This window comes from Rattus rattus, chromosome 1, assembly GCF_011064425.1.
Source record: "Rattus rattus isolate New Zealand chromosome 1, Rrattus_CSIRO_v1, whole genome shotgun sequence".
In the NCBI taxonomy this organism is placed as follows: Eukaryota; Metazoa; Chordata; class Mammalia; order Rodentia; family Muridae; genus Rattus; species Rattus rattus.
In genome coordinates, this window is record NC_046154.1 from 195,912,376 (window position 1) to 195,984,464 (window position 72,089).

The 72,089-nt window shown below is 43.0% G+C and overlaps 1 protein-coding gene and 2 pseudogenes across 2 annotated transcripts; 2 read left to right on the top strand and 1 right to left on the bottom strand.

Moving 5' to 3' along the window:
- Positions 1-10,277: 10,277 nt before the first annotated feature.
- Rap1b (RAP1B, member of RAS oncogene family) lies at positions 10,278-42,930 on the bottom strand. Of its 2 annotated transcripts, none has more exons than XM_032912891.1 (8): positions 42,778-42,930; positions 20,833-20,914; positions 19,355-19,423; positions 17,948-18,004; positions 16,976-17,116; positions 14,878-15,021; positions 13,768-13,884; positions 10,278-12,187 (listed from the first exon to the last, which is right to left on the bottom strand). In XM_032912891.1, the coding sequence occupies exons 2-7, from the start codon at positions 20,887-20,889 to the stop codon at positions 13,798-13,800; spliced, it is 555 nt and encodes a 184-aa protein (XP_032768782.1). In that variant the 5' UTR covers positions 20,890-20,914; positions 42,778-42,930; the 3' UTR covers positions 10,278-12,187; positions 13,768-13,797. The 2 variants fall into 2 exon arrangements, with proteins under 2 accessions (XP_032768782.1, XP_032768787.1); XM_032912896.1 differs by lacking the exon at positions 42,778-42,930 and adding an exon at positions 37,018-37,088.
- LOC116909355 lies at positions 27,599-28,063 on the top strand (annotated as a pseudogene).
- A 4,049-nt stretch (positions 42,931-46,979) lies between the features above and the next one.
- LOC116890025 lies at positions 46,980-47,990 on the top strand (annotated as a pseudogene).
- Positions 47,991-72,089: the final 24,099 nt, after the last annotated feature.

Sequence of the window (72,089 nt, forward strand, 5' to 3'; positions counted from 1 at the left end):
CACAGTGTATTTGGTGACATTTCCAAAGCAGTGGGGATTTGCTGACAAAAGACTGGCCAGACAAGTAAATCAATTGCAGCAACTCCTCTCTCCAGACACCGCGGGCCTCATCAATAGTGGAAATGATCTTAGGAGCAACTGAAAAACTAAAATCGTTATCACAGGCCATTCTCTAGCTAAACCACAAAACCATTACTGCATGTTCAGCATCTGTGTTCCCGTCTTCACATCTCTGCAGACTCGGACATCCTGTGAGCCCTGCGCACATCCACACTCTTAGAATGATTTATTAGAAAACACTCCGGCTGTTTAATTAGGACAGCTTTTATTCTGTCTAGATGGTATTCTGTGAATGCGGCCAGTATGATCTTTACTCATTGGGAAATGAAAGTCACACTCAGGTTTTCTTCTCTGGTCTTCAATGTTACCACACCCTTACTCTGCCTGTTTTGAAGGGCTGGGGACTGTGCTGGGGGCATCTCTCCAGAGTCTAGAGGGTTCTCTCCTCTGCTCTTAAGAACACAGTGAATCTGGGCATGGTGACTATGCCTTGAATGCCAGCATTTAAGAGGGAGATCTCTCTGAATTCAAGGCCAGCCTGGACTACACAGCAAGTTCTAGGCCAGCCAGGGCTACAGTGAGATCCCGTCTCAAACAAACACAAAAGGAACATAAACAAAAACAAAAACAACAACAACAACAACAAAACCACAGGTGAAGGCAGAGTAGTGGCTCAAGCCAGTCATCTCTGTAATCGGGAGGCTGTGGCAGTACGGTTACAAGTTCAAGGTCAGCCTGGGCTACACCTTAAAACCCCACCACCACTTGTGAGTGAGATTTCTCATCTCTGGAGACTCCAGGCCTCAGAGGCACAGGCTGGACTGAGACAGAGGTGCAGAGAGACAGCAAGCACTCACTGTCACCTGAAAAAAATGATGTAACTTCAGAGAAAAGTTAATCTTATTTATGTGTGGTGTGCATGCACATGTGTTTTCGGGTGCCTCTGGAGGCCAGAAGAGTGCCGGATACCCTGGAGCTGGAGTTACAGGTGGTTTATGGGTGCTGGGAACTGAACTTGGGTCTTCTGCAAGAGGAGCAAGCTCTCTTACCTGCTGACCCTTCCCCTTCCAGACCCTGGATAGTAACTTTGAAAAACAATGTAACAGATACCGTGAAAAGATGTCATATAACATGGTGAACTCTGTCAACAGTAAAATACCTCCTAGAGCAGTGAGCTTTTCTACAGGGGTTCGCATATCAGACACCTACTTTGCCACACAGTAGCGAAATTATAGTTAGGAGGTAGCAATAAAATAATTTTATGGTTGGGGTTCACCACCCCATGAGGAACTGTATTAAAGGGTCCAGCATTAAGAAGGTTGAAACCACTCTTCTAGAGAATTCAGAAGGGTGTACTCTTAAGGGCTGAGGTTATAGTTCAGTGGCATAGTGCATTGTCTGGTTCAATCCCGTGCCACAAACACAAAGAAAAGTCAATTTAACTCACAAATCAAGAGCAGACATTGACTTGAAAAATACCTTGTGAGTGCAAATTTATTGACATCTAAAAGAAAATTATGTGGTTCTAAAAATAGAAGTATATTCCAAAGCTCGGAAAGATGGGCCCTGAATCTTGGCCATTCAAGGGATGCCCTTGAAGAATGCTTAGAAGCTTGAATCGCTCAGCAAAGGACAGTGAGTAAATCTGTGCTTCAAGATCCAGCTTGGCTCCCCATTTGCAATTTAAAACGTTTAATCTTTAGGAAAAGCTGACATCCTAGGGGAATGGTTTTGCTTCTTTGTCCTTCAAGATTGACCTGAGTTAGCTGTATCATAAAACTGAATTTCAGGTAATATCAGAAAGCTAAACTCTTAAAAAAAAAATTGTGACGTTACCATGCTGACTTTATTCTTTGTGAAACTTAAAAGTATCTTTACATAAGGATAACATAAGACTGTCAAGGAAGGATACATTCTAGTTACCCATAATACTGATTTTGCTACTACGTGTCACCCTCCATGTATCTATATTTACATGTAATGACGTTTAGATATACATGTAACTCATCTCAAATAGAACACTTGCCAATACAACTTTTAAAATATCTCATGTCCAAAGACACTTTTCACCTTTGTCCTCCCAATTTTAAACTCCCAATACCTCCCAAATCTTATGAATCAAACCTTTCTGTAAAGACAAAGTGTTGCCAGGTACTCACTTTGTGGACCAGACTGCTTCCAACTTATAGTAATCCTCTTCTGCCTCAAGATGCTGGGATCACAGGCAGTGCCATCACTCCTTGAACACACCCCCCCAAGACAGGGGTGGTGTGTGCGGTGTCTGTGCGCGCGTGTGTGCGTGTGTGTGTGTGTCTGTATCTATCTCTAGGCTGGTCTTGAATTTATCATCCTCCTACCTGAGCCTCTGGAGGGCTGGGATGAAAGGTGTGATCCACCACTAAACTCACGGCTTATATACTTGGATACAGATATATGTATGCTATGTACCAATCAATCATAGTTTGTTCAATTATTCTTATTGATAGGCACACAGTGCCAGTGTTTAATCAACTTGGCATATAACCTTTTTTCTTTAGGTAGAGAAATTAGGGTCACCTGGTGAAATAGATGTAGTTTGAATAAATAGTTGCAGATAGTTCCTGGTTTTTGACTTACCTAAAGTTTCCACCAGTAATACCTTATGTTCTAACCCTAGGACTGTGCGGTTTTTCACCTACATGTTAAGCTCTTGAGTACTTATGTTGATTTCTATCGCTATTAGCTAAAACCCCTGTTTATGGGCTAATTGAATTTGTCTTTGTTTCTGTCTTAGGCTCACTTATGCGTAAGAGTGCTTTCCTGCATGTATTCCACGTGTGTTCCTGTTGCCCACAGAGCCCAAAAGGTGTTCCATCCCCTCCATCTGGAGCAACAGTTGTGAGCTGTCGTGTAGGCACAGGGAATCGAACCTGCGTCCTTTGGAAAACCTCTGGGTACTCTTAGCTGCTGGCCCAGTTTGTGTTTTTAGACAGGGTCTACGTAGTCCACATTAAAACTCACTGTGATGCCCAAGCTCTCTTAGCCTGCCCAGGGCTGAGATTGTCAGTTGTATGTCCCTATAACTGATAGAGAGGTGTTGCTTTCAAATGTCTAGTCATCTTTTACACATTTCTTTTGGATTGTTTCTTGACAATTCTTATTGTGTGTGTGTGTGTGTGTGTGTGTGTGTGTGTGTGTGGTAATCAAGAGGACAATTTTGCTCTACTATAGGAGTCTAGGGGATCCTCCCCTTCTTGAGGGTGGGTGTTTGCTCCGCTCGGGCAGACACTTCCCATCCTTTCTCACATCAGAATCTAGCTTCTTAGCCAGGCTAACCCCAGCACTCAGGAGGCAGAGGCAGGCAGCTCTAGGGGGTTCAAAGTCCACATCACCTACAGAGCAGCCAGGGCTACACAGACAAACAGAACCAAGCTCCTTCAACCTTCCATCTACACTTAGGACCAGTGATTTCCCAGGGATCTCCAGGCCATTAGCACATCAGGGCTGCTGAGACATCTGGCTTCGACGTCTGAGTGGCCACTGGGTTCCGGAAGACCTTGGAGGTAGTTCCCCGGCTCTATTGAGCACACCAGCCTCAAACAACCTCCCTTGAAACACCTGCCATTGTCAGCTGTTTCTCTAAGGATAGCAGCTAATAACAAGTTCATCAAAAACTTTGGTTCCTAAAACTAATTACCATTCCCTTTCAGAGTACAATAAAGCAGTAAAAACATCGATGGCTAAACTGTTCTAGAGGGAAACTTAGGAGTGACTGAGCTTGAAACAGCAAAACCTACCCTTCCCTGTAACTACCCTGGGAAGATGGACAGTATGCAACCGATAATCCTGACAGGTGAAGAAGCTTGCATTGAAAACATGTCAACTTTCCAGGGCTGACACGCTTGGTTTATTATTATATCCATCCTGTTTGAATGACATCCCGAGGGCAACCAAGTCGGTACTTGTCATCAGCCACATCCTGTCTAGAGGCCCTGGCTAGAATATCCTGTACTGGTTAAGAGGGAGTAGGCGGACACCACTTCCTCCTGAGGAAGTCCTTTAAATATTGGTACAATTCATGGCATGTTAATGGCTGACAGTATTAAAGCTCTAATGGATTTTTTATTTTTAAAGACATGGTCTCACTCTGGAGCCTAGGCTGAGATCAGCCTGCTTCTGCAGTGCTGGGATTAAAGGTGTGCACCAACACATCTGATTCCAGTTCAAAAATTAGACCTACATCATGCTTTACTAGAGTCTAAATATTCAGGAAAGAAGCAAAAATTTTTTTATACAGTAAGTGATGTTTGAATCAAACCTTTGGTGATAACACACCACTACTTGGAGGAATCAGAGTTCATTTTCAAGATTTGATTATAAAAGCAGAAATCCCAGCCCTAATGTTGGGATGCACAGCCCGCCCCAACCAGTGGGTTGAATTAATCTGAACTTGTTCAAATATTCATGGTGTTAGGGATCAAACCCAAGGGCTCATACAAACTTGGAAAGTGCTTTATTAATAATGAACTTCACATAACCCACCAGTGGAGGTCATTTAATCATTTTTTCCCCTAGCTCAAGGATAATTTCATCAGCTTAAGAGAAAAATATAGTGCTCAAGAAGAAGGGCGACCAAAGTGTGAATACTTCAGTCCTTCTTAGAAGGGGGAACGAAAATATTCTCAGGAGGAAATACCGAGACAAATTGTGGAGCAGAGACTGAAGTAAAGGCCATCCAGAGACTGCCCCACCTGGGGATCCAGCCCATATGCATACAGCCACCAAACCCAGACAATATTGCTGATGCCAAGAAGTATATGCTGACAGGAGACTGATATAGCTGTCTCCTGAGAGGCTCTGCCAGAGCGTGACAAATGAAGAGGCGAATGCTAGCAGCCAACCACTGAACTGAGAACGGGGTCCCCATTGGAGGAGTTGGGAGAAAGGATTGAAGGAGTTGAAGGGGTTTGCAACCCCATAAGAACAACAATACCAACCAACCAGAGCTCCCACAGACTGAACCACTATCCAAAGAGTACACATGGACAGACCCATGGCTCCAGTTCCATATGTAGCAGATGGCCTTGTTGGACACCATGGGTGGAGATGCCCTTGGTCCTTCCAAGGCTTGATCCCCCCAGTGTAGGGGAATGTCAGGGCGGGGAGGCAGGAAGGTGTGGGTGGATGGGGGAACACCCTCATAGAAGCAGGGGGAGTGAGGATGGGATAGGGGGTTTACAGAGGACGGGAAACCAGGAAAGGGGGATAACATTTAAAATGTAAATAAAAATACACAATAAAAAAGAACCAATTGGAAAACAAGACAAAATAAATTTTAAAAAGAGAGAAAAATATAGTACGGAGAAATGGAGGAAAAGCCACGTGTTTTATATCAGGCATGGAACAGAAATATGATTAGGGAAGAAAAGAATATTGAGAATAGAAGTAGGCTGAGGAAAGAGCCCCGAAGTCATTAATCCCCCCACACCCATCCCTCTTTGGAGTAAGTACGTAGTGAGGACCAATCCTATTGTCTTGGGCAAAGCCTTCACTAAGGAGCCACGCCCATAGCTTCCTTCCTTTCCAGACCGATTTCTCAGTCAGGGCAGGTGTCCTTCGGTCTCCTCCTCCTGAGCACGAAGATTTTAGGAGTGTGTCATCATACCCAGTTTACCTATCATTTCTGGAAATAAGCCCCTACCCAGGTAGCAGGACTAGGCAGAATTAAGATCTCTCTAAATAACACCATCCAGACGCCTTTTCTTTATTACAGAATGTCTCATGGGGTAGTGACTCATGGATGTCTCCCCTAATCCTAGATTTGCTCAGAATCCCCACAGAGCACTTTAAATCCAGGACTGCCTGAGGTGCTTCTGACCTTTACTGTGGTCTGCTGATTTAGACTCTGGCAGACAATGGCCCCCAAAGGTTATGCTGACATCCCAAATGGAAAACCTTTGATGCTACCTTCAACTGAAAAAAAGGGCACCTGCTTAAATCACATCTGTTAGAACATCCCTGTTTAGGACACAAATGTCTCCCAGGAGAATTAGATAAATAGATCTCATTATGAAAACAGATCATAATTTATCTTTCAAACATTTGTGGCAAAGTACCAAAATATAGTTTAAGTAAAATGAGGATAAAGAAGTGTGGCCACTGTTGGGAAGGCATGTGGAAGAGCTGCTATGTCACATCTGATGGTGGCCTGGTGCCTCGGATCAGCAGCCAGTTCCTCCACCAGGAAGTGGTGTATGAGGTGAGAGGTGTATGGTGAGAAATGATTACCACCCTCTGCCCTACTCCAATCTTGTAATTTAACCCTGTCCATCCTACGTCTGCTTATACCAGGTTTCCATGCTTAGTTCTTACGAAAACAAATGCCACCCACAATGATCAGTAAAGACAACTGTTCAGAGTGCAGCTATCTGGAAAGACAGTCACCGCTTCCCATTGTACCTTGCCAGCTTCTCTATTGTACCTTCATTGGTGCCCAATGCCTTGGTTCGTCATCGACCTCAGGCATTCTTCCCCCAGCCTTGACACCTAAGCTGTTCTCCAGTGGTTCTCAACCCGTGGCTCTTGACCCCATCGGAGAAAGTGGCTCTTGACCCCATCGGAGAAACCTGTCTCCAAAAATACTTACATTACGAATCGCAACAGTAACAAAATTTTAAGTAGCAAGTGTTGGTATTCTGTGTAAGCTGTGCCTGACTATCCCTCCCTCTTGTTCTCTTTGTTCTTCTCTTGCCCTCTGTCCCTTCTCTCCCCATCCCCTCTGACCCCCACGTGCCCATGGCCGGTCTCCTTTCCTCTCTCTACCCTTCTTCTCTCATTAAACCTCTCCACGTGGAACCATGTTGGCTTGGTGTGCTTTGTCCAGGCGCAGGCCAAAATTTAAACCCCAACAGGGAGGATAATAACTTTATGGTTGGGGGTCATTATACCATGAGGAACTGAAGGGTAAAGCATCAGGAAGGTTGAGAACCAACTGGTTTTAACAGTTAACCAGTCCTCTAGTCATGCTTAAGTTTTTTGGGTTCAGGGTTCAGTCTGGCTCTTCACCGTCCCTGCAGTGATTGCCTTCTCTGCAGCATGGTCACGTGACTGCCAGTCTTCTACTTGGCCATCTGTCTGACTAGTCCCTCCCACCGATGAGGAACTCATCAAGTTGTCAGCAGACACCCGTTTACTTTCCACTTCTTCCCCAGACCTGGAGCACATTACAGGTTTGACAGTAATAGTTTCTTGTTCTGAAATCACTCCTCATAAGGGACATAGACTACTACACTATAAATAGAAATCCGAATGGTTAATAGGTGGATGACAAAACCGTGAAAGACTTTGCGTTCTCTGCCTGATTTAAAAACGGCTGTGACCTTTTAACTTAGGTTGGTACATTACTCACACAGAAAGCCTCTAAGGTAAGTGTGGACTTGCCAGAGAGTTGAAGGCCGCAGGTGGACAATTACCTCATTACCTCGCCTACCAGCAATGGTGAGGAAGACAGGTTAGCCTAGGTCCAAGCAGTCATCAGGCCAAACAAACAGTGACAGTTCTGTCCACTCCTTCCCAACAGATGAGACGGCTGACAGCAAATGAGAAAAAGCCTTTGCACCTGTGAAGCTTGACAGCAGGTTTCTCTGAACTAACCAGACTATGGAGGCGTAGGCTCTGTGCAGGTTTACGTTGACAGAGCTTTCTCTGCGTGGGGAGCGTCTCTCCACATAGGTGGAACACCCGCTTCATCTTCAGCACCATGAGCAGTGCCTGGAATAGGCAGACGCTTGGCTCTTGGGAGGTGGCAATCAGGTGGCCATCTCAAATTCTAGATAAAACCTTTAATTCCTAAGATCAGTAACTTACAAGCTACTAAAAGGGGCCGTAAGGAAAACAGGCTTAAAATGTAGGATACATTAAAAACCCCAGGAGTCAGAAAACAATCTGGTTCGTAACAGTCATTTTGTGTCTACTTTTTCAGAATAAATTAAGGTTGGCCAGGTGTGGTAGGGAGTGCCTGTAGCTTCACCATTCACCTCTCAGCAAACACAGCCTGGATGAGGTCAAGGTTGTCCCTGACTACATACAGCAGGTCTGAAATCAGCCTGGACCAAGACCTTGTCTCAAAACCAAAGCTCAGCAAATAAAAATCAGTAATAACATAAGGACAGACTTATATGGAGCCTCAGCCCAAATAAACTACCAGGTTAAGGGTCTGGGAGGTGGGCTTCACCAAGTGTCAGCCTTGGTACTAGTCCCCAACGTACTTGTGCACTTTCATGTCTGTAAAAGGAACTTGTTCTGCTTGACATGCTTGTCAAGTATGATGTACTGTAAAGCTACAACAGATTTTAAAAATGTATTTGTCGGGGCTGGAGAGATGGCTCAGTGGTTAAGAGCACTGACTGCTCTTCCAGGGGTCCTGAGTTCAATTCCCAGCAACCACATGGTGGCTCACAACCATCTGTAATGGATCTGATGCCCTCTTCTGGTGTGTCTGAAGATGGCTACAGTGTACACACATACATGAAACAAATAAATAAATCTTTAAAAAAAAAAAAAGAAAAAAAATATATTTGTCTTCTAAGCCACAAAGTTAAGGCACACTGACAGTTTAAGAGAGACAAACTGGCAAACACTTATTTTTAAGGTAGTAGGAATATTAATGATAAAATACATCTCCGCTTCCCAGCACTTCTTTGTACGTGCTAGTCAAGCACACTGAGGTTCACACTTAATGAACACACATCATGAGGTAGCTAAACAGAACACCTGTAGCCATGTCTTATGTTTGTAATCCACACCTAAGATGAGATGATTAAAAGAAAGCAAAACCTAATTTTGCAATGGAATCTTTCATGTCAATTTATGGTAAACAGTCTTAATTGGGGGGAAAAACCTGAACCTAGAAACTGAACAGCTGCGCAGGCACCGACGGGAGGGCTTGGTAGGAGGCACAGTGCTCACCATGCAGTTGGGGTGGCGCACAGGAGGTACAAAGGGGACCCGGACAGCACAGCTAGCTAAACCAGCAGAACCTGCAGGCTTTGGTTTCAATTGAGAGATGGTGGCCTGATATGTAAGGAGGGAGGATTTCAGAAGACACCTGATATAAATCTCAGCCTCCACACATACTGGAACACAGCATATGCACCCACACATGCAAACATGCATTACACACAACTCACACACATGCAAAAAAGCAAAACCTGTAAGTTTTTAGCATTCTTACACAGATATGTCTCTTAAGAGTCCAGCTTCTCCACCTACTCCTGAGACACGAACAAGGACTTGTCCTTTTTTTAAATCTTCCTATTATTCCACTCAGGGAAATTCACCTGCATGTTACTTCCATACCTCATATGTGGCTTCTACTTCTGTCTAAGAGAAATGGTGTTTGTTATAAAGTGCAGCCGGTTAGGATTAAGCAACGGGACATGGGAACCTACAGGGCTGCACCAGCATTAATGAATGCTGTCAGCATCCTCATTTAGCACAAGACATAGCACAGGCCATGAGGCTTTGCCTACCGTTCATGAGGCCCTGGGTCTGCTCAACAGTACTGAGGGACACTGGGTGTGGACAGCTTGGGTTACAGGAGAAAGGACAGCTAGCCATGGTCACACGGAAGGAATGAGAGCAGTAGGTAGGATTAGAACTCCAGAAGACCTAGCTGTGGCTCTGGGTCCCACACAGTGACTTACTGTATTAAAGTGATCACGCTGTGCTCCTGATCCTTGTCTCAGCTCAGTTCTCTCTACCTCCTACCTAGGGCGATCTCTAGGCCAGCACAACTGCGGCACATCTGATGTCTGGAGTCCTTTTATTCACCATAACTGGGAGTGGGAGGTTATTATATGTAGTGGGTGCTAGTTTAGGATTCTACATGCATAAGGCAAGCCCCACAATATGTTGCCTACCACAGCGTATCAAGTGTCCCAGGTTAGACATCTTACAGGCATGGGATCTGATAGGGAGGCATTTGGTTGGTCTGGGTCGCTGCACTTACACCACTTACTGCGCCAAGTCAGTGGATGAGAACAGTGACCTGACATGATTTTAGTGTCCCAGTTTTGAGGGCATCCCCAGATAATTATAAAAAACCCCACGCTTTACTAAAACATGTGTCTTGAGGACAAAAAAAAAAAAAAAAAATGAGAGCATGCAGAACATCATTTACTTTAGGCCTTTCAGTGCCTGGAACTCTGTAATTTAAATACATAACAAGTAAGACCGTCTTAAAATGAAAGCCTTTAATGTCCCATTTCAAACAGCACGTGTTGATTGGCACACACCTGCAAGCTAGAAGGTACCACTAAGTAAGTGCTCCACAGTCGGTCATTACTATGAAAATGTTTAAGAGCTTCTTTATAAATTTCACAGAATTCAATTATAGCACACATAAGACAAAGATAAATCTATTATCTAAAAAGAAAAGTAGCATGAATCCACATCAAAAATTGTATAACCATATTAATATTTTAAGCATAAATGGTGGAAATTTCTGTGTATTAATTCTCCAAAGATTTGCATTCTATTGAAAAAAAATTATAGTGCAGTACCCAAAGTATTTGAGTCCTTCCTCCTTTCTCCACCCCAAAGAGTTACTGAGTCCTAGCCAAAGGCATTTGTTCCTACGTAATACTGCTTGATTTCTGACATTTTTTCTCAAGGAAAGTTCAAAGGGTCGTTTTATGTGGATAGTCAAACAATTCTAGAAAAGAAAACAAAAACAAAACCGAACCCTATCTTTCATTCATCATTCTTGGAATTAAGAGTTTGGTTTACCTGTGCTATAAATTAAGAAATCACACTGTGTAAAATAACACCTATTACATTTAAAAAGGTAAACCCATATTTATTTACTAGCACTGTTAAAACATTACACAAAACACATTCAAGTGGCAAGTAATTATAATGCAAGCCCTTGCACGGCAATCCAAATTTATTGAACTACGGATGCTAAGTTATACAAAATTGCACCACTTTAATTAAGGCTTTTAGTTTACATTTGGCCACCTCAAAGTTGTAACATCAGGTTGGTCAATTTAAATACTGTGGCTCCCTGTTGGATGGACACACAATCTTTACACCCAAACGTTAATGCATACAAAGCAACAAGGCATTGTTAAATAGAACAGCAAGAGTTACTGCAGATTAGCCTTGTGACCAATTACACATGATTAAAATTACTTCCCACATTCACATCCACAGTACTCGTCCACCATTTAACATCTCAACCAAAACGTTACACATGGAAACAATCACTAACAGGCGAAGATACTAAACCTGTGTATTTGGTATTGCAGACACACGTATGCACGAGCAAGCAAGGGAGGCACAGTGAGAATCTACAGCTGCAGAAGCCTGAAAATGATTTACAAAGTTGTTAAATCATTAAAAAATTGTTTGAAAATATACACTTCTTGTTGTAGACCCCCACTGTACACACAACTATAAACATTGTTCCCTATGTAAACAAAAAAGGAAACATATAATAAGGAGATTTGAAAAGTCTGGACATTTCCTTCCCAACAGATATTAAAGGCAACGTCTTTAATCTAAGACATTATACTGAAAGGACTATCATATTTTAAAGACAAGATCACTGTCTCCACAGGTTTTTGAAAAATTAAAAAAACTATATAGCTGTGTTAATCAAAGCGCTTATTTTGTATAATACAATGATAATGACCTTGAATTTAAAAAAAATTACAGTAAGCTACAAGTATCAAAGAAGCAAAGTTATCTGGAGTAGTCTATATAGGAGCTCTTTGGACTTTCTTTTATTATGCTAAAATAGTGGTGCTTTTAGGATTTACATTATTGTACTCTCCAATACAAAGTATGGGTGTGTTAAAGTATACAGTACACCATTTTCATACATGTACAACATTGGTGGATGAAGAATGTCTCTTAGCAGTAATACTGGATGTAGCCTCTGGTTTTACCAGCTGCATACTCTAGAACTATCATATAAGTAAAAACCTCTCGTGATACTGGAAAGTGATTAGAATGTGCAAACTGATAGAGTAGCTTTCGTCCGCCTCTTACAGGGTACCACCACGGGAAAGTCCATTTAAGATGTTGGTAGGTTTAACAAAGTTGGAATGCTGGCACTGCTGAATTGGGCAACAGTTCTTCAGACCTGTGGAAGGGGAAAAAATAAACACATTAACAGAAACAGTACAATAAAGAATGAAAGGAAACACTAAGATAAAGGTTCTTTTTTTAATCTTTATATTTAATGACAGCGAAGACATTTTTGTATCTTTATTCCAAAAAAGATGGTAGTCCTAAAAGCCAGAACAATGAAAACTCTAGGCCAAAAAAAGAAGGGGAAAAACAGCTCTGCACAAGTCAGGTGTGGTGGCACCTGCCTTTAATCCCAGCTTTAGGGAGGCAGGGGCAGGAGGATCGGAGTTCAAGGCCAGTCTGGTCTACAGAGTAAGTTTCCAGGACAGTGAAACCCTGTCTTGAAAAACCAAATCAACCAAACAAAAAGCTCTGTGCAAATTTCTGTATTACTTTCCAAAGACTAAAAAGCCAAAGAACTTGGGAGCGAGAGACAGCACAATGGTAAAGAGCACTGGATGCCGTTCCCGGGACTCAGGCCCCATTCTCAGCACTTACAAGGCAGTTTACTACTGCCTTAACTCTAAGTCCAGGGGGTCCAATACTCTCTTCTGGCCTCCCTGGACGTTGGGCCACGTGGTACTCATACATACATGCAGGCAAAATACTTACACACCAAACACACAAACACACACACACACCAGAAATAATCAATTTTAAAAAAAAAAAAAAAAGGAAAAAGTTACATTAAAATTTATGGTCAAGTCATCTTACTAGAAGAATTAGGGCTAACAGACAATAGCAGTATTAACTGAAAAAACAAACAAACAAACAAAAAACCTTCATTTCCTTTTTTTTTTTTTGGAGACAGTTTCTCTGTGGCTGTCCTGGAACTCAGATCTGCCTCTCTCTGCTCACCGAGTGGGATTAGAGCTGTGCCCCACTGCTGCCATCACCACCACCAGGTCTCATTACCCGCTTGTATAATCTATAAAGTGTCTGCTTAGTCTCCCTTTGCTTCTCCTTGTTCTCCCTGCTGGGGATCCTTCCTCCAGCACTGCCGACTTGCACCTCAAAGCTCAACGCTTCCGACTCTGACAGACTTGCCCTAAGTTCTGATTTCACAGCAGCTGGTGCTATTCAGAGCTCACCGCAGCACAGCAGCGAGCATGGACTCAGACGCTGGGCAACCTGTTGACATTCTGGCTCTGCTGGTGTCACTAACTGCAGGGCTCGGCACTGTTTACCGTCCTGAGTAGGGAGAGCCTGATCATCCCTACTGTAATCTGGGAATACTGAGAGCTCTTGCCTGGAAGGCTTGTTGCAGACGTCCTCCTGAGTGAGCAGAGACCACAAGCCCTAGTCGGCACACCGTGCACATCTTAAAACAGTTTGTCGCTCTCTTCTATATGTCTCAATCATCTAAATGCAATTAAGAGGGACGAGAAGTTGGCTCTGATCAGCAGCTTCAGAGCCCCACCGGGATATAAGCATGCGCTGAACAAACATAAGATATTCACTTATGCAAAGCACCTTCCTTCTGATGATAGGTAAATGAAATGTAGAATGAGTTACTAGGATTACCACACCAAGTCATGATATCTACCTGTAAGGATTAGCTTCACTCAGTGAGATGAACGTAATGGAACGTACCTGGCTCAGAGCTACAATGCATTCAGTACATTAAAGCAGCTGACATGATGACTTTTTGCGGGCCTTCCCAGGCACTGGGGTTTTTCTGTTAATTTGCCGCACTAGGTCATAAAAGATCTGCAAACACATTATTATTATTATTATCATTATCATTATTATTATTATTATTATTATTATTATTATTATTATTATCATCACTACTATTACTATTACTGTTTTAAAGAGGAAAAACAAACTCAAAACCCAAAAATCTTCAGAACACAAACTCTTTTGCAGAATGAGTATAAAGCCAGTGCTCTTACAAGTACCAAGTTTTTTGTTTTAAGAATATTAAAACTGTTTCCCTTCAAGTAAGTTCTTTAAAAGCCGCAGAATTCTACTTAATTCAGTTAGATCTCCTACAAAAAAGGAAGTTCCTTACTGTCTCATACTGCTCTGTTTGCCTCTGTGCCTTTGCTCGACAGGGCTTCACCTACTTCAAGAACCATGCTATCTTTCTGAGGTTTAGCCTTTTATATAAACTCCCTCAAATACTCAATGAAATTATGGGTTTCTAAATTTGGCTTTCTGTCTAACTTTCCCCTTAAAATAATTTCACTTTATATGCATTACAAAGAAACTGAAATATTGTTGCTCATTTATATGCATATGCTGGACAAGATTTTTTTTTTGGCCTATAGGAGCACATATTAATTTGAAGTTCTTTGCAACACGCTTCTTTAATAATTAATTAATTAATTAATTAATTTTTGGAAACAGGGTTTTTCTGTATAGCCCTGGCTATCTTGGAACTTACATAGATCAGACTGGTCTCCAACTCAGAGATCCAATCGCCTCTGCCTCCTGAGTGCTGGGATTAAAGGCGTGTGCCACCATCATGTGGCAAAAATTTATTATTTTTATATGTGTGTGTTTGTGTCATGAATTTATGTGCATGATGTACATGCAGGCTCCCAGAAGAATCAGAAGAGGGTGTTTGGATTCCCTGGAGTAAGGTTTCCAGATGGTTATGAGTCACCATGTCAGTCCTGGGAACTAACCCAAGGTTCTCATAACAGTGAGTCCCTCAATGATGAGCATAAAACGTTATTCTAGCACGCGTGCACGCACCTCGTTAACATTTATCTTGGACTTGGCGGAGGACTCTAAGAACGCGCAGTTGCTCCACTGTCTTGCCAGGTTCTGACCTTGTTCCTTCCCAACAACTCTTTCGTCTTCCAGGTCGCATTTGTTACCAACCAGAATCATTGGGACCTGCGGAGACAGTCACGGGGTACACACAGTTACAGACAATAAAGACCAAGCTATACAGTGCTTACACAAGAGGGAAATGTTATACCACACAGACCCCATCGCAGGAATCAAAGTAACTTTTTAAACAGGAAGTACAAAGGGTGTCACCATGAAAAGCTGGCAGATTTCAACACTTCAAAATGTTTAAGGGTGTGAACCAACTTCACATTTTTTGGTTTCTGACACACATTTAATGGAATTGCACAATACAAAAAGGAGAAATTAAGAAGACTCCTAAAGTAGCAACTTCAGCTTCTCACGGTCCTAGATGTAGCCTCTCATTTCCATATGCTATGATGAAATAAATCAACTTAGTAAAAATAAATAAAGGGAGAAAGAAAGAAAGAAAGAAAGAAAGAAAGAAAGAAAGAAAGGAAGGAAGGAAGGAATCAACCCTTATAATGGCCTCGAGTTTGGACATATCTAATGTTCGTAATTTTAAAAGAGCAGTACAAGGAAAAGTAATGCAAACCACTAATGGCCATTTAAAAAAATAAAAATAAATTTCTAAAGAATTCAAATAAGGGCGGTTGGATTTAGCTCAGTGGTAGAGCGCTTGCCTAGGGAAGCGCAAGGCCCTGGGTTGGGTCCCCAGCCCCAAAAAAAAAAAAAAAAAAAAAAAAAAAAAAAAAAGAATTCAAATAAGGAAAATAAGAATTTAAGCTTTTTTTGGGGGGTTGGGGATTTAGCTCAGTGGTAGAGCGCTTGCCTAGCAAGCGCAAGGCCCTGGGTTCAGTCCCCAGCTCCAGGAAAAAAAAAAAAAAAGGATTTAAGCTTTTAGAAGAGATTAATTTTAAAAAATATATCTGATTAATGAAATTGTAGAAAATGACAGCATCTACCACTAAGATTCTTAGCTCTTTCAATATTAGTGTCAGTAAAGTATATGACTGGTCCTCCTCATGCCCCCAGTCTCACTATAAAGCTCTGGTGTCCTGGAACTTGCTACTTAAGCCTGAACTTGAAATCAAAGAGATTTGCTTGCCTCTGCCTCTTGTGCACATCCATACATCCAGTACTACTATGGTCATTAAAGTGTAGTGCTCCCACCCAAACATCACCTACAAACTTGTCAGAAATGCAAAGTCTTAGGCCCTACACTAGCTTTACTGGGTCAAAAGTTATGTAGCAATTCCTACCGTAATTCTGATACAAGATCAAAGAATCTTAAGAACCAATGTCACAGGTAATAGGGAATTAAAGCCATCTTTCTGAAATGTATAGATTTCAGACTCCATTATGCTTCATTCTGCAGGGACACCTAAATCAATGTTTTAGAGTTGAACATATTGGCTCTTTTCCTTTAACATTATGTTCCTTTTTCAATAGAGACATAATATAGACATATGGTCAGAGATAAATGTGGCTAGATATTCCTTTAAAAGGCTGTGTCCATCGACCCAGCACTCAGGAGAAGGCAGGAGGCCTGCTCCAAGTTCAAGGCCAGCCTGGGCTATAGGGAGAGTCCGTTAAGTCTACCGTGAATGTAGCCACACACAGCCTGCTCTATTAACATCTCTCTCCCACATCCTTGCTGCATCTCCACAAATGCATGGTCTAAAAATAGGTAATACAAAGCTAGGAGGTAGTAGTTCTAGTATCCGGAGATCAGACAGGATATCTCGCCTGAGCAACAAACACTTAGACTATTTAAAAAAAAAAAATAGGAAAAAAAAGGCAAGTTGGGTGGTGGTCATAAACACCTTTAATCCCAGCGCTTGGAGGACTGAGGCAGGCAAATCTCTCAATTCAAGGCCAGTCTGGTCTACAGAGTGAGTTCTAGGATAGCCAGGGCTACACCAAGAAACTCTTGTCTCAAAAAACCAATTAAGCTGAGTGAATATTTAAATTTTAAAATGGAATATTAACTAGAGGTTTGGAATAAATCTAAATATTCATTGTGGAGTCTGCTTACATCGTCAGTGTCTTTAACCCGAAGAATCTGCTCTCTTAGATCCTGTAAGTCATTAAATGTCGACTGTGCTGTGATGGAGTAAACCAACGCAAAGCCTTGTCCGTTCTTCATGTACAGATCTCTCATGGCTGTAAACTGCTCCTGTAGTAGGAAGAGTGAAAGACTTGTTTTCATAACAAGTTAGATCATTGAAAACCTACACTAACGGCCTAATGAAGAATACTGTAGCATCACCAAACACTTCTTACAGCTATTTTTTTCTACAGGTCTTCACTAGGATGTAGGCATTTGTGGAGAAGAACTGTGTATGGCATTTTTGTACCCAGAATCCTTCCCTTACTTTTGGATACTTACAAACCTAATTGGTTGTTATGGTCTCAATGACTGAGTAGCCCCAAAGGCTTCAAAATTTAACCCTCATTCTGAGGTATCCAGAGGGCAGAAGTTAACCCCATGGATGTAGCATGTGAGGTCTTTGGGAAGCAAAAAGTTGTTAGGTGGAACGGCTTCTTATAGGAGGGGAGAGACACAGGTATGTATGTTCCTATGTCTTGCCACTTGTTATGAACTATCTTGGGGTTCTGTCAGGAACAAAGCCTCACGAGATTCAGTTCTTAGACCTTGCACCTCCAGAAAAACCAAAACAAACCTATATTTACAAAGTTAGTTGGCTACAGGCATTTCATTACAGAATTGACAGTTACTTCAAAGTTCTTCCCAGGATAGCTACCAAACATAACAATTTCATAATAGCCATCAAAGAATAAATGTGCACCCAAGCATTATCGACATTATCTGAAATATGTAATAGACTGTCTTAAATGAACTAGTACCACCACAGACCATGAAAATCTCCACTCTAGCATTTAAACAATCTTTGTTACTGATATACTGCATTTAGAAAGTGCAACATTTAAAAACCTTATGTATGTACTATACACTGCATATCTTTGATAATTTTATTTTACATACCGTTCCTGCAGTATCCAGGATTTCAAGCATACACTGCTGTGCATCTACTTCAACTTGCTGAAGAAAAAATAATTAAAATATTCCTTTATTTTTAATGCATGTAAAACTACTTTAAAATATCCACAACAATAAAGAGCACAACAGAAAAGAAGTTATGGGAACTCCGTTACAGGGCAATACCAAACAGTACTTAAAGACTACTCAGTCACCACAGCAGTTCTTAGTAAGAAGCGCCCAGTTTATGGCTCTGCTGCTGTCTGGGAGGGCTGGGGCAGAGATGGGGCTGAGATGGGTGCAGCGCTGAGGACCAGCTTGCTCTCTGCTTTGCTCTGTTCTGCATGCTGCTATGACAGTGGCCTGCTGTCATGATGGACTGTAACCCATGGAACAGTAGGCCCAAATAAATGCTTCCTTCCTTTAATTTCCTTGTTCATAGTGTTTTATCACAGCAATAGAAAAGCAACCAACGCAGTCATCCAACTTCAAAGCACCCCAAATTCCAGTGAGATACCAACTCCAAGTCCCAATAAGTCACGACGATTCAGCCACGACACTGGCTCAACACTAATTTTGGAATAGAAATGGCTTCAAAACAGGTAAGTAGGAAAACATGAGTTGTAACAGTGCAGCGTGACTTTGCCCACTAGCTCTCCTCTAGCACTCTGGGTATGCCTTTATTTCCCTAGACATCTACTGTCTCATCATACTGGAACACAATTTCTGGAGGCAAGGAAGCGGTGTCATAATTATGAAATGAAGTACATACCCGTGTTATCCCTTCTAACATTTTCTAGGAATGAAATTTATTTCGAATTAGATACAGAAGGAAACGACTACTTCTGCTTTACAGCTGGGTTGCAGGAAAGAGTTTCCAGTTTTGTGGTAGGCAAGTGGTAAAATGGAAATGCAGATCTTCACAATGGAGGGCCAGGTGCTTCAGAAAGGTAGAGGGACAACTCTCACGCTGTTAAATTTAAAATGTCTGCACACTGTTTTATTAACATGTGCTGTGTTAGCAAACACCAGGACTCACTTTTTTTGCGGTAGCAGTCTTAAGGAGGCATTAAGTAGCAAGGAAGGGAAGCCCACTGGAGGCCGCCTCCAGAAGAGTAAGAGAGCCGAGGCTTTGTGAAGCGAGGCCTGGGAATATGGGACTGCTGTGTTAAGTGACACTGTGAAGTCACAGTTCTGAGGTCAGAATAAACTTAGAAGGTCTATGCACTCATGTGTATAAATGCTTACGAATCGCTGACAGTAGTAGGCAGGCAATGACAAGAAATAGCACATGAATTTTCTACTAGCAAACATCTTTTCATTTTAATTTATGTAAAACATTTGATAATTGAAAACTAAAAATAAATCTAAACATTTGTATTAAAACCAAAAGGCCTTTAAAAAGTAACATACCTTTCTATAAGAATCTTCTATCGTAGGATCATATTTTTCAACAAAAATTCCTTGAACAAACTGTACAGTCTGGAAAAAAATTAAAATAGCATTATATTCCAAAAGGAAGAGCAAATCTGAGTCTGTAAACTCTACCTATCTGATGTTTTGAGACAGGGTCTCACCGTGATCTCGGGCTAATCTGGAACTCAATGATATATACAGCACACTGGTCTCTCCTACCCGAGTGTTGGATTATAGCCCCGCACCACTATGCCCAGCTTAAATCTGTAGATAAGGATGCATAGCATTAGGTGGCCATTTAAAATGACCAAATGAGATGGTTTATCTTATTAACAGTAAGGTGAAAGTCAATCTACGTTTGTTTTGAAACAGCCCTATGCAGCCCAGGCAGGCTGTTAACTGGATCTCGCTTCAGCCTCAGGTGCTGGGATGGCAGGATGCACCACCACTCTCTTCTTGTCCCACGTCTTGTGGTTCTTTGCTAAATTCTGATTTACTTAGGCTGATTCTTTCTGTCTTCTCCATTCTCCAACCTTTATCACATCAAACCATTTCTTCTAAAGCTAATCCTTGCTAGGAAAAACATACCCATTAAAACAATATAAAATTAGTCAAAGGTTTGGAAAAAAACTAATTGTAAATATATATACACAGAACATTTTACAAGTTAAAAAACTTAATTTCTCTAAATCACACTAACATGCAAATATACACACATGTATAGGCTGCTACTCTCTGGAAAGCCTAAACTTAATTCTCATATAACATGCTACCTATCCAGACACACTTAATAACTGTCTAAATTACAAGAAAAATCTTAGACTTCTCGTAAAGTTATGGGATCTTACCTTAATGAGACCAAAGCAGATAACCACAAGCATATTTTAAAAGAGCTGGGTGTGGTGTACACACCTAAAATTCCAGCACAAGTGAGGATTGTCACATGTTTAGGGCCAGTCTAGTGTACCTGGCAAAAAAGGTCTCAGGAAACAAAAACCATAAACAACAGAAGCTGAGCTGTCGTCCAATTGGAGGGCTCTGCCAGCTGTGTGAAGCCTTAGATTCTAGTCCATCACTACATAAATGGTTGTGGCCTTGAAAGCTATAACTTAAACATTCCTGGAATTATGTAAAGGCAGGAGAATTAGGAATTCCAAGTCAAGATTTCCATTTGACTACTAAATATGAGAACAAAACAAGGGGCTGGAGAGATGGCTCAGAGGTTAAGAGCACTGACTGTTCTTCCAGAGGTTCTGAGTTCAAATCCCAGCTCCACACGGTGGCTCACAACCATCTGTAATGGGATCTGATGCCCTCTTCTGGTGTGTCTGAAGGCAGTTACAGTGTACTCATATACATGAAATAAATAAAATAAATCTTAAAAAAAAAAAAGAGAGAGAGAACAAAACGAAAACCACTTCAGTAGAAAAGAACATCTTGAAGCAAAAAGCTTATATTGAGCAAGAATGACTTACCAGAGCCGACTTCCCAACACCTCCTGAGCCAAGAACGACTAGCTTATATTCACGCATGATGCACACTTGTTACACTTAGTACCTTGTTAAAGAAGAAGAAAAACAATCTTAAGTCTTGGTATTTATGTGCTTTTTGTAAGACAGCCAGACCAGCAGATTTACATAAAATGATTACTAGACTAGACTTCCATGGGAGCACTGTGCAAATTTACTACAGATTTAAGTTAAACGTGTCTGTGATGGCTTGGTATAGCACTTGTTGTCAATGTCTTGCAACCGAGTTTGATAATCAGAATCCATGTAAAGGTGGACAGCCAGCTACAAAGCTGTCCTCTGATATTGACGCATGTAACACACATGGTACATATACTCACACATGCATGTCTTACACACAATAGTAATATGGTAAGATACAAAGAATTGCAGACAATACTTTTTACTCTATCTTATTGGGGCAGTGAAGTATAATAGATTATCCCTTGTGACACACTTTGTTTGGACAATGCATATATCTTTCTTGACCTGCACCAGCAGGCACTAGTCACACAAATGGTGAGAATCCTAAGACACCCTCCTGAATCCCCCCGCCCCACCCCAAACTGTGAGCATCCTAAGACCCCCAACTTGCATCCAACTACAATCACATTCCACCACAGCAATGGAATGTTTCTAACTCTCCCCTAGCGAGTCTCAAGCCCTGTTTCAGGGACAAAATATAATCCTAGATACATTAGGAATTGAATGAGAGGGCAGATCTGGCCTGAACCAGTTTTGGTACATTGTGTGGTAAGGCAAACTGTGCTCAATGAACTTTTTGAGAGAATTCCTAAATACTATCTTATGCCTACCCATAGCTGGGCGTTGTTTATGATTAAAAGTGGACATATCAAGTAAGGCGATGAGCAAAGCCTGTCAAACAAAACAGAGACCCCACCCACAACCCCTCGTATTCCCTTTGTAGTCAAACACCTCCTCTTCCTCCTAGAGCCCATAAAGCAAGGCCCGAGACAACAACCCCGGAGCCCTGAGTCCTCCTGACTCGAAGAGCCCACTCATGTCTCTGGCAGCACCTGTACTATTGCTTTGCTTTCTCCCTTGCTAGCGTGCAATCTGTGTGCACGTCCTTCAATTTACTGACTAAGACCCAAGAATCCGGAAGCTCGCATTCACAATAACAATAATTCAATCAGAATATCCAAAGAAAATGGAAGAAGATAAAGGGCATCCAACCACTTAAAAGATAACATGACACACCGCTTTTCTCAGACCTTCTCAGACCGTCTTAAGACAACAGGAAACAAACGACCCAAACCCCCACATCTATCAACTGTAAGCAGTTGAGAACAGACATATATACTCAATGAAGAAAGAAAAATCCCTGTTCACTGGGACAATGTTCTGGAAGAATGAGTGTGATGGATAGGGACTGGAAACACCATCCAGGTATAGCAGTGCGTCCCTACAATCTCAGAACTCAGAAGACCCACGCTTGAGGCTAACCTGAGCTACACTGCAGGACTCCAGCTCTGCAGCGTTCCCAGTTCTTCAGTTCACATTCACTCATTCACTCCTGCCGAGTTTGCCAATCTTTAGTTTCATAATTCCCCTCAAATCATAAAAGCAGCAGTTTGCTCTGCCCAAGGGAGGCAGTTTTCTAATATAGTCAGTCTTTTGCTTAAAGTAACTAATAATTGCATGTTTATAATTCCTGCCCTCTCATGATGAAAGTCCTCACATAGCATCATTTCAAAAAGCTCCTCAGGATGAATTCTTTCGCCTTGTAGCAACACTGTTGGTTTCCATTTGACTCCTTGAGCTCATCTCCCCGACTGCTCCGGTAGGCCTTGTAACCAAGTAGGCCTAGGTAGGAGGCAACTGGCTTTTTGATTCTCACTGAGTTATATCATTTGGTAAATACTTTTGTCATTAGTTTGATTCTTCAGCTAATTACTTTAACTTCTGTTCGCCTACTTGTGAAGGTTTGTCTCAAGTTTGTTTTGGCCTGGATGGTCCTGCTTTCACTTGTTACAGAGAATGGAGGGGAAACTGAGGCCCCACAAGCTTTTCAGGCTTGCCCACTGAGGACTGAGGTTAAGTTACACCACCGATCCGTTCAGGCAGACACGATGGACTTAGCTCAAACTTCACCTGCATCACCTACAAACCCTGCTGATGACAATCATTGTATCAGTTTGTATTTGTTTTGTCAGGGAACCTCCCAATGTATCAGGAAACATTTTTTTTTCCTGTTTGTTTTTTAGTGGTAAGGTCTCATTCCAGACCAGGATGGCTTTGAACTCTTGGTGATTCTCAGCTTCCTCAGTGCTGGGTGGGATTAGAGATGTATGTGCTAAAGAAAGACACATTTACTTTTTTAAAGTGTACGCATTCAAAACATTTTTTTTTTTTTAATTCTTTTTTTCGGAGCTGGGGACCGAACCCAGGGCCTTGCGCTTCCTAGGCAAGCACTCTACCACTGAGCCAAATCCCCAACCCCAAAACATTTTAATTTACAGGAATATATTATATCCCGTAAACCGTGTAGCTCTTAAGTATGAGGTTAAGTCCTGCCAACATCTGAGTAACCTATACCCCTACTAAGGTTTAGAGCATTTAATTGTCACAAGGCACTTTTTCTTGATGGACGGTGGTAAATCTTCATTTGTCATAAAGAGACTACCGCAGCTACATTATCTTCTGCCTCAGAAATGGGCTGCACATTTGAGGGAATCTGTTGAGACCCGTTGTAGAACTGTAACTATACCAACTTAACTACCCGTCACACAGGAAAGCAGTTAAAAGCACCAAGAGAGAGATGTAAATAATCCAACATACTCTGAAAATGGAAACCATTAAGAAATCTTCCTTATGGATACACTGGTCACAGTTCAAAACTGCACACAAAAATGGCCTTTCTATGTAAGCTAGGCTAACCCTGAATTTACTGCCTCGGCTGAATGATAGGAACGAGCCTGTTCGTCACATTTTAATTATTTATTCATTAATGCTTGTTTGTATAAACTCTATGGGTATCCACACCCATATGCATACATTCACACCACATGGGCATACAATTAAAATAAGATGCCTAATAAGATGCCCTTTTGAAAAGAGGCTAGAAAGATGGCTCAGTGGTTGAGAACACTGCTGCTTTCCCAAAGGACCTGACCCAGGTACACTTCCCAGCACCCTTAGCAGCTGGTTTACAACTGCCTATAATCCAGTTTCGGGAGATTTGACATTCTCACTGAATATTTTCTTCTTTGTGGTTTGGTAGTCCCAAAATCCCCAAGATGCTTCATACAGTGAAAATCCTTTTTTTCTAATTTCAAAATATGGCAATGGCACCCAGGGCTTTCTCTCCAACTATCACCCTGAGAGAGAGTCAGTCAGGCCAACAGACAGACAGATGGACAGACAGATGGATGGACAGCGACAGAGATAGAGAGACGGTCATGAGAATTAAGCTTGGAAAGTATAAAAAGCAGAACAAAATGGGGTACGGTGCTGGAATTGAACTCAGGTTCAGGTCTTCTTGTGTATGTTAACTTACAGAGTCATCTCTCCATCCCTGAAATGCAAGATTTTAAAGGCCTGATTATTGTTCCAGTAAAATTCTATGCCAAAGAGTATACAAGTAGCTACAGAAACTTTTCCCCTTTAGAATGTTGGTAACAAGCAGTTTTCTTATCCTCAAAGTTGTTTAGTTTTAACTCTCCTCCCTCAATTGGAATTCTGCGATGTTAAATTACAAAGGGCTATGTAACACCCCCTAACTACTAGTTCCTGATGTCAAGTGATGTTACTTCTCCCACTAAACTCAATCTGGAAGTGAGATGCCTGACTTCTCCTTTCCGCCTCCAAGTCCCAAAGTAGCAGCCTAACAGTTTCAGCCGATTACTAAGTTCTCGGTCTTGCTTCCAAAAAACTTTAACTAATTCAAGTCAGGACACATCCTAACCTGCTGGGTACAGTAACAGAATTCAGAATGGAGCAGATTTTTAAAATTATCTTTCAAGAAAAAAAAAAAAAGAGGCCCAGATTCCTGTCAAAAATAAGACTCTTGGCCAGGTGTAGGGCAACCTCTGCCCTTGGAGACTGAGGCAGGAGGAATGATGAGTTTGGGCTACAGTGACGCAGCCTCACTAACCAAATACAACAAACAAAAGAACAAACCAATATGAAGCTGCATATAGCATTCTGTCCATTCTGAACAGATTTAATACCTCAAATAGGGAAAAGGGCTCTCCTACCATTTTCTCGGGTTAGTGTTACTAGTTCCAGTAAATAGAGCTAATCTCTCAGTCCTGCCAAATGTTTCACTGAAGTATCCAGTAACAAAAGCTGGCTTGCAACTGAAGATCATGTCTTCCAGTTTAACTACACTCATCACCTTTCAGTTCAGTACCTGACTGACTCAGTACCTGAATATATTAACTGTACTACAGATTTCTCAGCTGAGTGACCAGACAAACAAGGTAGCGACCCAAAACAAACAAAAACCAAAACAACCACAAACCAAAGCCTTTTTTTCTTATTTGACTCGGTTGTAAACTACAGACAAGCACACTTACTTGACTTGATGTCTGTGTAGTATAGTTCAGAACTGGATTATGGATATTAATTTACTACTTGCTATAGACAGAATATGACAAGAAGGGTTTTAGTTAATTTTATGGTAAACTAGAAAAACAGTAAAAGTTAAGACTGGACTGGGCATGACCTTTGTCTTATTTGACCTTTCTGTATATGTCATTTCCTTATCTAAAAATAGAATTAGCAGAATTTCTTCAGAGTTTTAAAGATCAAATGAAACGCACTGTCCAAAATGTTAAGCGACTGAGCAGCACAGTAAGCAAACAGTTGGTAAATATTAATCTGCGTGTTCTAGAGGTCCTATCTACCCAGCTGTTTATAGTGCTTGAACTCCAGACACCCAAGGAATTGTAAAAGCAACACTGAGGAGACAGACATATGGGTAAAGCACCTCAGTCAGGTGTAGCAGGCAAAGGCTGGGGGCTGCAACCACTATTTGTCACTCCAGTGCTCTTACAGCAGGATAAAAGCAGACAGGCTCCCCAGAGGTTGTGGGTCAATTAGTCTGGGAAAGGCAGTGGCAAACAACAAAAGGTCCTCGTCTCAAACAAGGGTGAAGGTGAAGACTCACATGTCAAGGTGCCCACACTCGCACCTGCACTCACACATCTTAGCTATGAGCTATGAACCCAGGCCCTACAAGAGCAGCAAGTGCTTTTAACTGCTGACCTCTCTCTAGCCCTAATTTTATTTTATCTGCTGATACAATCTGCAATGGTTAGTAGCCAATTTACTCAGTTGTATATCAGCTATTACAGAAAGACATTAACTTTAGCATCCTATGACTTATACAACAGAAACACATAAACACCAAGCGTAAGGAATAAGGAGCTGCAGACTTTCCTATGCACACATTTATACGTCATACACGTCTGTGGCCAACAGTTAAACCACTGGGGAAAGAAAGAGGGGACCTTTCAGGCTGCTTCATACTAAGTATCACCTGATAAAGTATATAGTTTCCAGCCAAAGTTTGTGAATCAGAACACCTTCTAGTAAAGCCAAAATATTACATTAGGCATTTAAAAGCCAGAGTGCCCTAGTGCTCTCCACTCAGCACTACTTACTGGCATTGTAATGCTTTGGAAAGTCCACTAACAACGACATGTGCAAATGATGGCTACAGAGTAAAATCAATTTTGACAGGCATTTACTTGTCTTACATGTCTGAATTATAAAGGGGAGCAGAGTTCACTTCCTCGCAAGAAACTGACCTCAAATGGAAATCAGCAACTGATTTATAGAGAAGGAGTATTAAGAAAAATTACAGCGTTTCAATTAGAAAAGAATATACCGGAGTCAAAGGAACAAAGGTGTCAAAGGAAGTCTCACATGGAATTAGAACTCTTCAGGAAGAGGAATGAAACAACGCGTATTTACAGAAGACAGGAAAGCTCTTCTCTGAGAGCTGCTCAATGGCTTTGACTCAGTGAGCAACACACCAGACAACCTGAAGGGTATGTTATACTGAGAAACAGAAGATATTAAAAATCAACAAAAGGAATTCGAATAGTAGTAGTAGCTAGTAGTAATTTAAAAGCAGGCAACAAAACAACACATCTAATTTATTATGCAATTATAATATACAGCCCACTTTAAAACACATGAGTCCTGGTTTGCAACAAAAACCCCTTTTATAATAATGAAAATCAGAATGAAAGGGCCAGAAATAATAAACCACAAACAATATACCATATGGAAGAAACTGCAAAAAACTGACCAAAGGACCTTTAAGAAAGCTGGTGTTTCAATTTTATTCCACAGCATTATTTGGATATAAGTGCCTACTGTGTGCAATGACCACAGATCCCAGATGCACACTTAGGCTATCTTCCTACCTAGATGCTAATGGCTGACTGATACCCCCCCCACACTCTCACACACACTCTCTCACACACACACACTCTCTCTCTCTCTCTCTCTCTCTCTCTCTCTCTCTCTCTCTCTCTCTCTCTCTCTCAGGCTACCTTCCTACCTAGATGCTAATGGCTGACTGATTGAGTAGGACACTGGATAAAATTTCCTCCAGGCTGTGTGAAGTGCATAAATTGTCTTGAGTCTGTCTCAGTGCACTCTAACAATTAAAGTTAAGACAATTAAATATCCTGCGGATTAGGATCTATGTGTTATGTTCATTGTCATTAAAACTTAATGCAGAGATCCTGAAAGTATGGCGGCGTCGGAGGTGAAGCAGGACATGCCCCCACTAGGGGGCTAAGGCCCCATCGACTACAAGCGGAACCTGCCCCGCCCGGGACTGTCGGGACTGTTTGCTTTGGGCATCGGGGCCTTGATCTTTGGCTACTGGAGAATAATGAGGTGGAACCGGGAGCGTAGGCGCCTGCTGATCGAAGACTTGGAGGCCAGGATCGCCCTCATGCCACTCCTCCAGGCAGAGAAGGACCGCAGGACCCTGCAGATTCTTCGGGAGAACCTGGAGGAGGAGGCCATCATCATGAAAGATGTGCCCAACTGGAAGGTGGGGGAGTCTATGTTCCATACCACACGATGGGTGCCACCCCTCATCGGCTACCTTTATGGGTTACGCACCAAGGAGGAGATGGAGAACGCCAACTTCGGCTTCACCGGGTACACTAAGGGCCTGAGCCGACGTGCATAATAAAGAATAGTAAAAAAAAAAAACAGGGGTTGGGGATTTAGCTCAGCGGTAGAGTGCTTGCCTAGGAAGCGCAAGGTCCTGGGTTCGGTCCCCAGCTCCGAAAACAAAAACAAAAACAAACAAACAAACAAACAAAAAACAAACAAACAAACAAAAAAAACAAAAACAAAAACAAACAAACAAAAAAAACCCTTAATGCAGAGCCTGGAACAGAAAAGATACTCAGGGATCAAACCTGGTATATCCTAGGCCAGCATTTGGTCACTAACTGCATTTCCAGTAGCTGCTGGCTGTGTCTGGAACAGTCATTGCCCATTCAATGAGCCTCATCTTTAATTGTCACCAGGTTAAAATGGCAGAACTGAATGGCCCCCGATAAGGATGTCAACAAAGTCTAAATTATTATCCTGCCTTTTACAGAGGTTTGCCAGACCTATGTCCTATAGACTAGACCCTCAAAGAGAAGAGGAAGATTCTGCATATTACTTTACTGGAGACAAATTGGTGTTGAGATCAAACAACAACTCAAGATATTAGTTAGCTGCCTGTCTATCTGTGGTAATGAGAATAGTGTAAGAGCAGTTCCAATCCAAGGGACTCAAAGGGGAAGGGGGGGTTGATTTTCCCCTACTTAGCACTGTCTACTGCACGGATTAGTAACAGGAACAGCAGAGTTGAAACTTCTGCAAAGAAAGATGAACACTTGTCCAAGAGACAGCATGAACTATCTTTTTGCCTTGCAAAGATTTCCTCAACTTAACAGAAAAAGATGTCCTAATTCTTCAGATCTCCATCTGCCAATTCTTCAGTAGTTTAAATAACCTCTCATACTTAAGCTCATGTAAGTCATGGGTGGTAGCAGTAAAACTCAAAAGAAATATTTGCTGGGGGTGGGGAGAGAAGAGGAAGACAACCCATAATGTCCTTGGTTTCCATAATTTAATGCAACTATTAAAAGTGTATGTTTGCCAAGCAGAGTGTGTATGTGAGTGTGTGTTTCCCCTACTTAGCAGAGTTGAAACTTCTGCAAAGAAAGATGAAAACTTTCCAAGAGACAGCATGAACTATCTTTATAAGTAACTACTCATGAACCACAAAGACATCTCCACGACACTGATGGAAAAAATGTGCACTTACATATTTAAGCAAGTACTAAATCTAGTTTGGAGTACTGGAGCAAAGAAATCAGAAATCAGGCTATCAGTATTAACAGATTAATATTATTTAAGAGTAGGGATTTTTGGGTTGGGGATTTAGCTCAGTGGTAGAGCGCTTGCCTAGCAAGCGCAAGGCCTTGGGTTCGGTCCCCAGCTCCGAGAAAAAAAAAAAAAAAAAAAAAAAAAAAAAGAGTAGGGATTTTTTAACAAATCACACCCATTTCTGTGAGTGGATAAACACCACACATATTTTTTAATATAAACATCTAGTTTTCACAACATACTACCTCACACAAGGATGGTTAAACTTTAAAAACATCATTTATAGCCTATTTCAGCAAAAGGCTGAATTCAGGAATATATATATATATCTCCTGTCTTCCACAAGTCTAGGAACAATGGCTATAGAAATTTCATTTCTCATTACCACATAACTGGGACAAAATGACATGTCTAATATGACTGTCCCCCAAATGCACCAAGAAGCCAAGAGAATGCCTTGGTTTTAGGCTGTGGCCTCGTATATGCACAATTACATATATACACATTCTAAAAGGAACTTCAAGACCAAGATGTTCCTAATGTTAACTCACTAGTAAATCTGCCAAAAGTACAAAAGAGAAAACTAATCATGAAACAAAAGCAGTGGAAGCAAAAGTGCTCCCCATAGTTTTCTACTAATTTAATATTCCAATCTAATCCGTAGCTTATGGTAGCCACTTATCCACACTGGCCTGATTAATTTAACAGTTCTTTTATATTTCTTGGTTTATTCAAAGATGCCTTTGATATTCAGTAAAGGCCACTTAGAAAAGAAGGGGGCTGGAGAGATGGCTCAGAGGTTAAGAGCACTGACTGCTCTTCAAGAGGTCCTGAGTTCAAATCCCAGCATCCACATGGTGGCTCGCAACCATCTATAATGGGATCTGATGCCCTCTTCTGGTGCGTCTGAAGACAGGACAGTGTACTCATACATAAAACAAATAAATCTTAAAGAAAGAAAGAAAGAAAGAAAAAGGGGTTGCCATAAACTGTTTCCCTAAATGAACACACATAAAACACTTCATTTACCCGCATAATTACTAGGTTAGCAAAATGTGTGAGGGATGGAGAACTAGCTCAGTGAAGAAGAGCTCTTGCTGTACTTGGGAAGATGGGGTTCATCTTCCAGCACTCAACACAGTGGCTTACAAGCATCTCTAACTCCCTTTCCAGATCAGAGGCTCTGATTCCTAGCATCAGTCACATACACAGGTAGGCAAATACACATGAAATAAAAGCAGAGGAACCTTTTAAAAGCTTTCTTTAAAACATTCATTTCCTTGTAAGTCTATTCACCCCCAAGCCCCACAGACTCAGGTTACCATTTTTTAACATTAGCATATATATCAAGTGAAAAGTCTGAATGGTAGTCTGTCACAATCAACAGAGCACAGAGACAAAGGAAATGTGGACAGACACTTCCTGTTAACAATTCTGAGTTTCAAACAATACACTTCAGCTATTTACTTCTTGTCCCTATACATGGTGGTTCTGACAGGGATTTAAAAACTAAAATCCTTTAGATTTTATTTTATGGTCACAAGTGTTTGCTGACATAATGTATTGAACCACTTGCATGCCTGGTGCCCAAGGGTGTCAGAGAAGGGTGGGTGTCAGATGCCCATGTGAATGCTGGGAGTTGAACTTGGGTCCTCTACAAGAGCAATAAGTGATCTCAACTGCCAAGCCCCACATGAAGGATTTTAAAAAATTCTTTTACTGCTTGTATATTCATGTATGCATGCATACATATACATACGAGTGCATATGCAGCAAGGTTTGCATGTGGGAAACGGAGGACAACTTTAGGGAACTGGGTCTCCTAGCACATGGATCCTTCCTGGGGACTGTCTTGCCAGCTCTCCATTGTAGGTTTTTAAACAGAATTGTGTTTGTGTTATCTTACAATATTCTTTTTTTTTTCCCCCGGAGCTGGGGACCGAACCCAGGGCCTTGCGCTTGCTAGGCAAGCGCTCTACCACTGAGTTAAATCCCCAACCCCATCTTACAATATTCTTATTCTAATCTTACACTGAGTTCTTATTTATAACTAAATGGATTTTATAACCTTATTGACATGGTTTCTAAGGAAATAAATGACATGATATGGTAGTTTATAAGACTTAAAAACTGTTTCAATTTTAAACTAAAACAACAACAACCCACAAATGACAGGCACTAATATACACAGGTTAGCCTTAATTATCTCTAAATGGACTCTTGTTAACTATGGCATCGGGAGGTTCTTCAACACTAAGAACCCTGAAGACTCACTGACAAACTCTGCCTTGCAGCCTATGTCAGCTTTAAATATTCCTTGGGAGTGCTGCGGAAATGGCTAGCCAGTACACTGTGGTATGAGCACAGTAACCTGGGCTTGAACCCCAGCCTCCTCCTCATAAAAGCCTGAGTGTCTGTAAGCCCAGTACGGGAGTGGGAGGGGAGACAGGAGCATCCCCGTGTCTTTCTGGCCATTCAGATTAGCAGACTGTACAGGCTTGCTTCAGCGAAGCCTCCTCCTGAGAACTTAAGGAGCAGAGGGAATGAGGAGATACCCACTGCTGATCTCCAGGCAGTCTGTGAGTTTCTAGTAGACTGTTTTCAAGGTGCTTGAAAGTAACATCTTCATAACCTAATAATGTCTTTTTCAAAGAAGACATCATTAACAAAAGCTTTCTAATCCATCTCAAAACTAATTCTAAATTTCTAAACAATCCTAAATATACCAGGCTTCACATCTGCTTTGATGGCAAACCCTGCACTGTTATAAATGGCTTTTACTTTACCTAGGCCCCGATGTGAGTCTAGTTCTGCTGTATTTAGTGCAACCACTCATGCCTCATATGCACAGTACTCTGACATCCTCACTACACTAGAAAACAGTCACCCAAGTCTCAGAATGAGAATACCTACCAACAATCCAGGGATGGAGGAGATCTGAGTTCTAGGCCAACCTGGTCTATATAGAAAGTTTTAGGCCAATCAAGGCTATAAACTGAGAAACCCCATCTCAGGAAAAAAACAACCGAAAGCAATAGTTAAATATAATCAGACATAACACTTTCAAAAGAGGAGTGCGAGTGAGTAGCTGCTTATGATGATCCTCAATAAAGACAAAGTGTTCAATTCTTTATATAGCTTTTTATTTTCAAAAAGTTTTAAGAATGGAGGACTGGAGACAGACAGGTCAGTAATTAGAAGCATGTATCACTCCAGCAAACGACCTAAGCCCCAGCACCCCCACTGGGTGGCTAGCAACTCCCTGGGATTCAGCTCCAGGGCTCTGCTCATCTCTTCTAACACCTGCAGACACCTATACCAACATGGTTCACACACACATACACCCAGGCACATCCATATCAGTAAATATTAAAACAAGAAAATCAGATATGATTGGCACAGAAACTGTACCATAAGACTCCAAGAACCCCGAAAAGCCTCAATTATTAAAGCTGAACCTTTCCCCTAGAAAGATAAGCACCTGAAGAGTCACCGACATTACCAGGGAGAGAACTGAAATCCACAATACCACTAAACCCCAATAATCAGACTATAGGACTGCACACAGCAGAAAAACTGTCTCAAAATGAAGTGCAGCCTAGCCTGGGTTACACAGTATGTTCTAGAGCACTCTGGGCTATAGAATAAGGCCTTAGCTCAGTCAAAACATGAAATCCACCCAAACCCAAAACTGTAACAATAAAAACAAAAGGCTGTAAGACAGAAACCAAAGTTTAACAACTACTTGAAATAACTAACATTTCTGTAATGCCAATTCAGAGGGCTCTGAGGCAGGAGGATGAAAAGTTACAGTTCGGCCTGGGCTTTGGCTACACAACCAGACCTAGTTTTAAGAATCAAAACCAGGTAAGAGCACCAGTGGAAGGGGAAGCCGTTGGTCCTGCCAAGACTGAACCCCCAGTGAATGTGATTGCTGGGGGGAGGGCAGTAATGGGGGGGAGGATGGGGAGGGGAACACCATAGGTTGGGGGATGTTGGCCCGGAAACCAGGAAAGGGAATAACAATTGAAATGTAAATAAGAAATACTCAAGTTAATAAAGATGAAAAAAAAGAAAAAAAGAAACAAAACTGGTAAGTATATCATTTCTGATTTATCCTTATTTTCCTAGGAGTCAGATAAAACATGAAGGACAATGAAATGGGTGCCTATTGTAAACATCTAATGTGCAATTACAGCAGGTTCTGTTGGGAACCAATGCAGTGTCACCTCCACCAGTTGTGAGTGACAAAGGCCTCAATACCAGACTTTTAAGGTGGCAGAGAATGCAGAGTAAATCTTTGCATAGGATCCTAGAGAGGTGGGGGCGGGGGAATCAAGGCTCTCACTCTCCTGTAGGTCTTTCTGTAGAAGCACGGCAATGAAGCATGCTTACTCACAGCCCTGCACCTTTGAACCAGAACTCTTCCGCACCCTCTCTGCCCTCTCATCTGCCCCACTTCCTGCTCTTCTGACCTTCTTGGCTACTGTCAAGGCCATCACTTTCTTACAAACGGCAAACGCAGTCCTGGTGACAGTTCCTGTAATATCAGGACTCAGGAGGCTGAGGCAGGACTGCCAGAAACTCAAGGTCAGTAAAAGCTCTAACTCACCGTGTCAGCCAACCAACAGGAACAGTACACCCTCCAGGGAAAGGGTATAAGTTTTTTGTCACTAAAAGCTTGCAAAAGGCCTGCCATGGTGTACACACCTGTAATCCCATCAGGAAGCTGATGCAGGAGGATTTTCAGTTTAAGGCTAGCCTCTGCTACAGAAGGAAGCTCCAAAAGTTCAACAACACAACAACCACAACACCGCTACCAGGAAGGCCTATGATTCAAGTGATAGTGCTTACCTGAAAGGGGAAAGCACAAACTATAAAACTGGCTAAAATGGAACAAATCTCATGTTTGTTTTTTAAGTTAGTAATCAGGACTGCATAAATAGTATGTAGTGGCAGCCTGTGATGAATGTCCTGGACATAAAATTTGATATCAGTATGTTCCATAATGGAGAACTGTTAGAACACCTGAGCACTTAATACAAGCAGCAGCAGAGTGTTTCCCTATGTCTCCTCCCAAACTGGGGTCAGCTCAGGTAGGCAGAAGTTCTTTAGTACTTAACCCTGTTCTCAGTGTCAACTGTCCTCCTGAGAGCACTCTCTTCGGGTCACACGGACCTCTGCCTTTTACTAAAGATTTCAGTGGAAAGGAACAAGTCTGGGTTTTTAACCAACTTATTTTTTATTTTTAATTATGTATGTGTGTAGGTAGGTACGTGCATGAGAGTGCTTTGTGCTCAAATCATCGGACTCCTAAAGCTTGAGTTGTATATAGCAGCAATGAACCAAGCCCAGGTCCTCTGCAAGAGCAATCCCAGATACCAATAGCTGAGCAGCTTTAACTAAATTTTAAATTGTGTGTGTGCATGCATGCCAAGAGCATGTGATGCTGTGTACGGGAAGTCAGAGAACAACCGGTGGGAGTCAGTTGTCTCCACCACATGGACTCTAAGCATCCTACTCAGGCTCCGTAGAAGGTGCCTTTATCCTTGCTGAACTACATTGCTGGGTGTCTTTAACCCTGCTTTTTTTCAGGTCCTGCTTTGGCAAGGCTAATCATGTGAGAAAAAAAAAAAAAAAAGATGCCACTTTCTATAAAAGTATGTAGAATAGGCCAATCTGTTCCTTTGTAGTTTAAATAGATTCCAAGGGGTTATGGGTTAGGGTCTTTTTCTATCTGTAAGTTTCCCAGGTGGCCCACCTTGGTAGTTACTACTGGACTAGCTACAATTCATGGACATTCTTTCTCCTTCCACTCTAAGACGAGAGCTGAAGGCCCGGGAAATCTTGGATTCCTCCTACCTTAGACCCTTAGTTTTGACCCCAGGACTAAAACGTAAGTTAGGACGACTTACGACTTAATAGGGCTCCCACAATTTGCTCATCCACTTTCCTAGCTGCCTTCACAACCTGAAGCTAGTTAATAGATCTAGAACTAGATTATTCTAATCTTTTAAAACTTCTCAGTTTAAATAAAATAAATTTAAAAAACAACTTCTCACTGTTAACAAGGTTGCCACAACTGTTCCTAAGCATAAGCACAGAAAAGAAATAGCAGTTTTTCAAAAGGAAAAATACTGCCATCCTGAAGCCTCTTTTAAAAAGTATCTGTTTAATATAGATATACCAAAATTTCTCATGCCAAAGAAACAAAATTAAAGCCAATATAAAGCTGGTATAGTGGAAGCTTGTCAGTAGCCACAGCTGCTCAGACCACAAAGGCTCAGGAGTCGGAGGCCAGAGGCAAAAGAAGTGACAAGCCAAACCAGAAATAAGCTTAAAGAAGTAATTATCCAAGTTTATGTGACCAAAAATGGAACGGACTGCCCAGAGAAGACTGCAAAGAAACTCCACTAAGCCAATTACAGATCAGTAAGGATTCTGAAACACAGTCCCAGCACTCAAGACTTCTTGTTCTATCTTGTACTGGTCATTTTACATACATCTCTAGTAATGGCTAATTTCATTGTGAACTTTCTTCAAATGTTCCTTAGTTTCACAGAAAGATGCTTCCCTCAACATTAAGACCATCAAGTATCGGGGCTGGGGATTTAGCTCAGCGGTAGAGCGCTTACCTAGGAAGCGCAAGGCCCTGGGTTCGGTCCCCAGCTCAGAAAAAAAAGAAAAAAAGGAAAAAAAAAAAAGAAAAGACTATCAAGTATCAAGGGCCTAATGCTGAGAAAGCTTTCCAAGACCCCAATTTTTGCCTAAGAGCTATTTAAAATCATCCATTGATACTGTTATTACGTGCCCTAAGACAGCAAGCAGGTGTGTTGTTTTCAACAATGTCAGGGTTGGAGTAATGCCTCAGCAGTTGAGAACTCTGGCTGCCCTCCCAGAGGACCAGGGTTCTATTCCCAGCATTCTCACAAGACAGTCAGACTCCAGTCCAAGGAAATCCAACGCCATCTTCTGGCAGCCAAGGGCACTGCACTCATAGTGCACAGACCTTCAAACACTACATAGATGGGCAGTTCAGGGAACAGGGGAGATGAGTCAGGAGTTAAAAGCACTTGCTGCTCTTGCAGAGGACAGTTCAACTCCTAGCAACCAGGTGGTGGCTCGCAATCATCCATTTCAACTCCAGTTACAGAAGATTCAACACCCTCTCTGACCTCTGGGGGCACACATACACAAACGTGCAGGCAAAATACTCACATGTACAAAATAAAAGTAAACCTAAAAACAAATGGCTGGTTCAGCTCCTGAGACTTAATCACTTTTTCTGGAGTTATATTAAAAAGACCTGTACACAGGGAGAGTTCATTTTTCAAACAACTTCAAGAACATTTAGTTGGAACTTTTCTCTTTCTTTTAAACAATCAGGGCAGTAAAGAATATATCAGAGCTCTAATCCAGTTCATTAAGTCATAAGCTCACTGCTGGCCTTGCAACGTAGAAACAAATGCTAATACAGTAAAAAAAAGGCCAAGGGTATCTTAGAGTCGTTATCACCATCATCACCAATAGCAGCCCTGTACCTGCAGACTAAGCTATCTGCAGGATTTCTTGGATTATAATTTGAAAATCAATGAGCAAAATGATTCATATTTAAAGTTCAAGTATGGGGATACAAATGTTATGTCAGCACATTCAAAGCTGAAGCAGGAGGATGGCAGGTTTGAGGCCAGCTTGGGCAACACTGTCATACCTTTTCTCAAAAACAAATTAACTGCTCCAAAACAACTCCTCAAGCCACTGTTCACTGACGTGTGCTTTTCAAGGATCCTACGAAATGCTGGAGAAGAGATGCTCTAGAGTGAGAATTATGAGGATGTCTGATGATCTGTAAAAACATTTACAAATGAGACAATCCTCAAGTTCAACATCTCCATGTCATCTTGCCAAGGAAAGCAAGGAAGAACAAACTTCAGAGAGGAAAGGACATGTTTTCCCCAAGCATTAGTTCAGTGGAGAGAAGAGACTCTTTCTCCTTACCTTCCGTATTGCAAATATTTTAACAAAAGGGTTAAAACCAAACACCTGAAAACTCAGCTAAATTCCAATGCAGAATTTGTGCAGTATCTCCAAGTTAGGGAAATTCTAAGATTAATAAAAACTAGTAATAGGGAAGCATATATTTTGTCTTTGTCCGTTTTTTTATCTGTATAATACAAAATTTAAGATTTCACAGAGTGCTGGAGTTGTATTACTGAGAAGTTAACCCATTACCTAAAAATCATAGGTTGTATCTGTATCTAATACATTAAGATAATGTCCGGGGCTGGAGAGATGGCTCAGAGGTTAAGAGCACTGACTGCTCTTCCAGAGGTCCTGAGTTCAAATCCCAGCAACCACATGGTGACTCACAATCACTTGTAATGGAATCTGATGTCCTCTTCTGGTGTGTCTGAAGACAGCAGCAGTGTACTCATATAAATAAAATAAATAAATTAAAAAAAAAAAGATAATGTCCTACTAGCACACCAAGCTAACTTAAAACACAGGGTACTGAATGGAACGTACAGGATATTTACTGTCTAAAACTACTAAGTGATTAGTTTGCATTTTTTTAACTGAAACCTCTAGTTTCATTATGAGAACTTAGAAAGTCCCCCAATTTACTATGGTGCTTAGTACTTTGTCTAACAAGTACCAAGCCCCATGTTTGAGTCCTTCTCATTGCATATCATCACTGTGAGCATAGAAAATACATCCTAATGTGAGGATGACCTTCAGAAGACAATCAGAGCCCAACTTTCTACTTCTTCCCCAAGCTCCACGTGAAACTGCTAAGTGGACAGAACATTGCTTTTATCTTTTTTCCTATCACACAAGGCAACGAAGAAAACCACAGGAGGGAGAGAGAACCTACCAACGAAGCAATCAAGTCCCTTTTTATTTTCAAAATAGGCGTGGTTTAAGTAAAAAAAGAAAAAGTGTAGAGACACAAGTCTCATGTAGCCCAGGCTGGCCTGGAACTTGCTGTGCAGCAAAGGCTGACAGAAGGGTGTTCTTTCTTTGCCTCCTCAGATGCTGGGATTACAGGTACAGACCACCACACACGGCTGGAAGAAAAAAATTACAGAGTTGCTGCAATACATTTTAGATCTTCTACTTAAAACCCCTTTAACTCTGCAATGTTTGTAATAGTTGCTCTCTTCCTTTAACATCTCCTACTGGCTATCTGCAGGGTGGCCAGAGGCAAGTTCAGGGCAATCCCAACCCTGGAAGAATTACCCATCGAGTTACCTCGGGAAGGCCTGACCTTGCTTGGACTGAACAGCCTCACCGATATAAAGTGGCACAATGGTATGAAACAGTAGCTAATAACCAGTTGATTATGTAAGAATTTAAACCCACTGTAGTTAGAGAAGATACTCTTAATCTAGAAATGAGTGTATTTCTACTCAAGCATCTCCAATGAAACCAATCTTAAGTACAATATTCCAGAATATTACCACTCTGTATAATAAAAAACAGATGGGGATTTTGTTACTGTGTTACACATATTTTCAGAAAATTTAAGTATACTTTTAAAACCTTGTAAGTACTCCTAAATTTTCATTTCTTTCTTTGGAAGTTTTAGGGCTTTAATCAACTGCTGTGTACACTCAATTTGAGTATTAGGAGTAAGCATAGCAGTGTTTATGAAGTGTGGAAAATAAGTAAAAATTTTTTTCTTGGTGAATTTTTAAATTGTGCTATTTTTAAGGTGACAGAAAATCCCCGATTAACTTTTTCAAAATATAAAATTGTATTGCAAAAATCTATTGCTAAAGGGATCAATCTTTGAATCCAGTCAAGTGGTTTCAAACAAAGGACAATAGATTACCCAGCAAGTCAAACTTTTACTATAAATGGATAAATTCCTTCTAGTCTCTCTCATTCATGTGTACCAGAGTATATCTGTGTGTGAGTGAGGGCGCCTGCCTGTGGGCATCTGAGAAGGCCAGAAGAGAGGCTAGTGGATCCCTGGAGTTAGACTTAAAAGTGGTTGTGAATTAACTGGTATAGGTGTTGGGAACCTAATTCAAGGTGGGAACCCTCTTCAGGAACCATAAGCACTCTTAACCCCTGAGCCATCTCCAGCCTTTTAGTCTATTCTTTGTAATTACTGTTCCCAGTAAATTCTTTAGATTTCTAAGGAATTAATTTCAAGACTTTAGTCTTCAAGTGGTAATCAGAACCTTTCAACACCACTGCAAAATATCTACAAGTACTGCAAAGATTAGCTTTCAGTATGAGACGGCATAACGCTGCTTGTAGACAGGTGAATAAAAATCGTACTTAGTGTTACAATGCACTGAGCCATCACTCAAGACATTGTTCTTGTTCAAGATAAATAAATAAAACACAAACAAATATAAAAACAACACACACACACACACACACACACACACACACACACACACACACCATATATGAACCAACCAAATCAAACTCACAAAGTATATTTAGTCACAACTAAAAAACCTTAGAAAATTGAGTTTTTTTCCAGTGAGGTTACTGAACCTACAAGTTGGACAAGAGAGGCAAACATTGACCACTGAGCCACATCCCCAGTCAGAGAGATGAGTTTTTACAGACGTTTTAGTGACCACATATGTCATTGCTAAAGAGAAATAGCCTTTGACTATTTAGTGCATAAATACTAAATAACCTAGTTCAGTATTTCAATCTAAGCACTTCGGATCATCGCCCACCCCTTAAAATGTATTTTCTGGGAATGACACGTGTAAATCAAGGAGATCTCCTTGACATTCAATTATAAAATGCTAAATGTAAGCTATACTTGGGAGGCGGATGTAAGATCAGCTAAGTTCTCTCAGTTTGTTCTCAAAGGTTAATTTCCTTCCATAACTATGAAGTGCTTAAATAAACAGCAAAGAACCAGGCGTGGGCTCTCCATGCCAATCTTAAGACTTCACACTGAAAACAGCAAGCAGAGTTACATCTTATCAATTTCTGCTTGGCCATGAAGGCCTTCAAAGACCTTCACAGACACAGCTCAAGTTATTCATGTATTTATTTACAGACTGGGTTTCATTAGCCCAGGCTAGTCTTGAATATATGGTAATCCTCCTGCTTCAATTTTTTAACTTCTGGGATTACAGCTGCAAAACACCATGCCTGGCATCATCTTAAAAAAAATTCTTTATTTCAACTTGGTAGACCTTATAGGCTCTTTGGTGAGAGGGCTCACTTCCTGTGTAGATCAAAAGAAAATACTGCAGTCATTATAAATGATCAATGACAAAAATGATCATCTTGTAAAGTGAGAGATTGCCGAAGAAATTGTATAATTCTTTTTAAAACTATTATACTGTTCTCTTTAGTTTCTGAATTTAAGTCCCAAGCATCACTATGTGCCCGGGGTAAAATGCTAGTAACTAAGAATACAGTAGAATTCCTGTTCTCATGGTGTTTTCATTTAACTTAACTTTCACCCATTGAGTGTCTATGTAATAGCGACATGCTAGTCATATGAGGCATGCAGAAGAAATCTAGTCCATCCTTGGACCTTACAATTTGGTAGAACAGATAAACACACAACAGTAACAGAAGACAGGAAGTGATACAAGCCACGGAAAGAACAGTGGTGAGAGAGACAGAAAAAGGAAAAAGACGTGTCCATCATCTGGTGCCCCAGATCACAGACTAAAAATTAAGCCGGCTTAGCATCAGGCCCTTCAGCTGTTACTCTGATATGAGGCACATTACAACCCAAACAACTCTATGTCCTTCCGATTTTCCTTTGCAGCTTCCACAGATAAGGTTGTTGAACTTTGTGTCAAACAAGAAAGTACAAGGGAATATAATGTACTAAGAGATTAAAAGTATGGATCATATCAAACAAGAGTGTCATTCCGGATTCTATGTCTTTAAGTAAAATTATTTTCTACCCGGAGTATTAACTTCCTCTAACCAAAACCAGGGAATGACACTACCCAAGTGGTTATTCCATACCGTTTAGCTAACTAAGGCACTCTTGGAGAAGAGAACATAATGGGACCAATCACCTCTATGAGATGTAATTCATTAAAAAAAAAAAAAAATCACACACATTTTGTCCTGTGGATTGTCCTTTATGGATAGACTACTGCCTTACAAACCATCAGACTCAGGTAACTGGTTATCTAATCTATTTTAGGCCTTAGTTTCCTCCTCCATGACAGGACAGGGTGGGACTAGATGATTTTAAAGAGTCTCTTTCCGGTCCTTAGAAAGACCCATGACTCTAGTATGACTGAATACACAGACTTCAAATCAGGTTTTAAGAATGGTAAGAGCTTTAAATTAAAAGAATTTCTCCATTCAATTAAGTTACTTCTTGCTAAGATAAACTCCTTTTAGGCAAGTCTCAACAACGTTCAAATTATACAAAAGAAAACTGAAAAATGAATTTACAAGCTAGAGGCACTCGGTATATATTAATACACACTGCCAGCAAAGCAAACATTTCAACGAGACTCAATTGATTTTAAAATATTAAAAGTCCAGCCTTCATTGTAATGTCAACTTTCAACTCAGTAAAAAAATGTGAGTTCCTATTACTGTAATAAAGAAGTGCTTGTATTCACACGAGTGGGGAGAGTCGCGGGGCCAAAATATCTTTCTAAAGCATTGGAGGGTGGGAGGGGGCAATCGAAAGGAAAGCAAACCCATCTGCTCCAAACTCTGAAGCGAAGATGTTTCTTCCAAAGGCATCTCCTCCCCCCACACTCCGCCCCAAGGAAAATCCCGAGGGCCTAGTTCCCAAATTCACGGCGCTGATAAGTCAGTTTCAGAATCAGACACATCGAGACAGCGAAAAAAGGAGAAGAGGACAAACTTCCTGGATTTTTCTCTCTGCAAGAGAAAAAGAGATTTCCTCTGCTGACGAAGGGAAAGGCCCTTTAACATTTTTTTTTTTTTCTCTGCACGGTGGCGACTGCCAGACTAGGTGGGGCTCGCTCCGCTGCCTTCCTCCTGCCACTTCCCGCAACAAATGAAGCAAGCCAGCCCCGATCCGGGCAAACTTTTTCCCTGTCAGGCTCGAGCCCGCGGGGCGCCGGGGAGTGGTTCCCCCCTCGCAACGCTGCTCCGCCCGGCCCCGGGCCGGGAGAAGCCTGGGTGTCCGCAGAGGACAACTTTCTGGTTTCCGCTCTAACTTCCACCCACCCCGCGGCAGGCGCCGAGGCGGGGAGCGGGGCGCGGCGGGGAAGGCTGCGGGGCCGCGGGCAGGCGGGTGGGGGTTCCTCGGGCGCTCACTTCCTCCGCCATATTTCAGACATTTGACCCCTTCCGCAAAGCGCGCTGCTCCCCCGCCGCGGTCGCGGTTCCTCCCCGGCCGCCCGGAGGCGGCGCGCCCGCCGAAGCGAGCGAGGGGCGCGGGGGCCTCCAGCCACCTGCCGCGCGCCCGGGCCACCTCGCCGCCGCCAGGGCCCCCCGGCTGCCCCGCCCGGCCCGCGCCGCACCCCACCGCTCCACTCAGCCGGCGCCCGGCCCCCCGCCAGCCTCGCAGCCACGCATGCACTCCGCGCTAACCTCTCGCGCTGTCACCGGGTCGCCGCCGTCGCCGTCGCCCCGCGTTCCCTTCGGGTTTCAGCTCCCGGCGCCACGGCGGTCTCTGCCGCTGCCGCCGCCGTCGCCGCCGCTCAGGCTGCTTTCCACGCCTGACTCTGGGCGAGGTTTGGCGGTGTCGCCTTGACGTCAGGCGTTCAGCCTCGCTCTCGCTTCCGCCCGCGGGCGGGGCGCGCAGGAGCGCAGCCCGGGAAGGGGCGGTGCGGGAGGCGGGTCCTAGCTGAGGGGGCGGGGTCTCGGCGTGCTAGCCTCGCAGTGGGCCTTGCCCCGGCTCTCGCCGGCCCGCTCTGGCTCTGGCCCACCCTTCCCTCCCTGCACCTCGGTGCTGCGGTCAGCTTCGCCCCTACTGGCTGGCTGTCCGACAGAATCGGTGTCAGCTTCAACGGACCGCATCTGTCTCGACCCCAGCGGATAAGGAGGAGCTCAGGGCTTGGAAACCTCTGAAGCCTTCGCGGGGCCTCCAAGTGCACACAGGAATTCAGTCGCCAACGCCCCCAGACCGTCCGTGTTCGCGTGGTCCTTTGTGCTGGGGAAAGTAGCTGGAGAAGTAACAGAGCAGCAGTTCCCACTCCCAGAGCGCAGTGAAAGAGCCTGCGCGAGGGCAGCTTTTCATTTTTTAAATGGCCTTTCTTTGGGTTTGACAAGTATTAAAGCCTGTGGTGTGTTAAGCAGGGCGAGCTGTCCAAATTACCCTGCCAGACACAGTTCGCGAATGAATGATTCCAAAGCATGCTTATGGCCTGTACCTAAATGAACAGTTTGTAGAATTAAAATATGTAGTTCATTGAAAAGCACGCCTGGGGCACTTTCGTGACTTTATAGATTACTCATAGGTGTAAGTCTATGATGTGACTCCGAAAAGCACTGTCCAAAAATGGCTTGTTCTAAAGAGCACAAGAATTTACATAGACTTAGATAATTAGAATATTTTCACACCGCCACCTTTAGTTTGAGAATCATACTATCAGAGCTTTGTTTTGAAGACTTTGTTTCTGCTCTGATTATGCTCTCTCTTCATTGTGTAGTCCTTCTGGGTGGCCTGACCTTGCTACATTATGTAGACCAGGTTGGCTTTCAACTCAGAGAGATACACCTGCCTCTCCATATGGAGTGCTGGGATTAAAGGCATGAGCTACCACTGCCAGCTATTGAAAAGGTTTTGATGAGCAAAACGACTTGAGAGGGAAGATTGGACAGAAGTAGGCGATTTAGCTGGCCCTGTAGGGAAATTTTACGAACCCTAGAAGAGAAACGGAGAAGTGACAACTATGTTAACCTGAGCTAAGTGAGCGAATAAGAAAGAATTATAGCTGAGCCTCAGGACACAAGTCTGTAAGAGCTCACCTCTTCTGGAGGTTGAGCAGGAGGTGGCCCGTGGCAAATTCTAGGTTGGCTGGTGCCACAGAGTAAGTAAAAGCCAACCTAAAAGGGCTTGTGAGATTCTCAAAAAGAAAAAAAAAAAAAAAAAAGGGGGGGGGGTGGTGGTAGGGATGTAGCTCAATGGTTCAATGCTTGTCTAGCAAGAGTGTAGTAGGTTCAACCTTTAGAACAACAAAAAAAGAAAACAAAAAACCCCCAAAACCCCACAAAATTAACAGTTGTGTGTGCTTCTGCATGCTGTGTACTCGTGTGTAGGCACATAGAAGCCAGAGGTGAACATATTATTTGTTATTTTGAAACAGGGTCTCTCATTGAACCTCACCAATTTGGCTTGAGTGTCTGGCCACCAATCTCCAGAGAGTCTCCTGTCTCCATCCCCCTATTTCAGGCCACCATTCTGGATTCTTATGTGACTGCTGGGGAATGGAAGTGGATGGAACTTGGAACTCCCAGTTCTCCTGCCTGGGTAACAAGCATTTTGTCCCACTGAGCCATCCTCCTACCCCTACAACAGTTTTTGATCACAGTGTTTTCTAACTGCTTTACAGTTTATATTAATTACTTAAGTAAATGAGCTACCTATTTCAATAATTTATTTATTATATTTATTAATAATTGTTGTTTATTATATTTATTTATATAATTGTTAAAGGCAAGTTTGAGAATAATCTGTTGGAATTATCAAGTATGAATGAATAAATTGAAAATCTGATTATATATATAAAATCTGACTTCAGACACACCAGAAGAGAGCACTGGATCCCATTACAGACGGTTGTGAGCCACCATGTGATTGCTGGGAATTGAACTCAGGACCTCTGGAAAAGCAGTCAGTGCTCTTAACCACTAAGCCATCTCTCCAGCCCCCTATCTTATCAATTATTGAATCAAAAATTGACAAGTCTGAAAGACTGACATTTTAAGCAAGAGTACTGATTAACCATGGGTTGTTTTGTTTTTATTTTTTTCTCTGTTTTTCTTGTTTTTAAACACTTTGACATTTGGCTGATTGCTTTTTTCCTTTGAGAGAAGAGTGGAGCCAGAATTTGTAGAGTTGTTTAAGCTAACGCACTTTTATCATCTCTGTAGGCTGATAGTCATTGCAGCATGTAATAAATCGGGATCGGTGCATAGAGAACTGCAGAATTCTGCATCTTGTAGCCCTGGACTCACTTTGGAATTTGAACCCTTTGTCCTATTTACCTGACAGACCAGGATAACTTCCACAGGCAGCTTTCAGTTTAACTCGTGTGCAAACCAAACTCATTACCATTGTCACCAAACCTGTTTTCTCTCCCTTTCCTTTGCTAATTATATCACCTTCTTTTAAACTGCCCACTCTTCCAGACTGTCACCCTCCCCTATCCCCCATCCCTACTCCCACCCCCCATGGTCCCTCAACTGCTGTATCTATGAGCCGCAGTTGGACAAAGTCTTCCAGGCTCCTCTGGATACAACTTGGCTCCTGAAGCTTTGCAGCCTGATAGCTTCCAGCTGCCTACTGTGACCCATTTTACACATTGTTGCTAGATAAATTATCTTAAAGCCCGCCCAGTAAGTCACTCCCTTCCTTAAGAGTCCTTCAAGTACTCTTTACAAAGAAACAAGTCATGTTACCCTTTTCTTCACTTCCAACTGCCTGGACAAGATGGACTCCTCTCCTTTGGCTCAAATGCTTAACTCTCCCACCCTCTGTTGGGTTCTGGTGACTTCCTGTGTTTGGAAGGCCTTTGCCCAGACCATCTCATCACTCTAGGCCCATCTATTTTCTCTAGGAAAGAGAATCTTTCTCCTCCTGATACGTCAACCTAAATGTGTTTCTTTTTCTTTCTCTCTTTCTTTCTCTCTTTCTTTCTTTCTTTCTTCCTTTCTTTCTTTCTTTCTTTCTTTCTTTCTTTCTTTCTTCCTTCCTTCCTTCCTTCCTTCCTTCCTCCCTTCCTTCCTTCCTTCCTTTTTTTGAATCTCAAAATACAGTATTGTTTTTCTTTTGTCTTTGGTGTCCCTCTAAACAGGGGTTTGCAAACTGTTTCTGCCAAGGGCCAAGTAGAAAATATTTAAGTCTTTGGAACAGAGGGTCTGTGTTGTAGCTTCTAAAGTGAACAGCTATTCAGCTTTCCATCAGTAATGTGAAGGCAGTCAATACACAACACAGAGGAGCACGCAGGATGACTCAGTGCTTCAAAGGGCTTGCTACCGAACCTGATAACCTAAGACCCTTTGACCTCCATACTCACAGCACAAGTACACACACACACACACACACACACACACACACACACACAAGTTAATGTAAAAAATTACAAAGAATGGATATAACTGTAGTTCAATGAAACTTTACTTATGGTGGGGGATGTAGCGATGGCTTAAGCTATCTTAAGCCTTAAGAAAGCTTGTTGCTGTTGTAGGGGAGCAAGGGTCAATTCCCAGCACCCACATGGTGGCTCACAACTCCCGTTCCAGGTTCAAAGCCCCTCTCTGACTTCTACAAACAATAGGCATGTGTGTAGTACACATACATACATACATACATACATTCAGGGAAAAGTCATACACAATTCACACACAAAAGTTTAATCTAAAAAAAACAAAAACAAAAACATTTACTCATGGACCTAGAATGTACCTTCCATATAATTTTTATCTGTCATAGAGTAATGTTCTTTTTTTTAAACCACTGCTGAACCAGGATCATGGATATGAAAAGTATGTAGTAGCCCAGGCACTTAAAAGAAGCCTACGGCTGGTTTAACAATGTTACGAGTGTACTGTGGGCGCTCTAGGCTGGTTGTGTGTACACCATATCTCTGCTGTGAGCATGGCTGAGGAAGAAGGAAATCAGGAGATCCCTTCCAAGATGGAAAACCCATCAGATTCAGCATCCACTTCACCTGACTCTCCTCAGACCGGTGAGAATCCACCATCACCCCATTCGAATAGTTCAGGAAAACAACCTATGAGTGGAACACTTAAAGAAAGATTAAAGAAAGCAAGATCTTCATATCTTTTTTTTTTTTTTTTTTGTAGTGTGGTGAAGCATATTAATGTGGAGAATGAAGAAAATGATCAGACCCCTTCAAAGCCAGGAGAAATCTTCAAAAGAAGAAAGTTGTTCAAAAGCCCAAGAAAGCCTGGAAAACAAAGACAATGAACCTGAAAAAAGAGAGCTCAGAGAATAAGAATACGAGTGAATCTAAGTCACTTGATACTGGGCCATCTAGTGCCCTCCAAAAAGATTGTGCATATAAGACTACTAAACAAAGTTTAAAGGAAGAAAAAGCAAAATTGACTAGGCCAGTTTAGAAGGAAGACCTTCTCCAGAGGTTAAAGTTAGTCAAAATGTATAGATAAAGAATGACATGAGTGAGTTAGAGGATTTAATTAAGAAGTGGAGATGTGGGGTTGGGGATTTGGCTCAGTGGTAGAGCGCTTGCCTAGCAAGGCGCAAGGCCCTGGGTTGGTCCCCAGCTCGAAAAATAGAAAAAAAAAAAAAAAAAAAAAAAAGAAGTGGAGATGTGGCCAGCGGCCATTGATCAGCGAGGATGAGGACGAGGAACTGACCTCACTGAGTTGATCCACTACTGTGGGACAGATGTCAAATTGCTGCATTATGATAGACGTGAAGAAGAATTTACAGGGGTTTGATGCTGTTATTTTTTTTTTCAGGCTTTTGTCCCCCTCTCTTCTTGGGGTAATGGGATCATACCCAGGGCCTCAAAAAATGTGCTCTGTTCCTGAACTGTACAGTTGGCCCCTTGACAGACTTTCTTTGAGAATGGCAATGAAAAGAGAAATGTTTTAAAGGGAAAAAAGATCTAAGCTGTTGTTGTGACTTAGAGGGAAGAATGTTGAACAATTTGGGATATTCTGACACAAAATTATAAAGCAAAGCTTAGTATTTTGGATATGTTTGCTAAAGAAAATATTTAAATATAAAAAAATTAAAATTGTGTTTAAAACAAAGTTTGGATAGTTCTAGAAACCAGGGTTAATACATTGATTTTTGGGGGCAAAAGGGTTTATATTCAGTATAAAAAGTAGTCTGTTGAATGTCTAAACATCACGTGGCATAAACGTGACCTGCCTCTCCTAAGTTTGTGGACCTATCCTCATCTGCTTAACATCTGTCTGCTAATTAAACTTACATGCGTACAGTTAAAAAAAACAAACAAACAAACAATGTAATGTTACTGCGTTGATATTTTAAAGATTTTAGTTTTAATTAATTAATTAGGTCTTTTGGGACAGAGTTTTTCTCTGTGTAGCCCTGGCTGTCCTGGAACTTGCTCTGTAGACCAGGCTGGCCTCCTGTTCACAGGAATCCACTTGCCCCTGCCTCCCGAGTCCTGAGATTGAGAGTGTGTGCCACCACTGCCCAGCGCGTGTTTTTTATTTTGTTACTGTTGGCGTCTGGCATGACGCTAATCACGTAACAGGCTTTCAAGATACATTTGCTGGAACGTTCTGTTTCTAAAGTAGTGTGGAACAGTGGGAGACTCTAAATAAAGTTCGCTCAGCTTCATTTGTGAGCTGAGGGGTCCTGGGTAAATTCTGTAACCAAAAATTCTGTAATTTTTGTCTTCTACCTGTCCCAGAGGGGATATTATCATCTGCCTTTTAGAACTGTTAGATAAGGGGTAGCAAGTAGCAAGGCCTCAGCCCTCAGGACAAGCGGAAACTTAAAGCTAGATTTTCCTCATTTAGGAAAAACAAGATCAGCAGGGTGCTCACCTATAGACATTGCTGTGTTTGACCTGACACAATATTTCTAATCCTTTATGCTTTTTGCTTCCTTAAAGTTTGACTTTAACATCTACACTTACGTTAGCTTCATTTCAAAAGCACATAAAAATATTAGGGTGGGGTTGTTATTGTTGTTGTTTTGTTTTGTTTTGAGGCAGGGGTCTTGCTATGCAGCTCAGCCTGGCTTTGATCTCACGACACTCCTACTAACTTTAGCCTCCCACAGGTTTGGATAACGGAGGACATGTATTCACACCTGGCTCAGATTAGTAGATTTCAAACTAAGAAATCTCAGCTAAAAGTGGTCATCCCGAGGGCTCCAGGCTGAGGCAGAAGGGCAGTGAGTCCCAGACTAGCCGGAGCTGTACAGCAAGGCGCTGACTGAAATGGGGAAAGAAAGCGAGAACCGTAAGTGTATTACTTTCGTGACAGCTGTGATCATCAGCCCAGAAAAGGCTCGAATTGTTTAGCTTCCCACCAAGCTTGTTCGTCAGGAGCATTAACATTTCTTGACATCAGTCAGGTATTATTATGTTATTTCATTCACAAATGAAAATACTGAAAACGGAGCCTTTCAATAATGCGATGTTGGCTGTTCCCATGCGTGCATGTGTCTGTCTGTCTGTCTGTGGGGTGTGTGTGTGTGTGTGTGTGTGTGTGTGTGTGTGTGCGCGCATGTGTAACATATATACCTTGTTGTGTTTTTGGTCAAAGATTGCATTTCAAAGACTACATAGTTATTTTATAAATTCTGTCGTCAGGTAATTACACAGGAGGCCAGGTAAGGGCATCAGAGGCTCTGCTACTGTGGGAAAACAGTTCAGAACTTACTCTCCTAGGGTACTTTGTGTGCCTCTACGATTTCTGTTTGGGGGAAACCATGTACTTATGTGAAAGGAAAATGAAGCCTGGCACATTCTACTTTGTGTAATAACTATAATAACTGCTTACTTGTCTCCAGATATATTTCAAATTGTGCCTGCACTCTGCTCCAGCAGTTGTGGGTTTGACCAACAAACCTGCCTACGCCACATTAAATAAATCTAACGGTTGCGTCATTTTGTCATCGCTAATGTCTATGATATAAAGTACAGATTACACCTAAAATTTCCTCCGCTCAAGCCTTAGCTGAGGGAAAAAAAAAAAAAACCATAAAAATGAAAATGACATTCTGAGAGCCGTCGGAAAACCACCGCAGAAGCCAACTTCATAAAATACACTTGGTCATGAAAATTTCATAAGCAATTTAAAGAGCTGGGCATGTCGCTCCAAGGAAAACTGTTTGCCTCCCATGTGTGTGAGGCCCCATGTTTCATCCTCAGAACACAATGGGGGGAAAAGAAGATTAAATTAGGAGAAATTCAAAAGCCATAAGTAAGGCCTTCCTTGCAGAACCTAGGCTGTCCTTGACTGGGTTATTATGCAAAAGATGCTTAAGAATCAGATGCGTCCTGGAACTTCTATCATCAGGATGGTAATTACTTACCAGTCTGAATTTTCTCCAAGTCCTGTAGATGGGTTTTAATGGCCCATCCTACAGACGAGGAACCAAAACTTAATCATCCAAAGCCGTATAGATTACGTGGTGGAATTAAAGTCTGTATCCTGGTTTACCTGCTGCCTTCTGGCATCAGGCAATCCCCGGCCCCTTTACGAATATCACATTTCAGCCAGAGAAAAAATTTTTCATGTCTCTTTGATGCTCATCTGTTTTTCCAACGCGTGCTCTTTCTCCAAGGCACAGCGGTCTCCTCTACTCACTCGATTCTATTCATTGACTGCCCCAAGTTACTTCTGTATCCCCTCTCTCCTGTGACCCCTGAGGAATGAGACTACATCTCACGCTTGTTTGTAGGCATTATATTGCCGGGGCCATAAGTAAGAAGTTAATGTCATTTCAGAAGACTTGCCAATCCTGGTAATAGGCTCTAAAGCAGTCCCGGTGGGCCTGTGACCTGGGGGCATTATTTAACTGTTTTTGTTTCTTTCTAATTATTAAGCTTTAAAATATAGGACTTTAAAGAAGCATTTAAAGTAGGGGGTCAGAGTTCCCGGTTGGGAGGCCCTGGGGTTGCTCCAGCACTGCAACAGTAAATGAGTAAATAAAGAAGAAAGGAAGAAGGTAGCATAGAGAAGCAGCTGGGTGGGCTGGTTTTGCAGTCATTGCACATGTTGGCATATGAACCCCTCTCGCCTTGAGTTGTTTTCTTGTAGTTCTTTGATGAGTAAGGACCGCAGAAGCTGTGTGACAGGGTAGTGTGTGATCAAATAATGCAAAGAAGACAGTGCCCACCACAGAAGGGGCACACCACAGCTGTTAGCTACCGTCCTGAGGAAGAGCTCAGTAAATGTGGCTTCCTGCTGCCCGCTGTGTGCACTTTGTGCGAAACCGTAGGAGTTCAACAAGTCCTTAGATAGTCACTGTCTTTGTTTTTGACAGTCCTCAATTGAGGATTGCTTCTGTTCTGCATTTGTTTCTTTGTGTGTGTGTATGTAATGTGTATATGTGTGTGTATATGTGTGTATTTTGTGTGTGGAGGTCATAGGTCAACCCTGGATGTCTTCCTCAACACCTTTCCCCATCTTCTTTTGCAGACAGGATGTCTTTTGGAACCCGAAGCTCACCGGTTTGCCCAGACTGACGGGCTACCAAGCTCCAGGGCTCCTTTGGTCTGTGCTTCCAAAGTGCTGGATTTCAGGCATCACTACTACACCCAGACTTTCTTTTATTGTGGATGCTGGGGATGTAAACTCAGCTGGTCTGGAACCAGAGAACTCATGCCTAGCTGCTGAGATGACGGTTGTATGCCACCATCAATAGCAGATGACAGTAGCACAACACCGTCAACGGCTTCTGTGGATTCTTTTTGTCAGGAGTCTGTTACCCGAAATTATGCAGTCATTGGAAACAGTTCCTTGATACTTAGGGCATGTGTGCACTAGTATGACTTTGTTTGTTGTTGAGATGGGGTCTTACTATGTCGCTTTGGATGGCCTCAAGCTCCTCATTAGGCTGGCCTTGACCGCATAGAGATCAGTCTTTCTTCCCCAGTGCTGGGTTAAAGGCATGTATGCTACCCTACCCGGCTCAGTGTGACTTCAAGGAAGCTCAGAAAGGAGGCTGATTTTAATCCTCACACACACTGAAAGCAAGGTTTTAAGTGTTCTCTCTGTCATGACCATTCAGCATTTGTATTATTGATCTCTTGGTTTTCCACAGTGCATTCTCGTGTCATCTGTCTTTTGCCAGCTGTTCTACCTCAGTCTCACTTTGGGTTATACCTTCCTCAAAGCGTATTCCTGGCCCCTTTTCTTGACGACTTTTTTTCTTCCTGGGCAATTCTGTAATTCTACCCTGAGTTTCTGTGCCATCTAAACACGATGACTTGCTCCAGATGCAGTGCCAGTTGTCTCCTGGAACGCTTACCCTGGTTGACCTCTCCAAACCTGCCTTCCTCCTAGAGTCCACAAGGACAGGGCATCAACTCCCTAAGCAGAATATGATGCTTCCTTCTACTTGGTCCATGTATCAAATCTGTCAACGCCTACTGATTCTACCTCCGAGCTCACTCGAATCTGGGCCCTCGTTCCCTTTTCCATGGATGGCTTAGTCTATATATTTTCATGTTTGTCACCTTTTTATCCATTCTTTAGTCGTATTTGTGTGTATGTGGTACATGTATGTATATATGATTTTCTGTATTTTATTGTTTTTGTGTGTATGTGGTGCATGTATATATATATATATATGTTTATGTGTATTTACGTGTATGTGGTGCATATATGTATATATGTTTATGTGTATTTGTGTGTATGTGGTGCATGAATATATATATGTTTATGTGTATGTGGTATATATATGTATATATGTTATGTGTATTGTGTGTATGTTGTGCATGTATGTATTTATATATATATACATACATGTATATGTATATATACATGTACATGTACATGTATGTGTGTATGTCCATGGAGTTCAGAGGTCAACATTAGGTGTCCTCCTGTGTTGCTCTCCATCTTTATTTCTTTTTGAGACAAGATTTTCTCACTAATCCTGTAGCTCAGCGATCGGCTAGACCAGGGGACAGTAATCCTCCTGACTCCACACTACACAAAGCTCTGGAGTTAGAGTAAACTTTTTACTTTGGTGCGGGAGATCTGAAATTGGACTCAGGCATGTGCTGGATCCACTGAATCATCTTTGCAGAGTCCTCTAGTCAAAATTCTAAAAAAATTTATTATAGAAATGTGCAAACATACATAAATAGAAAAGACCAATGAACCAGTTTGGTGTCCTCCGTCCATTTTGATGTTTAATTTCGTTTTGTTAATCTCAGAGTAAAGGACGGTCATGGCATTATTTTATTTCACTTGTAAGTCGTTCAGTATCATCTCTCACAGACAAGAATAACCAAGGAATGCGAACACAAGCTGGACATAGTGGCACGTGCCTTGGGAAACTGAGGCCGGAGGATTGGGAGTTTAAGGACAGCTTGTGTAACACATGAGGACAGCAGCAGCATCTCACAGCAAACAAACACATGCATTTAACAAAATTAAAAATGAGTTTTGAACGCAGCCTATTTTCTAGTCCATATTTATAATTTCCTGACTGCACCAAAGATGACTTTGACTTAAGTTAGCTCATGATCCGAACAAGTAGAAATATTTCACATAACTGTTGTGTCTGTTAAATACTTTTTAATCTTGCTGTTCCCTCTGTTGAACAGGTGTGTGTGTGTGTGAGAGAGAGAGAGAGAGAGAGAGAGAGAGAGAGAGAGAGAGAGAGAGAGAGAGAGAGAGAAAGGAGAGAGAGAGAGAGAGAAAGGCATCTTTCCAGATTTTATACAAATGGCAGCGCTTCAGGTCAATCCCTTCATGAGCATTTGGTGATTAAAAAGCTGGTAGCTGGGGTTGGGGATTTAGCTCAGTGGTAGAGAGCTTGCCTAGCAAGCCCAAGGCCCTGGGTTCGGTTCCCAGCTCCAAAAAAAAAAAAAAAAAAAAAAAAAAAAAAAAGCTGGTAGCTGGGGCCTGGAGAGATGGCTCAGTGGTTAAGAGCACTGACTGCTCTTCCAGAGGTCCTGAGTTCAATTCCCAGCAACTACATGGTGGATCACAACCATCTGTAATGGGATCTGATGCCCTCTTCTGGTGTCTGAAGACAGTGACTGTGTACTCATATAAATAAAAACAAATCTTAGAGTAGAAAAGAAGGGCGGTTTATTAAAAAAAAAAATAGCTGGTAACTTTGACACAGTGTGTTGTATATCAATGAAGCCAAGAGTAAGAGAGTAAGGTTCCCCACCCCCCAAAATACACACATCCCATGTGGATGTTATCTTATGTGGAGAAAATACTCAACAGGAAACAATCCCTGAACTCCAGAGAAGATGTCACTAGTTATTGACCACCATTACGTGAAACGGCCGCTGGTCCTTTCACAAACCCCGTTTCAGATTGATGAGGCAGAAGCTGGAGAGGTTCCTGCCCTTTCCATCTGGCAGGGGTGCTGGAGAAATGAACAATTTGGCGACTGATGATGAATAATACGATGGTTTAAATAGGAAAAAAACCTACCAAAAGGTGATTCCGGGAGACACCGTATCAGATTCAAAAAGCATCCCGCCCACCTGCTGGGGCACTGGGCTCTTCTGGTTGGAGAGAATATAGTTAAGAAACCAGTTACTCAGTAGGGTTCTGATAAAAGTTTTAGAAATTTTCTTAAGACAGGATTTCTCTGTGATCTGACTGACCCAGACTCACTTTGTAGACCAGGCTGGCCTTGAACTAACAGAGATCTGCTTGCCTCTGCCTCCCAAATGCAGAAATCAAAGGAGTGTGCTGCCAAGCCCAGCAAGTTTCAACAATTTTAACAGCAGCACACCCCCACCCCGCCGCCATCATCTAAAGATACATATTACCCAAGTCCTGCCCTAGCTGATGCTTCCCCTGCTGATGCTGCCCAGGTTGCTGCTGCCCCCTTTTTTGTTTTGAAAACTACATCCTTTTGCTTTTCTTTCAGACCGGCATGTACATCACTAACGTGCCTATACATTTCCTTCCTGCTTTGCAGCAGACCTCAGAACCACAACTTTTTTTTCTAGCACCCCCTTTCTTTTGTAACTGACTTTATCCAAATTCTTTAGTGGCTGTTACATCCTTAATGCTTAAAAAGGGGAAATAAAGTGTCAGAAGATCTTGGTAGCCAAGGGAAGGAAGTCATGTTTAAAATATCTTTGGGCAGCAAAACTTATCTGTTTATTACATGCCTGCCTGCCTGTAGCTGTATCATCCAAGCTGTGAGCTGCCCCAGCCTCCTGCTGCTCTCCAGGTAGTTAGCTTAGGAGGACGGATAAGAATCCCCTTTCCCATGCTGGAGATTTGCATGGCCACGATTGCTTCATAAATGGAACGTTCCTCAATAAGCACTGAGACGGAGGGTGGCAGTCTTTGTAGAGCATAAGAATGCACTTAATGTCACGCCCAGTTGCGCACTTCAAAGTGGACAAATTACTTATTTGGTCACGTATGTCTTACCCAAATTTAAAAAAAAAAAAAGGTCTAAGGGCCTTGGCATCCCCACTGGCATGGGAGCTCAGTGGGGATGGCACTTGCCTGGTGATCTGAATCGTATCTCCAGTTTCCAATTGACGGAAAGAGAGAACTAACTTCAAAAAAGTTGTCCTCTGACCTCCACAGAGGGTACGTGATCAGTTGTGTGTGTTGTATATAAATTTATATATACTATATTGCGTGTAGTACATATTATACTATTTATATATAGATTTATAAATCTATATATCAGATATTTAGATTCTAGAAAGCTAGGCTCAAGAGGACACTCCAGAATTGCCTGTGAGACCTCACGCTACCTTCTTAACTTTGAGTTTCTTTGCCGAAAATAAGGGGAGGGATGACAAAGTTGAGCGCGTTACCCCATAGTTATCTATACTCCCAGCATTCGGCTTGGGACATATGGGGAAGGTGTTTCTTAAGAAACAAAATCAAACAAGAAAGAGCCACCCATCTCATAAACAGGAAGAGTGGGAGTGTTTGTGCCTCAGCCATCTCTGGGGCCAAGTCTGCCCAGAGCACTGGTCCAGTTGCAGCTGCCCCAAGCTTTTGAACCTGAAATCAGTCTTCTTGCCTGCCCTTGGTCTGATCAAGCACCACGGGCACAGTGACACTGGTGGGAATGTACACGCAGGAGACGGACCACACGACACGAATGGAGGCCTGACTCGAGTTCGCTGTGGCTAAGACATGACATGTATAGGTATTGCTCAGCAGGACAAGTCCCTCCTGAAGGAGGCGGCTAGGCAGCTCATCACTGTTGCAACTGAAGCCGGCGTAGCATCCTTCCAGCTCTGTAAGCCAGCCATTCACTGAGTGAGACTATGATGTTTGGAGGTGAATGGTCCCCCGTAGCTTTATATGTTTGAATGCTGGGTCCCCACTTGCTGATACTGTTTGGGAAGGACTAGGAGATCTGGTCTTGAAGAGGAGTCTCAGTGGGACCAGGCTTTGAGCGCTCTCTGCCTCCAGTTTGCAGCTTGAGGTGTGAGCTCTCAGCAGTTGTTGTGGCTGTGCCTTTGCTCTGTCATTGTGGGCTCTAACTCTCTGAAACCGTCCCCCTCAACTAAACCCATTCTTTAACACATTGCCTCAGTCACGGTGCCTTTCCCCAGTAACAGAAAAGTAACCAAGACACGGTGAGGAGCAGCACAACTCGGTTCTATCAGTTAGCTATGGATTTGCAGGATCAAATGTAGATATCAATAAAAGTTCGTTTGTCAAGAGCATCTGGGGTCCTGATCAGGTTACCGAAGGCTACCTTAAAATAACCTCAAGGACAGGGACAAGCACTGTGGAAATGCCACGGCAGCCAGCCATCACACTGTGAACCGAGGAGGGATGGTGGTCATAAAGGACCCAAGGACAGCATGTCTAGGGGACTTTTATCTTCACACTGGCCGAAACCTTAACTGAGTGAGACAAAATACTTGAATCATGTGGAATCCAAGTTGTTGTCTGAATTCTGTGACTTTCCCCCTTAAACAAAGGTAAAGCCTTACAGTAGTATATGATGTTACTATTTTAACACTTGTAATAAGCAGCTTTGGCATATTGAAGACTTATGGCTTCATTCTAAGCATGGGCTTTCATTTTAGCGAAGGATGTATAAAAGTTTCTTGACCTTTAAAAAATTGTGTTCCGTTAGTAAGAAAATTACTCCATACTCAGGAGGCAGAAGCAGGCTGACCTCTGTGACCTGTGAGTTCCAGGGTAGCCAGGGATATATAATGATATCCTGTTTATAAAAGGAGAAAGGGGGATCAGGGGAATATGGTATAGAGGAGGACAAGAATAGAGTGCACTGGATGAGCATGTGAATACCAAATAAAACAGCCCCTTGATAATTATTTGCACACCGCTTTGCCTACAGCTATAGTCAACGAATGCTAGCTACTATGATTTCATTGTAATTTGCTTCTGTGAGTTTAAAAAAATCCTCTATTATTTTAAAAGGTTGATTATTATTATTGTTTTCAACGGAGTGTATGCATGTGTCTTTGTGACTATGAGTATAGGTGGGCATTGGGCCTCCAGATCTGGAACTACACTGGCTGTGAGCTGGTTGATATGGGTGCTGGGAACCAAACTCTGGCGCTCTCCAAGAGCAACCTTTGTTCTTAGTCACTGAGACCCGGTGGGATTCCGCACCCACATTTATATCTCTTAGTGATGTTTTTGCTGAGGGTGACTTCTGAATCCACCACAGCCCTGAAGGTGTCTGATCCGGAGGTTCCTGAAACTGGACATTCCGATCAGCTGATTGTGTTTGACGGAAACTATAAAGGCGTTAAAACAGCCATACAAACACCCTGCCTTGCTTGGCAAGCAACTGTTCAAAGAGAAACAGCAAGACAAACAGTGTTGATTTCTGAATACTCTGAAGGTTCAGGCTGGTTTTTGGTTGCTTGAAACCATTTGCAGCTACCGGAGAATTTCCTCTAGACGAGCTCATGGTTTTTAGTAGAAAGCAGGTGGCAAGTACGCATCTGCTGACTCAAGCACTTTCCAGACAATAACTGAGAAACGTCTCTGTTGAGTACTCAGAAGTACGATCCACTTGACAATCATTTGTGTGAGAGAGAAATGCTAGGCTAGAAAGGGCTGCCGCCTTTGGGAAAAGCTAAAGCAGCTAACACGGGGGTGGGAAGTTGGGGGAGTCCGTGTGTTCATCGTCTTACAAATGAACTTCCCACCTCAAGGCTGCTGCCACCAATGGGTCCCGTCTCAGACTGGACAGGCTCACAGTCTGCCTGCGTGCGCAGCGAGCCAGAACCTGGAGCGAAGGGGACTTTGCTTTGACGGCAGTCTGCGACTCTTCTCTCGGACTGCGTATCCCAAACCAGAACTCCTTGCCGCATTAGCTCCTGGCACTGCGTCTGGCGTCACTTTCTCAGCTGCTGAGTGTTCCGAAGTCACCCTGTGGAATTCCTGTTGTCACCGTTGGGATCTAGCAGTGCCTCTTTGCTCTCGGCTAAAGGGAAGTGAATCACAGTGGCACAACAAGGCCCCCATTGCCCAGAAAAATTCCTTCCTCTCTCTTGGCTAACCTGAAATGGCACTGTTGAAACCGGTCTGGGTTAGGAAGACAAAAGTGCCCTTGTCATCAGAAAACCCTGGTTACAGTATACCCTTGCTACCAGAGCTGGAGAGGAGGGACTGAGTTCCCTCCAGCTCTCTCATTAGCACAGGTTAGTGTGTCAGATAAGGTAAATTGTCCCAGGGACAGCCTTGAACAAGTGCCACCAGTACTCACGGGGAAGGTTTAGTGAGGTCTGAAGGATCCTGAAGTTTTGCGGGGGCAAGGCCGTGTTTGGACAGAGTGAATCTCAGCCACGCTTCCTGTAGTAAGGATGGTTTGCTGCAAGTAACAGATTGGTCAGAGATATCTTACACAGAACAGGGATGTGCTGGAAGGAAACAGAGACATCCAGGGAGCCCCAGGAAGGAAAGTCCCAGGACTGTGGTCATAGTTCATGGAGGTTCCAGCCTGTGGCGATACAGTGGCCTGACTTGTTTCAGAATTTAAGTAACAGTGAAAGTATGATGTGTCTAGTTTACAGTGTGCTGTGAGCTTCCTCAGCTGAGGAGGAGAGGGAGGGGGCCGGTGGAAGTTGTTGCAATAGAAACCGGAACCTCCTGTATTTGGACAGTGGCTGGAATGACTCTGTACTAGAGAAGCTACCGTGTGCCCCATGGTGGCTGATCTTATCTGGCAGCCCTTCCTAGGGGACATCGCTCAGAGGTAGCACATCACAGTGGCTAGGTCTGCATCCTCTGAGCTGGACTGCCTGAGCTGAAATCCCAGCTCTGCCACTTTCTGGGTAACTGAACTGTGTTTGCTCCATTACCTGGGGTGCGGATAGTCACAGCACCTGTCATATGAGAGCCTTCATCTAAAATGAGTTAATTCCAGGAGAGAGCTGACAGCAATGCCTGGCGAATGGAACACCCCTGATCAATAACTAGTGTTTGGCTTCCAGTGCATCAGGCTATTTACAGACCTCAACAGACGGATTCACTTAAAAGACAACATTATAACATGGAGTTTTACAAAAGAAGGGGGCCACACACACAAACGCTTTGCAGGGAGATGTCTGTTAGCGAGCACAAATAAGAATGTAATACACTTTAAAAGGTACATGAAGGTCTATTAAGATGCAGAAGCGAAGAACAGAAAGAAAAATAACCATAACCCCAAAAGGAACAGCCCATAAAAGAAACCATTGATAAATATGGCTGCATTAAATTTTAAAGCATTTGTTCTTCAAAAAGGTACCATTAAAGGAAAGAAAACACATGCTACAGATTAGAAGAAAGAACTTTGCTGGGCTTGTGAGATGGATAACGGCACTTGCCACCAAGGCCAAGGACCTAAGTTCAAGTCCCAGGATACACATGATGGAAGGGGAGAACCCGTTCTTGCAAATTGTCCTCTGACCTGTGACATGTGTGCGTCCCATACCATAAATAAATAAATATAATAAAAAGGTCAAAAAGAACGTATTTGCTATTCACATATATGGTTAAAGACTTCTATCCAGAAGAAGGAAAGAAAGCTCACCGCAACTCAAACAAACAAAAACAAACAAACGGCCCCCAGACATGAGCACAGAGCTGGGGGTGTGGCTCAGTCGTAGAGTACTTGCTTACCTTGTACATGGTCCTAGGTTGAATCCCAGTACCATAAATGTGACAAGAAAAGAAAAAAAAATGAGCCCAAGATTTGAAGGACATCTACCAAAGAATATTAATGATGAATAGACACACAAAAAGATATGACCTTGACAAGGTTATGCAAATTAAAACTCCTATGGGAAAAATCATTCGTTCACTAAAGCTCAGCAGGCTGGCTGTGATCCCCGTACTATGAGCACAGCGAGTACGCCCAACTCCGTGGAGAGAATGCAAAATGCTACCTACAGCCGCTTCGCACTGGCCAAGTCACAGTCTTCTGGGGCATTTATTTACTTAGAATGTTTTGTGTTTATCCATTGACAATCTCATATATACAATGTACCTTGATCAACTCCTTCGCACCTTACTCAGGGTCCCCTAATACTTCCTCCTCCCACCTTTCAGGTCCTCCTCCTCCCTCAGCTCCTCCTCCTCCTTTCAGAGTTCACCGAGTCCCGTTTAACGCTGCCTTCACCGGCATAGGTGTGTGGCCATCCACTGGAGCATGGGCAGCCGGCAGTGCCACACCCTTCCTTCAGCAGCCATCTGTTGCCAACAGCTCCTCAGCTGGAGGCGGGGCCTCAGGAGCGCAGATCCCGTGCAGACAAGAATGTTGACGGGCTTGCTCTTCTGCAGGTTGTCAGTAGGTAGTAGCCACAGCTGCTCTGGGTGCTGAGTGTGACAGCCATGTTACGTCCAGAAGACTCCTGTTACAACACTCCTCTTCCCTAATGTTCCCTAACCTTGGAGGTGTGTGTGTGTGTGTGTGTGTGTGTGTGTGTGTGTGTGTGCATGCGCGTGGGCATGAGGCGCCAGGGGTGGGGTGGGGTGGGGGAGATTGGGAGGCTGGGGTAATGGGGAGTGGTGGTGGGGGGTGGGGTGGGGGGGGGAGATTGGGGGACTGGGGTAATGGGGGAGTGGTGGTGGTGGGGTGGGGTGGGGCCAGTGATTCAGGTTGGGGGTAGGGGACGGAGGTGGGGAAGGAGGTAGTCCCCATGCTCTGACAAGTCTCTATGTTAACTGCTGCCCATTGCAAAAAGGAGTTTCACTCACTGAGATTTCAAACACCAATACTCTAGGTGTATAATTATAGATATTTAGAAGGCAGTTTGACAGCTGGTCCGTTTAAGCAAAACAACAGTAGTAGGTTCCATCGTGGGTGTCGAGATCGTTAAAGGTTCATTGTAAACTGGACAGAGAGCAGTGGGTCTCAGCCACCCTGATGCTGCGACCTTACAACACAGTTCTGTATGCTGTGCTAGGCCCCAACCATAAAATGATTCTCGTTGCTCCGTCATAGCTGCACTGTTGCTACTGTTATGGATTGTTGTGTAGACATCGGAGGTGCAGGATACCTGATATCTGACCTCTACGAAAGGGTCGTTTATCCCCAAAGGGGTCTCTACCCACAGGTTCAGAACTGCTGGTGTTGTTGATCACGCCCGTTACCCTAGTACTTAGGAAGCTAAAGGAGGAGAATTTTGAATTTGAGGCTAGCCTGGAGTACACAGAATTCCAAGACAGACTAAAGTACATAGCAAGATCGTATCTAAAGAACACAAACAAACAAAAAAAACCTAACCAAATCAAAACACTGAAGACTGGAATTGTAGTCCTTAGTGGAACACTGGCTCTTGCGAGTCTGTTCCTTAAAAAAAGTTAAACATAAATTTAGCATATGACCCAGAAATTCATTACTAGATACTCCCACCACAAGAAACATGAAAATATATGCTCGTATAAAATGCTTATAAAAGTCACTATATATAATGGCTATAAAGGGGACATAATCTCAATGCTTGCTGATTAGTTAAACACAGTGTGGTTTTACTTAATGGCATATTATTCGGCAATATAAAGAAATGAATCAGGGTTGGGGATTTAGCTCAGTGGTAGAGCGCTTGCCTAGCAAGCACAAGGCCCTGGGTTCGGTCCCCAGCTCTGAAAAAAGAAAAGAGAGAGAGAGAGAGAAAAAAGAAATGAATCTCTCTCTCACACACATGCATGCATGCGCATGCACACACACACACACACACACACACACACACACACACACACACACACATACACACACACAGTCGAATCTCAAAAATAGCCCATGAGATCCTGTCTTTAAAAAACAACCAACAAATACAAGACAAAACCAACCAACTAGAAAAAACCCAACCCAACAAAACCAAATTAAAAAAATAAAAACAGGGCTTTGGGGATTTAGCTCAGTGGTAGAGCGCTTGCCTAGCAAGCGCAAGGCCCTGGGTTCAGTCCTCAGCTCCGGAGAAACAAACAAAAACAAAAAACCCTCCAGACAAAAATCTTGAATTACAATGATGTTTGCAAAACGACTACTCTACCTAAACCACCGAGCACATAATACCTGAAACTTACGGTATGTAGATTATGACAATACAACTTTTATCCCCCTACCCCTTCTCCAGGATATCTCACTACATACTCCAGGCTAGCCTCAAACTCTGAGGCCCCTTGTCTTTTAGCTTTCCAAGCACCGAGATTGCAGGCGTTCCCTACCACACACAGCTTCTTTCCTTATTTTATGCCCAACCTCAGATTTCATCTCCATTCTTAGTTAGTTCTTGCTAACTTACCTCCATTGGAGTTCTCATCTCCATTCTTGCTAACTTACCTCAGACAGTCACCCCACCAACCCCAATACTCGGGACCAAATCTAAGGCCTTGCATTTGCTATACAGCACATACTCTGAATTGTGAATGGAGAGTCGCTTATCAGAGCCGATAAATAACTTGTAGTCATAACCTCCTCCCAGACCAGAGGTAAAGTCTTCATGAGCTGTCTCTATTAGCTTGCCTACTCCGATTCTGGTTTGATCTTGCACAGATCCCAGCATTACCAGAAGAGGAAAAACTACTTTGCAAGGACATTTCACAGGGATCGATTTCTGTGGCCGCCCCTAGTAGCTAGGAATTTCTTCGCTCTTAGGAAGCCACACAGGAAGAAAACAACTTTCAGGTCGAGCACCACTTCAAAAAGTCCTCGTTTGGTTTAGACTTCCTGTGTTAAAACTATCAAACCTTCTGAAACTGTAGCTGTTTGGGAAGTGTGTTTGTTTTACACCCGCAAGTTAGTAGAAGCTGGCTGGACAGAGCAAGGCTGGCCATTTGCATATCCGTCCCTGCAGCCCTCATTCCACACATCCAACAGTGTGTTTGTTCTCGAGAACCTTCTTTGTACCACACACTCATTTAGGTATTTAAGAAATACCCATGGGACGGGAGGGGTGGTTCAGCAGCTAAGAGTCCTTGTTGCTCTTGTAGACAACTGGAGTTTCTTTTCTAGTACCCAAGTGAGGTGGCTTACAACAATCTGCAAATCCAGTTACGGGGGATCTGAAACCTCTCGTCTCTATGGACACAGGCACATACCCACATACAGACACGCATATACCAAACATAAAAGTCACATACACGGGGGACAAAAGAGACACGGGATAGGGTAATCCGGTCTCTACTCTCACACTGAAGAGTCGTTTTGCAATGACGCCACAGGCCAGGCAGCAGAGACACATTTTTCTGCTTTCTGGGTTTCCTCCTTTCGGTCTTGACTCCGTGGCCGTACTGGTGATATTATGACTACATGGCAGATCTCAAAGTAGAGACCTGGGCTTTCTGTGTATAGACCATGCTGGTCTATACAGACATCCACTTGCCTCTGCCTCCCAAGTGCTAGGATTAGGGGTGTGAGCTATATATGTGTGTATGTCTCTCTCTGTGTGCATGCTAGGGTGGCCTGAAGAGGCCAGAGGAAGACACCTCATTCTGAAGAGGAAGGGCTCCAGTTGATTGGGAGCTGCTGACAAGGGTTGCAGGAACTGAACTTTGTCAGGGCTTCTGGAAGAACAAGCGTGCTCAAGCATTGAGCCATCTCCCCAGCCTCAGGGGTGATCTTTTTAAAATTGCTATTATTGGTCTAAAAATCAAATTTAAGCATAATTACACCATTTTCTCCATTCCCATTCCTTCCTCCAACCCCTTCAGTGTACTCCCCTTCCTTCTTATGATCATGGCTTCTTTTAGTGTTACACACACACACACACACACACACACACACACACACTACAACCTGCCTAGTCTATTCAGTGTTACTTATGTGTAGCTGATCATTTATTCCAGGACTGATCACTTGATATTGGATAACCAATTAGGGGACTCATCTCTGGGGAAGACTACTTCTCCCACTTTCAGGATTCCTTAGTTGCCTGTGGTTCTTGGTCTATGGGAGGCCCCTCCCCTGCCTCCCTGTTAGCCTGTCTATTGCGTCTGTAGTCTTTTAGGCAGACTTATGTACTGTTTATGGATCATGGGTCAGGCTGCCTTGTCATAGAGACAAAGAGGCACATCTCTCCATCCCGCCTTGGAGCCCAAGACCTTTAGTAGGTGTTCAGTCCAGGGCCCATGGCCAATCAGTTGGAATGAACACAAGCAGAACCTCTTCAGTAGCATTGGATTAGGGCGCTAAGGCGGGCCATGAGCTTTAAAGACTATGGTGAAAGGCAAGCATGGTACCTGGGAAGGAAGAGACTGATTTAGCCAATAGCAAGAGCTCCCTTTTAATTTTTATTTATGTTATCGTATTATTTATTTTGGTTTTTGGAGACCGGGTTTCTTGGTGTGCCTAGGGGACACGATCCACAGCAGATTTCCAGAACCTTGGCTCTTACAATCTTTCCCTATCCACTTCCAAGATGCTTCATGAGCCTTAGATACAAGAGCTGTGCTGGCAGTGGATCCAGGGGAACTGGACACCTCCCTTTGTACCGAGTGTAAGAGTCTCTCATCAGAGGCCACAGAAACTTTGGTATCGGCAGCGGTGACTATGCCATTGTCAGTGGGGCCTCCATACGTCTGCAGATTAAACAGAGGTTAACATTAAGTTATGTGTTGTCATGGGAAAGAATGTTCTGTATTTACTTAGGCGTACATCAGTTTTGTAATGGGGAACCCTTTTGTACAGTGTATGTGGAACATAGTTTCCCCCAAGAAGCGAGAACTATTTCTTAAATATTTCATATTTCTGTGATTACATAATAAATCAAGATGGCTTTCCAACTCTTGCCGTTTATCAGCTCGGTAAGGGTATGGTAGGTAGCCAAGAGTGGTAAGGAACATTGTTTCCAGAAAAAGAAATGAAAAAAGAAATGAAAAATAGTAGAACGATTTGGAGACTGTACAGAGAAAAGAAGACAGTGAACAGTTAGTTGATTTTTTAATTAGGACCAAAAGAGCTCCAAACTGTTACTTCTGAACAAAATGGAAAAGTATCTTAGCTAACCCACAGTTAAACTGCCTCAGGATACCACCTTGGCTGTAGAACTTGTCTAGGCTGGACTCACCCTGCATTCAATGGAGTCCAAAGAATCTTGGAACACAGTTGCCGGGATACCACAGACTGTGATGCAGCCAGCTGTATCTACCAGGAAGTGCTAACCTGTGTTGTTCGTTTCCTCCAGAGAATCTGACTGCTTAAAGAATTTCCTCTGAGTTGAGGGAAACGGCAATTATGTGGTAGCCACGCCCATGCCTTGAGTACCATCTCTCCATCCCGCCTCGGAGCCCAAGACCTTTAGTAGGTGTTCAGTCCAGGGCCCATGGCCGATCAGTTGGAATGAACACAAGCAGAACCTCTTCAGTAGCATTGGATTAGGGCGCTAAGGCGGGCCATGAGCTTTAAAGACTATGGTGAAAGGCAAGCATGGTACCTGGGAAGGAAGAGACTGATTTAGCCAATAGCAAGAGCTCCCTTTTAATTTTTATTTATTTATCTTCTTATTTATTTTGGTTTTTGGAGACCGGGTTTCTCTGTGTAGCCCTGACTGTCCTGGAGTTTGCTCTGTAGACCAGGCCGACCTTGAACTCTGAGATCTGCCTGCTGCTGCCTCCTGAGTGTTGGGATTAAAGGTGTGGGCTGCCACTCTTGGCTTATGATTTATTTTAAATAAAATTGGTGCTTCAACCTGGAGAATCAGAAGAGAGTTGGATGGAGTTAGAAGATAAGAATGGTGTGAACTAGGCCTGGAAGCTGTGAGGCATGACCAGCCCCAGAGGAAGTGAGCGATGGAAGAAAAACTAGCTGTGGATTGTTTGGGAATTCCCTGGGGCCCTGATGCTTCTCTCCTTGGGCTTTTTCTCACTACTATCCTGAAGGGTTTGGTGGAGAGTGACTCAGAATGGCGGCCATGAACAAGCAGTGAGTCAGTTACCTATCACTTCCGGGATCCCTAGACTTTTCTGGAAGTCTTTCACTACATATTTGGTAGAAAACGCCACGTCTGGCCTCCTTGACACAACTGGGAATATATCTTCTTGTGGAAAGTCTAAGCAGTGTTCAGCAACCTGTGGAAGAGTTACAGGAAAGGACTAAGGGTCCAGGAGGGGATCGAGACTCCACAAGACTAACAGAGTCAACTAATCCAGACTCTTGGGGTTACCAGGGACTGAACCACTAACCAGAGCGTGCAGGGGCTGGACCTAGGTCTCCCGCACATATGTAGGGAGTGGGGGATATTTCTGACTTTGTTGCCTGTCTGTGGATCCTGTTCCCCTGGCTGGACTGCCTTGTCTGCCCTCAGTGGGAGAGGATGTGCCCTGTGCTAGGATAGCTTGGTACTTGAGGGGTGGGGGCTTGGGCTCCTCATTCTCAGAGGAGAGGAGGAGGGAGCTGAGGGTGGGGCTATGTGAGGGCAGACTGGAAGGTGAGAGAGGCCTTTGATTAGGATGTAAAGTGAATAAATAAATTAATGGGAAAAATAAAGAAGAGAGAGAGAGAGAGAGAGAGAGAGAGAGAGAGAGAGTGTGTGTGTGTGTGTGAGAGAGAGAGAGACAGACAGACAGATGGATGGACGGACGGACAGACCTTGGATTCCCTGTAGCTGGACTGACAGGGCTTTGTCACTTATGTGCTGGGAAACATACTAGGACTCCTTGCAAAAGCAACTGACACATTTCTCCAGTTCAGTGAGAATAATCCTTAAAGAAAAAGGAACAAACAGGAAAACTAGGGTTGGGGAGTGTGGCCCAGTGGTAGAGTACTTACTTGTACAGCAAGGGGGAGGCTGTGTGTTCAGTCCCCAGCATTGTGAGGTGAGAGCCGCCACCACTATCAGACAAGACAAGGAAACCAGTAGAAACCCACCGACTGTGTACTGGGTGGAAGATGCCAAAGGTTAATTCTGGGGAGCAAACGGAGATGGACTGAGCAGTCCCATTCTTCCACAGAGGAACACGGAAACTGACGCCATGACCTTGGCTGTGAGGACCATTATTTGTAAAGAATGAGGAAGATTGACTAGGGAAAGGGATGGCTGGGTGAAATGAGTGCCAGACAAAGACGAAGACCCCAGTCCAGATTCTCAGTAACCGCACAAAGCAGGGTGAGGCAGCGAGTGTCTCTAACACTGCCATTGCGGGGCTTAGAGATGGGGGTGGCTCCAGGGACTTGCTGGCCAGTCAGCTGAACCTACACAGCCAGTTCCAGGTTCAGGGAGAGACTGTGCTTCAGAGAATAAGGTGGAGAGGGATAGGGGGAAACACCTGATCTCCTCTTCCTGCCTCTGTATGCACATGCACGGGTGAGAACACACACACACTCACACACACTCACACACACACACATACACCACACACACACACACACACACACACACACCCACACACACACACACACACACACACACACACACACACACACACACACACACACACACACACACACACACACACACACAATCCACACAAAAACACACACAGGACACACACACACAGACACAAACTAACACACACACACTCAACACACAATCCACACAAAAACACACACATTGACACACACACACACTGACACACACTAACACACACAGGAACACACAATCATGAATATCACATGCACATACATGCACAGGAACACACACACACACACAAAAATATGAAAACACTGGCACACACACACATGCACACATGAACACAGATCCTGACACACATACTAACACAGGAATACACGAACATACATATGAACATACACACTAACACATACATGAATGCATGTGTGTATGCATATACTTAAAGAAGAAAACAGCTGATGATGGTGCGCTCTCTTAATCCTGGCATTTGGGAAGCAGAGGCAGGCAGGTCTCAGAGAGAGAGAGAGAGAGAGAGAGAGAGAGAGGGAGAGAGAGAGGGAGGAAAGAGGAAGAGGGGGAGGGAGAGGAGGAGGAGGAGGAGGAACAAAACAGAATGCTGTAAGGCTATTGGAGATGTAGCTTAGTGACAAGAGCAGAGGGGCACTGGGTTTGAACCCCAGGACTGGGGTGGGGAGGACAAAAACTAGTGAGGTTCATTGACTATGAACTGTTTATAAGACATTGAAGGTTGGCCCTGGATCAAAGACAGAATGAACACACTGTTCTCACAGAGCTCTGTTAACAGCCAAGAATTGAATCAAGCAGAGGATGAACCAGACAGGACAGACAAGACGATGGTTTTCAAGGGAAGTGTATTGGAGGATTAATCCTGAGCCTTGAACCAGGTCTCTCTCACTCTGATTGCAAAGGTGTTTGGTGAAGGCTGGTACACATGTTTTCCTTGTCATTAATGGGGAAATGAGAGACTGGCCCAGGGACTTTACTACTTCATGCATTATTCATGGAGAAGCAGCCAGTGAGTGGCTGAGTACAGCCCAGTGGTTGAGCGCTTCCTGGCATGCTCAGGGCCCCAGTTTGATCTTCCACACCGCAAAATAACTGACACAGTGAGCTGGTAAATCGTTTGAAATGAATATATGTATAAGACTGTGGTCTGTGCTTTAAAATGATAAAGAACTCAGTCACACAGGTGAGCAAATGGAGGCTCCCTTGGGTCACAGTCAAAGGCTCTGGAGCCAGGGTTGATGTATAAAGTGAGGGACAAGATTCGAGTGTGTGTGTGTGTGTGTGTGTGTGTGTGTGTGTGTGTGTGTGTGTGATGTTGTCAAATCAAGCTGTTCCTCAGAACTGAGATGGCAGATGCCAAGGCATGACTTTAACCTTTGGAAAACCTTTCTTCTTCTTTTGACTTAGAGCTGTGGGAAGCATCGGAGTTGACGAGCTAAAAATACTCCAGTTATCTTCTTTTCTCTTTTCTGAGGCTTCATTGCTGAGCCAACAACAAACCTATTCAAATGAAAATGCAATTGGGGTGCAGTTTAGTTGCTTTCTCTTCCTCACTGTAATTAGCATTTTAATTAATTAATAATTAATTTTGGGGCAGGATCTCACTCAGACTGGTCAGGCTGATCTGGAAGTTACTATGTAACCCAACTCATGGTGAACCTCCTGCCTCAGCCTCCCAAGGGCTGAAAGTACAGGTACGAGTCAATATGACAGGCAGCACTTTTATTAATTTATTTAGACATTTTATTTTGTGTGTCTGAGTGTGTTGCCTGCACGTATGTCTGTGCACCACATGTGTGTCTGGTGCCTGAAGCAGTGGTGAGCTTCCACGTGGGTGCTGGGAATCGAACCCAGATCCTTGGCAAGAGCAACAGCTGCGCTTACCCGCTGAGCCAACTCTTTGCCCCACATTTTGACCCAACTTCGGTCAAGAAAGCAAAATTGAGAAGTAATTGTGGTGCCACCGCATGCCTATGATCTCTGGACTCAGTTTACTGAGGCAGGAGGATTGAGTTGATGGCGTCAGCCTGATCCATACAATAATATAACCCCCAAGCCCAAGTTAAAGATACCGGTTGTGTCCCTTCCCGGAACATCTGTTTTATTCCTGCTTTCTTTGTTCCCCTGAGGTACTGGGAACAGAGCCCAGGCTCTCACACCTGCTAGGCACATGTTCTATTGCTGCCTTATAAGTTTAACTTTTCTTAAATAATTTATTTATAATTAGATTATTTATTTTATCTATAATTAGATATTAATAATTATTATGACACATGTTATATAACTCATTATTTATTCTTTCCTAATAATCACAATTATACACAACAAATTTTCCAGACCACTGCTCGTCCATCTTCCTAATGCTGTAACCCTTTAATACAGTTCTTCATACTGTGGTGACTCCTGAGCCATAATATTATTTTTGTTGTTGCTTCATAACTGTAATTTTGCTGCTGTTATGAACTATAATGTAGATATCTGATGTGCATGATATCTGATGTGTGACCCCTGTGAAAGGGCTCTCAATGTACAGGTTGAGAACCGCCATCCTGGACCATGAAGAATTGCTGTAAGAGAATTAGCAAGGAATCTCTGCCGACGTCTGTTGTACCCCTTTAACACTGAGCAAACTGCCATGTCTGAGATGCCTGTTATGTCCTTAGTCACCTGCAGCACACTGGTGGCAGATGAGGCCAAGCAGAGGCGTCAGTGGCTCACTGCTAGTTCATTTTGCCTTATAAATTGAAACTCTGAGCGCATGGGTTAGGCTACTCGGCATGACGAAGGTGGGGGTGCAAAATTTGAAGCCAGTTTGTGTTATGCATCAAGTTCAAGGCCTGTCTGGATTGTATAGCAAGATTGTGCCTCAAAAAAACAAAAACAAAAACAAAAACAAAAACAAATCCAAACTGACTAAATAAATAAATAAAACTAAAGCAAAACAAGATTTAAACAACCCAGCCTACTGTGCTCCTGCATTATTAAATATTCTTCTAATTTCATGGTGTCTTTTTTTTTTTTTTTTTTTGGAGACAAAATCTCAGGTAGCCTAGGCTAGTCTCCAACAAGCCATTTAATCAGAGACAGCTTTGAACTGTTGATCCTCCTGTCTCTGCCTCTGAGTGCTGGGATTAGGAGCCTACATCGCTTTGCTATGCCTGGTTTTGATGCAGTATTGGGGATGCTTCCTTCAGCTAAGCATCTATTCTCCAGCTCAGGTCTCCTTCTTAAGACAATGTAGTTCGACGGAAAAAGAAGTAAGTCAAATCTAAGAGACGGCATTACGCAGACGGGGTGGGGGAGGCGAGTTGGGGGGGGTAGTGGAAGCAGGCAGTGTCTTATGATCAGCAATGACGTCATTACAGAGTCTGTCTAGCGCGTTGCTCTCTCTCAGTGTTCTTCTCCAGCCGGTAGATCTGATAACGTCCGTTCCCCAGGCTTGCTGGAAGGTCAAGCTTGCTCTGGAGCTAGGTGATCTCATTTGTGGAAGTACAACTTCCACTGTGGGGGACAGCTCACCAGAGCAGCAAAAAGTTTGCTTAATTTGTCCTAAACCACGTAGTCATTTAAATAGTAGCCCGAAACTAGGCCCAGAACTGGCGATTCCTACAGGAGACAGCCTCGCCTCACGGTGGATGCCATCACGGCTCACCGATTGTCTGGTTTTCCACATCCACAAACTTGCAGACTCCCTGTTTCCTACTTGAGCGATGCATTTGATTTCCAGTAAAGGCACTCATTTCCCGCTGTCATTTGTAGAACGAGACCAGTTTATTCTTTCATCCTGAGAACTGCAGAGTCTACCCCTGAGATTTGATACCTAGAGCAAAGGTGCGAATGGTTGTTCCCTCCCATTAGATGTTTCATGCCCCTCCCCCTGCTCGTCCCCCTCTTCCATCCCCCACCGCCTGCCTTGGAGGCAGAGTCTTGCTCTGTAGCTCAGACTGGTCTTGAACTTGAGATCTTTCTATTTCAGCTTTCTGAGGGTTGCAATTATGGGCACGTGCCATTGCCCGAGGCAATTAATGTTTTTAACAGTAGTTTTTTTTTTTTTAGAAGCTTGATATTAGTGGTGGCTCTAACCCTTTGCTTTAGCGTGAAACCTTTTTACTCTCCTTCCCTTCCAATGATCTGTCTGTCTGTCTGTCTCTCTCTCTCTCACCTTTCCTCTCCTTCCTTCTTTCCTCCCCTCTCTTCCAACCCCTTCCGTTCCTTTCATTTGTGAGATTA

Bases quoted from the DNA above. Each gene is read 5' to 3' on its own strand.
- Rap1b (XM_032912891.1), bottom strand. From the start codon at position 20,889: ATGCGTGAATATAAGCTAGTCGTTCTTGGCTCAGGAGGTGTTGGGAAG. The intron at 19,424-20,832 runs GTAAGTCATTCT...ATTTTTTTCCAG, and splicing joins GTGTTGGGAAGTCGGCTCTG to ACTGTACAGTTTGTTCAAGG. The intron at 17,117-17,947 runs GTATGTAAAATA...TTCCTACTACAG, and splicing joins TCCTGGATACTGCAGGAACG to GAGCAGTTTACAGCCATGAG.